The sequence below is a fragment of the Enoplosus armatus genome, chromosome 4 (genome assembly GCF_043641665.1).
Source record: "Enoplosus armatus isolate fEnoArm2 chromosome 4, fEnoArm2.hap1, whole genome shotgun sequence".
Taxonomy (NCBI): Eukaryota; Metazoa; Chordata; class Actinopteri; order Centrarchiformes; family Enoplosidae; genus Enoplosus; species Enoplosus armatus.
The window spans coordinates 26,386,174-26,456,782 of record NC_092183.1 but is presented as its reverse complement, the minus strand read 5'-3'; the positions used below and the strand labels follow the sequence as shown (position 1 = coordinate 26,456,782).

General features: G+C 44.6%; 5 protein-coding genes across 5 annotated transcripts; 2 read left to right on the top strand and 3 right to left on the bottom strand.

Annotated features, from left to right (window-relative positions):
* Positions 1-12,949: 12,949 nt before the first annotated feature.
* Positions 12,950-24,057, top strand: erlin2 (ER lipid raft associated 2). Its single transcript, XM_070904699.1, has 12 exons — positions 12,950-13,012; positions 14,498-14,605; positions 15,375-15,456; positions 16,445-16,491; positions 16,744-16,805; positions 16,989-17,114; positions 17,395-17,468; positions 18,137-18,195; positions 20,583-20,674; positions 20,777-20,866; positions 21,232-21,311; positions 21,415-24,057. Exons 2-12 carry the CDS (start codon positions 14,499-14,501, stop codon positions 21,586-21,588), a joined length of 993 nt encoding a protein of 330 aa, XP_070760800.1. The 5' UTR covers positions 12,950-13,012; position 14,498; the 3' UTR covers positions 21,589-24,057.
* A 1,318-nt stretch (positions 24,058-25,375) lies between these two features.
* ch25hl3 (cholesterol 25-hydroxylase like 3) lies at positions 25,376-27,455 on the top strand. Its single transcript, XM_070905131.1, has 2 exons — positions 25,376-25,824; positions 27,080-27,455. Exons 1-2 carry the CDS (start codon positions 25,385-25,387, stop codon positions 27,453-27,455), a joined length of 816 nt encoding a protein of 271 aa, XP_070761232.1. The 5' UTR covers positions 25,376-25,384.
* A 4,133-nt stretch (positions 27,456-31,588) lies between these two features.
* On the bottom strand, positions 31,589-35,041 carry bmp10 (bone morphogenetic protein 10). Its single transcript, XM_070904584.1, has 2 exons — positions 34,256-35,041; positions 31,589-33,757 (listed from the first exon to the last, which is right to left on the bottom strand). Exons 1-2 carry the CDS (start codon positions 34,662-34,664, stop codon positions 32,676-32,678), a joined length of 1,491 nt encoding a protein of 496 aa, XP_070760685.1. The 5' UTR covers positions 34,665-35,041; the 3' UTR covers positions 31,589-32,675.
* Positions 35,042-37,417: 2,376 nt separating this feature from the next.
* Positions 37,418-48,562, bottom strand: arhgap25 (Rho GTPase activating protein 25). Its single transcript, XM_070904169.1, has 11 exons — positions 48,261-48,562; positions 45,704-45,906; positions 44,495-44,582; positions 44,100-44,213; positions 42,963-43,167; positions 41,594-41,726; positions 41,387-41,460; positions 41,053-41,174; positions 40,341-40,495; positions 39,384-39,931; positions 37,418-38,133 (listed from the first exon to the last, which is right to left on the bottom strand). The coding sequence occupies exons 1-11, from the start codon at positions 48,322-48,324 to the stop codon at positions 37,941-37,943; spliced, it is 1,899 nt and encodes a 632-aa protein (XP_070760270.1). The 5' UTR covers positions 48,325-48,562; the 3' UTR covers positions 37,418-37,940.
* A 3,814-nt stretch (positions 48,563-52,376) lies between these two features.
* On the bottom strand, positions 52,377-62,949 carry cds2 (CDP-diacylglycerol synthase (phosphatidate cytidylyltransferase) 2). The gene is made up of 13 exons (XM_070904698.1): positions 62,878-62,949; positions 58,318-58,460; positions 57,586-57,682; positions 57,068-57,165; positions 56,449-56,588; positions 55,378-55,436; positions 54,542-54,624; positions 54,174-54,261; positions 53,921-53,989; positions 53,422-53,574; positions 53,085-53,204; positions 52,802-52,905; positions 52,377-52,691 (listed from the first exon to the last, which is right to left on the bottom strand). The coding sequence occupies exons 1-13, from the start codon at positions 62,947-62,949 to the stop codon at positions 52,556-52,558; spliced, it is 1,362 nt and encodes a 453-aa protein (XP_070760799.1). The 3' UTR covers positions 52,377-52,555.
* Between the last annotated feature and the right edge of the window lie 7,660 nt (positions 62,950-70,609).

Here is a 70,609-nt window from a genome sequence, read left to right as displayed (position 1 = left end):
CAACAGTGACCGCAGTGTTAAAGCAACCCAGATGGCGTGAACACATCCCTCATCAGGGCCTGTCACACAACCTCTGCTTTATTTCTCCACATATAAACCCTGTGACTGACTATTTTACATGCCTGCTTTCGACTCCCCATTCATGTCTGCAGTCGGCCATGCTGTAATGCTCGCTGTGACAACAATAACAGCCACATTGAAGGCTTCCAGGTTGTTTAGCAGGTTTTGTGCCGGTTCGTGCAGCTTCCTCCCACATTTACCAAGCGCAGCACTGTTTTCTTGGTCAGAGGAATAGGAAGATCATGAGAATATAACTTCCTTTTCAGTAGTGTGCAAAATACTGGTTTCTGTCGGGGGGGGGGGGGGGGGGGTGCTAGTAGGATGAATGTAGTAGGGTTAGAAACCACCTTTGTACTTACCACATCAATTATCTCTTCGTGAGCACTGCTGTTGTTATGCATGGAAATTAGTCATTTGCACAATAGCAAGAGTGTCTCCTGGCTGACAGAGGTGAACACCCTTAGTTTTTGGTTTTAAACTGCGGTGATGCAACACAGCTAGGTTAATATGTTCATATGCACCATGTTAGCACTACAATTTTAGTCAGCTTAAAGGAATATTTTTGACATTTTGGGATATATATATATGCTCATTTGCTCTCTTTGCCGAGAGTTAGATGAGAAAATTGATATCACTTTCATATTTGTCTGTTTGCGGTAGCTTCCGCCAGCAGCGGGTTAGCTTAGCTTAGCATAAAGACTGGATGTAGGGGGGGGGGGGGACAGCTAGCCTAGCTCTGTCGGAAGGAAACAAAATCTGCCTGCCAGCGCCTCTAAAGCCCACCAGCTAACACGGTAGACTATATCTTTATACAAGAACCAAACTGTTTCCAGTCTTTATGCTAAGTTAAGCTAACTGTTTCCTGGCTGTAGTTTCGCATAGTAAGGGGAAAAAATGAGAGCGGTGTCGATCTTCTCATCTGACTCTCAGCATTAAAAAGGGCATTTCCCGAAATGTTGAACTATTTCTTTAACTTGATGTTAGTAAAGTTAAGGTGTCGCTAAAGTTTTGATTTTACAGTCACAGAATGAGCTCATTTTCACTGCTTGTCAATGTGCATGTCCTTCAAAAACTGAATTCCTGTGGATATTTTAGCACCTTTACCAACCACTGACTAATTTGTCCCTTCTGGTGGAAAATGAGCTGCCCCCCGCATGCCTATCTAAACCTATGTTATGCGGCAGTGCTGGCTAATGACAGTGTAACGGGCCTTTTACGTGATCTAAAATCCCCTTTTGCCCTTGTCAGTAACCGAGGACATTGGCACCTCTGTGTAGCAAACAGCCTGTAATTACTGTAGAGGCAATAGATTATGATGCTGAGTTTTACAATAACAATACCGTACTGTCATTTTTTTAAAGCCTTAAAATGAGTTTTTTTTTTTTAACCTTTAACCTTCAGGGCTGAAATGTGTTGCGTGATCACCCTCCTTTTTAATTAGGCCTTGAGCAAGTTCATAACAGCAGTTCTCTATTTATTTTGTGCTCTGAATCAGTAAAATCAACGCACACGTTGTAGACTCACATGCACATCTAAACATGAGTTATAACAGTCTAGCACATCGCGGCGCAGCTAACAATGTGCTTAAAATCAAAATGGTCTCATAATTCCTGCTTTTGGGTTGATTCTTTTATTGATTAGTAACAAAGTGGGGCTGTCAGCTCCTCTGTAGTTTCAGATAGAGAAATAGTGCTTTTGATTTCATTTTCAGCCAGCCCTGACCTTGGCAAGGCTCGCTTGGCCTCGACATGGAAAGCTGCCCAGAGCTGCTGTGGTCTCTCCAAAGTTCCAGTGGTGTGAGTGAGCACCGTTAATAGACATACCCTCCCTAACCACCGGTGGAGAAATGAACGTTTCAATTACAGTACGGCGCACTGCTAACAGCACTTGGACTGCGTGTCCAGCTGGATTCCATTTGTTGCCGCGCTGGGAGATCGCCGGCGAAGATGTCACGAGTGTTCGGCAGTGAGCGTGCCTTGGCGGGGAACGAGGGGCAGCCCTGACGGTTGTGATTCATGCTCTGATTGACGACTTGTGTTTTTCTGCCACTTCGGGGCAGCCTGTGGTCATACTGTACTCACTTTAAGCATCATGAGCCTAATGCCTGTTTTATGTCTCCCCTGGATGGGCATCCTGACTCAGAGGCTGCCATTATGATGATTACACTCATCTTATCCACTGCACTGCAGGCCAGGATACACAGTTTACACCCACTTATATATAAGCTGCTGCACTTTTCTTGCAGGATTATTGCAGCCACGTTAGAGCAGTTTGTAACTTTCTTAAAACAAATGTATAGGCATACACTGGATAATAAACAATGTAGATGAATAAGAGGGAGGATGAAACTTAGGAACAAGCATGCAGGAACAAGGACAACAAACATGCTGATTAGGTGAACTGGAATAAATTACCCATAAATTGCCCACAACTATAAACTGTATCTGAACGCGACCATTTGTGTGAGAGGTGTAATGTATATTTAAGTCCTAGCCGAGCATAAAAAAAAAAAAAGTCACGCTATCTCTCCGCAGTTACCGAACACACATGAGATGATCTGCAGCTGAGTGACAGCACACAGACCAAACAGTGTTCAGTGTGTCTGCGCCACACACCATCACCCAGCTGTGTGGTGTTCAGACAGAGTTGTCTCACAACTGTTCAAACAGACACATTATTCCACATGTCAACACACCGAAGGAGCCCGCCCCATACACACACACACACACACACACACACACACTCGCTGTATACGTTACACATCTGCATATATTACACAGTCACTCAATAAGACATATATATATATATATATATATATATATATATATATATATATATATATATATATATATGGTGCATTAAAGCTATGAATAATTGGGTTTATTGAATGTGTACACCAATGGTTATTTTACACTTGGGCTGAGCAATAACATGATTTTTATAATAAACTACGGCCAGCAAGTATTTTGTACCAATGATCTGCTTAATGCACGATACATGTCTTTAATTGTGAGTGAGAGTTTTATTTAATCTTCCCACTTTGGAAAAAAAACAGCACTTAGACCATTATGGGGCCCTAAAACTAAAACAGCAATAGTCATGTGTATTATCATGTCAAATCAGTGCACATGCGGCTTTTCACAGCAGACATTTTGACCTGCCATAGCAGGAGAAGCACTTGTGCAACTAACAAAAGAAATGAGGGCTCAGCTCCACTGAGTGTCCATGCCCGTGAGCCAGCATGTGCAAGACCGGGACCAGCCCTCCTAAACGGAACGGAGCCATTAATGTTATTAATCTTTAATGGCTGTGTGCTTACCCGTGCTCTTCCAGCTGCGACATGTCAATATTACCGCCGTGAAAAACATGTCCTTGCAGATATGTTTGGAATGTCATCGAAGTGGTGTATTACAACTGATTCGGGTTACAGGGGAACTCGCGAGGTTTAGCGTTGCACTTCCATAAAGTTGGGGAGGCTCAAAAGAGACAGATGACAAGCGAATGCAGCAGAGGCCAAGATCCGATATCTTGACTTTAGTCCCTGGCATGGGTCAAGCACAAAAACGCTGGATCCTACGTTTCCCAATGCAACTTGATAACACTTCAATATTAGACTCTTGCATCTTACCAAACACCCACATCTTTCAAACTCTACCCTCCCCAGATTTGTAGCGCACACTTTCTGCTGACTGTTCTGTTATAAATTTGTAATTTCCAAACTCGAGCCAAGATTTTCTCAGATTTGACTACGACTTTATACAACTGTGTTTACAGGCTGAATAATACTCCCAATGGATAAGAATGAATAATATGTAATAATCTAGATGTATGTATGAACTTCAAGGATTTCCCAGGGATATTACAGATATACTGTAATTAGTCTGACTGCTTTACGTTCAGCATTGTGGAGATAGATAAAAAGGAAGCAAGTAAGCAGTAATTTAACCTCTTTCAGCTCACTGTTTTGGTTAACCAGCCCACAACTTCACTGTGTTAGTTCCACCTCACCACTCTCAAAGCGTTGTTTTCGGCCGCAGCAGGGGGCTGTTTTCAGGTAGAAAGCACTGATAAACCTACCTGCCCGGCACCAAACAGACGCACAAACAAAGTTAGCCACTAGCTGGTGAACGTGGTGGAGCATTTCGCAGCTAAAGAGCCAGATATTGTCCTCAGGAAATGGTGGAAAGCAAAAAAAGTTGCAAACAAGGATGTATATAAAAAAAAAATAATGTTAGCACTGCCCCCCAGCAGCCAAAAAAGTAGTAATTCCAGGTTTAAATAAAGGGGAAACATCAAATATGAAAATTGTTTTCTAATGTCTTGCCTTTGCTGAGCTGGAACTCCAAAACTTAAACTGAGGTGATGTTCAATACCCCCTCCCCGCCCCCTTTCAGCTCTACTTCCCTCGTCTCCCTAAGGTGCTGCACTGACAGCTCCAGAGTCCCTGGACACTGTTTGCCCGGTGTGACACAGTGGCCTGGTTCCTTCAAAGGGAACTTAATAAGGGGTTTCTGTCCTGCAGATGAATAGACAGACAGGCTGTGAATTAGACAGAACACAACTTTACCCACCATGTTAAAAGTGCAATATGGCGAGGGGGGGGGGCAGCATTGTGGCTTTGCACAGACGTGGGTCTGTTTGCAACATGTAGGATCGTATTCTCATAACGCACATTTTGCATGACATATTTCGGTTTACATGTTTAATTTCCTGACCACCTTTACACATGAAGACATTCATGGCTCATGTCAGCGGTGCTGCACCATCCATGACTTCTCTGTTTAATAAAGGACTGTGTCAGTGAGAGAGTGTGCACTCACATACACGAGTTTATATTAGCGGAGGCCTTGCAGTTTGTTCAGTGAGGGTGAAAAAAACACACTTTTTTCCACAGGCAGCGTGATTATTTTTACTTTTCGGAGAACTCTTTTTAGGCGTTGGGAGACCCCTCCCTCACCTCTACAGTCCCTCCTCCACCTTCTCCGCCTCTAATAGTGAGTTACCCACATGTCTATGAGTCTTGGGGCAAAAAAAAATAAAAAAATAGAGGAAGAAAATGGGGGAGGGGATAGGGGGAGAGCCAGGGAGAGGGCGGGAAGGGAAACAGAGCTGATTATCCAAATACAGTCATTAAAGGGGAAATGTGTTTTTCAAGCTGTCAAGATGATTAATGGGTGAGAGCAAATCCTCACAAATGCTCTTGTTTAGTCTAACTGGCAGACACGATCCTGCCCATTGATTTATGGCAGGCCTGCTGTGTGAGACCATAGTGAGGTTAGAGGGTATGTGTGTGTGTGTGTGTGTGTGTGTGTGTGCATGCATTCGTGCTTGATTGTATGCATGTGTATGGACGCCTGCTTGTGCGAGCACATGTGTGTGTTCATGTTAAACTGTGGTGTTTGTGTGCACACGCATGTATGCATGTGTGTGGTGGTGCAGCGGGGGGGGGGGGGGGGGTCATGTTGTTCCACATGACCAGAGCAGCTGAGGAGGGATCAGGCAACAGAGGAGAGCAGTGAGTGAATTCTCCTCATCAGCTTTCACCCTCCGCTCCGACAAATCAGCTACACAAACCAGAGAAGGTTAGTCGAGCCTTTTTTTTTTTTTCCTTCATGGCTCCATGATTGAACATCAACAACAGGATCGATCCATCCAGAATGAATCAAACAGCTGTCCAGAGGTACTTAGGCTTTCATCTGTCACTTGCCAATATCCCTCCTCACAGATGAGATTGGAACCGAATACGCAACATTTCTCTCATTGCTCAACTGGGATGTTTGTCTGACCTGTGTTGTGTTGTAGATCTCACTACCTAACAATACCTCTTTGTAAAGCAAGGCAGTCGTCATGACATGTCTTTAAGAGAGCACAGGGTCTTAAAGGAATCGTTTTGGGAAAGACACAAATACTGACAATTAGCTTAGCTTAGCTTAAAGACTGGAAACGGGGAAAGAGCCAGCCTGCCTCTGTCAAAAAGGTAATAAAATCCAGCCGCCAGCACCTCTAAAGCTCACTAATTAACAACATGCTGTATCACCTCTCCTGGACTCTCCGCTCATGGTGATGACAGAGCTTCAGGAAGTCACTGCTCCCGGCCAAGAAATAATCTGCCACATAACCTCCTGTAAAAACCACAATTTGAGGTTCAAACACGTGGAGATATGACGTGTTAATTAGTGAGCTTTAGAGGTGCTGGTGGCTGGATTCGGTTACTTTTGGACACAGCCAGTGGGTTGCGCCCTGTTTCCAGTCTTTATGCTAAGCTAAGATAACTGGTTCACTTTAACTGTACAGACAAGAGAGTGGTATTGATCTCTTCATCCAACTATCAGCAAAATGTTGAACTATTCCCTTAAATCAGTTGCTCGGTTTTCTCTCCTTGACAGAAAAAGGCAGTTTGATATAGAAACAGCAGCGTGGATGCATGGGTGTAGTTTCCATCTCATAAATCAATTTGCTGGTGGAGGTACTTAGTCTTTACATGATTCATGTCCAAAATGTAATAGAGGTTTTGTTTCAGAATATTATTTCACAAAGGTTTGAGTGACTATGTCGCAGTATGTTGATACATTTTCTTGCCCACTAGCTTGTCTTCCAAGGTTTCTATTCAGTTTAGATGATGACATTTCATCTCTCAAAGAGAACCACAGACAAAGAAAAGAGCACCACCTACAGAAACTGAAGCTTCATCAACAAAAACACATCACAGGATCTCCCACACTGTTTGTGTGAGATTGCACCACTTCCCCAGTTCCTCAGATGAGCTGGTGTAGTATGGTCCGTGCAGAAATTGTGTAGCATGTATTTGTGACAAAAAACAGAAAAATACAAGCCACCAAATATGCTACATAGATGAAATTGATAGTTATGCACGTTCACAACACCCACATGTTCTGTTTTTATTTAGTTTTTCCTCTCTGTGGCCTCTTGCTACTTGCTGCTGCAACAATCCAGATTCTCCACAGCCATAACTGAAGTTTCTTCTTATTGCATTTGAATAAACTGTTCCTTCGAGAGATTTTTAAACAAACTCCATGAATTTATTGCAAATACTTATTGACCCCGCTCTGACGGAAAGTCCCAGTGCACTCCCCAGAAGGTGAATACGTCACTGCGGAGCGGTCCAGTCCAGCACTCCAGGCTAGTCCAGATGGATGGCTAGCAGCTGTTGGCCCTACAACCCCTTCCCTCAGCACAACCATTAGGCCTATCTGTCTGCAATTTCCTCATTCTTCCTCGGTTCCCTCTGAAGTCCACTCTGATCGCTTTCCCACACCCCCACAGCTCAGCACAGCACCACACTGTACGTACACTGCAGCACCGTTTGGCCTGAGCAGACCCGGGCACTTTCACTGGACCAATTACCCTGTCCACCCACACATGCATGCATGCACATAAAAACACACGCACTCTAATACATTTCACCAGAAAGCAGGCGGACACACATGAGGAAGACGTTAAAGGGAGATTTCTGCGACCAGGGGAAGATTAATGTAGGACGGCAGAGAGGGAGGCCAGTTGTGTAACTTTGTGCTGGAACCTCCTCTGGGACTCTGCAGCACCATGAGGAGCAGGACATCCTAAACTCTCCACCAGTTATGGTAACAGATGATACTGAGAAAAGAAAATGAGACGAGAGGTGAATGAGTGGGCGTCCAAACCTTTAAAGTTCAATCATGACTTATTAGTGCCGTGGCATTCATGTTGGGCTCCGACTAGAGCCAACAGGATGCAACAGACGGGATGGATTTCTCACTTCACTTTAAAGCTGCTGTATTCATTATTTTATATATTAAACAAAAACGACAGAAGGACAATCACCTGACTGCGCAGTTCCCCTCAGCTCTGGGGAGTTTTACGGTGTCTTTCAAATCAGTGCCTTGGTTTTCCTGCCCACAACTCGGGGGAAAAAGGTCTAAAAAGCCTTTAGCAGCCACTGATCCAGACATGGAGGTGGAGACCAAAACAGAGCAACAAGGAGAGTGAATATTGTGCTTTAATTCGTCAGGGGGCCAAAGCATGATTTCAAATGACTGATAACGCTCCTCTGTGTCTGCTGGATGTCTAAACGCTGTTCGCTTGCGAGTTCATTTCAACTTAAACGATAATAATGCAGGGTGTCAATCATGTGTTCACAACTTGTTTCTGCTGCCCTCAAGTGCCCGAAAAATCGAATTTAAACATACTGGTTTATAATGCTGCTTTTAGGAATTTAGGAAAACCCTGGACTCACAAAAGCATTCGCCCTGTTTTGGGGGCAAACAAAAATATTTTGTGCTGTTCAGATTTTTTGACTAAGAAAGCCCTTTTATATTCAGGTTTTTAAGACATTTTGAAGACTGACACATTAGAGAGATGGTTACAGGCAACTGCTCCCAAGACACAGAAGTCACTTGGGAGCAGGGCTTGGCAATTTGACCCAGTCCTGTTTTCATCAAATGTATGCTTAAATCGGAGCCAAGCTTCAGGCAGCATTCAGTCAGCTGAAGCACAAGTGACACCAGAAACAGCTAACGACATTGATGTTAAATTGCTACCAACTGTCACCAGCATTTGTACACCTAAAGCCTTGCTCAAGGTCAGCAATTAACTGCAAAATCAAACCCGAGCTGACCCCGGGTCTGCTCCATCCAGCTAAGTCCTGTTGGGTTTGGGTATGCAGCGCTGGAATGGAGGAGGAGAGTGTGAGCATGGAGTGGGAATCTGACAAAATCTGAGGTATGCAGCCCAGCTGTGAGCTAATTCTCTGTGTGTGTGTGTGTGTGTATGCACACACATACTGTATATATTCATCTAATGTGTGTATACATGCTCAAAAGGGTTTATTCCAGCTGCAAGCTCAGCACCAGTACACCCCCAAGCCTCATAGCTACATGTGTGTGTAGAAATATGTATGCGTGTGTGTGTGTGCGTGTGTGTGAGTGTTCATGTGTCAACGACCAATGATTAATGACCCACAGCCCTTGCTTTCTTCCACTTCCTTCCTCTCCAGTCGTGTCACACACATCATCACGCGTCACCATTAATGGACGCCGGCAGACGGCTGTGGCTGCTCGGCCTCGTGGATGCAAACGGACCATAACATCCGTCCACATGCAAATACACTCTTAAAGCTGCACTGAAAGAGTTTGCATGTCAGTGGCCCCATAATGTGGCATCAGTAGACTGTGTCAACCTTTGACCCAAAGTGGAGGTCAGCTCTGTGGTGGTCCAGGTTTTTCTGGAGTCACTGTCTGCTATTTTAAGAGACCTTTTTTAACGTTCCACTTCGAAGTTTTGAAGTCCAGAGGATAGGCTTTAATGGAGCTTTATGTAGGCTTTTCTTCAATTCCTCAACTACAGCAAGCAACTTAGATCAATATTACAGTCCCCCAATAACATTTCCCATTTACTGTCTTTCCTGCGAGAAGGTCGATACCACTCTCATATCTGTCCGTTTAAATGTCAACGTTGTGTTGACAACTTGTTTTCCGCTTCCCCCAGGTTGTTGCAGGTTTAAATGTGAAGCTACAACCAGCAGCTGGTTAGCTTAGCTTAGCATAAAGACTGTGGGAAACAGGTAGCCTGGCTCTGTCCAAAGGTAATAAAAAATCTGCCTACCAGAACTCTAAAACTCACAAATTATATCTTGTTTTTGTGATTCAATTTGGTGTTGGATTTTTTTTTTTTCTTGGCCAGGAAGCTAAGCTAATCGCCCACTGGCGTCAACAACATGTACATATTTGGCAATATGAGACTGGAATCGATCTTCTCATCTCACTCTTGGCAAGAGAGCGAATGAGCGGACTTCCCAAAATGTTGAACAAGAGAACAAAAGCATGTTGTTATTATTTACAATGCTGTCACCCACTGATCATTTTACCAACAGACGCGTTTCATTTCAACAGACACATTAGACGGCTGGGGTCAGACCTACTAGACAATATGTAAGAATATGCCCCTGAATAAGAATAAGGAGGAAGAACAAACTCCAAATGCAGTGAACACATCTCATCCATCAAAGAGACACACGCTTTTCCAAACCCCTCCTGTCAAACACACTTATGTATGGGACAGGGGGGGAAAGAAGTTCTGCAAAAGGCAAGTGTGTGTGTTGCTGCGAGCACATGTGTCCTGGACTGTCTGCTGACATGCTGCAATGTGCTGTAAGTGTGAGTGTGAGAGAGAGGGAGAGATATAAGAGAGAGGGAAAGGGAAAGAAAGGGAGTGGTGCTGACAAAGAAAGGGAGCGGGAGTGGGAGATAAAGAAAGGGAAAAAAAAAGAAAAGAAGGAGCAGTGGAAACAGAGGGAGAGACGAGAAAGAAAAGGGAGCAGCGGAGAGACAGAAAGCAAGCAAGTCTTGCATGTGTGTTGGTTCCCAGCCCTGTCAGGGCCCTGTCAGCCTGTGATTTATGGCACCGAGACTGGGAGCAGTCTTCGCTGCCAGCTCAGTATTGTTACAACTGACAGCTAATGAGGCCGGACGGGCTTTCAAGCACAGCACTTAACAGAGGCCTCCATCTTCACGAGTCACGAGCTCTCCTCTCTCCTTTCTCCCCTCTCTTTCTCTCTCCCATTTATTTCTTCTTCCAGGGTGGCGGCAGTGTGGCCAGCTAACCACGAGATTTCTGGGGGTGCGGAGAGAGAAAATGAGGCAGGCCGACAGAGATATATGGGCGACGCTCTGTTACTGCCGCACTTCCACTCTCTTCCTCCTGCATGCTATTAAGCCAGAGGCTCGGCTCATATAAATGAGGGAGAGAGGGTGAAATACACAAAGGGAGAGATCCAGCCTCTGCACTGCACCGCACTTCTCTTCTCAAACCAAAATATTCCACTCTTTCTACAATTACCCTGTCATGTCTTCAGACTCTGGAGTCCCCTCAGTCTATCTGTGATTATGTGAGTGGGATCTGTGTGAAGGTACCTGAACTTTACAGCCTTGGCTGTGGTGTGTTTTACCTTCAACACCCCTGGCCCCGGACTGCTTGGACCCCGCTCTATAATCACTACCAGAGTCTCTGGCAGAGCTGCCCTCCCTCCCCTCCACCTCCTCCCTCCCCTCCACCTCCTCCCTCGGCCCCTGGTTTCTTGTCAGTCGTGATTAATGGCACTAGGGCCCCGGCGCGGCTTACGCTGCCAGTTCCAGCGATGTTCCCTTGATACTTAATGAACTCTGACAAACTTCTTTTCCCTTGCTCTGTTGTTCCCTTTCCCCTCCACCCCCCCTGTTTAAAATGCACGGCACAGAGCTGCCACTGCAGCACCTTGGGGTTAGCTCTGGTCCTTTGTAAATTTCTCAAGAGGCCAGCGTCTAAAAATAAAGCGCCACAGCCATTTTAGTGTCAGGACCTTTAGTTGTGTATCACTTCCAGTGGCTTGTCGCTGATTGACGATGAAGAGACTTTTGGAGTTTTTCAGTGATTGCTCTTTGTGACTGATAGATTGTAGCCAAATATTATCATATAAACGTCAAACTTTCTGTGTTTTGGCTTAACAACCAAACTTGTCCACTGTCAATTAATGAACGGATAAAATAAACAGCTGCTGCAAGATAGCCCTCTAAAATTCTAAAATGTTAACATCATGGCAGGCCGAGGTAGGAGGACAATGCAGCCTTCTCACAGTTCCCTCATGAAAATGAAGCAGTGCATCTCAGATGGTCTCTGTCGCCATCTGCTGCTCTTATTAGGAAAGAAGCGGGTGAAAGACTTCTCTCATCAGCTTTCACATTGCTGAAAGGCAGGAAAGGAAGTTAATAACATTAGGGTCAAGGACATGTATGATACTTTCAAACACAACCAACAATTTGATCCCTGTTAAAATGAAATAATCAATCATCACTGTTGGCTCAGCTTTTATGGGTCCTAGTTCATAGACGTATGAGGGAAATGAGGTGGATAGCCAAGTTAAGGAGTGCAGATGGGCTATAAACAGCTTCAATGAGTGTTGGAAAAAGGGGAAAACAGGAAGACAGTAATGCCACTTTGGAGGAAAGTTCAGGGTTATATAACTTAACCGAAGAGTGTGTCCTTTTTTGTTATTTTTGGGGGATTTTATTTTTACTAGAGAGCAGAGAGATAGGAACAGGAAATGAGGGATAGAGAGAGATACAACAATGATCCCCAGCTGGAATCAAACCAGTGACTGCGCTGTTTACGGTCAGCGCCTTAACAGTAAGCTGCATTAGTGCCCCCACTGTGCGTATCCTTAACCTATTGGAACATTCGAAGTACGCTGTTTTCTTTTTATGGGAAGTCCAAAAATGGTCCATATTACTTCAATTAAGTCCAAATGAATGAAAGACTTCACGCTTGTAATGACCCTGTGTGCGGGGGCCCCCTGTTGCCTTCGGGCTCTAACCAGCTGCCAGTGCCTTTGGACAGATCTGATTTGGTTTGCAGTTTAATCATACTGTAATTAATTTTTTTTAGAACTGTTTTTAGCCTGGTCACAGTTGTATGAGCCTTTTCTGTGTCACCTGCAGCTGGCACAGTACTCTCACAACAAAAAGGGCAAACCCAGCCTTGTCCTTGGAAATCTAGCAGTGCATTTCTGTGTGGAGTTTGCACATTCGGCCTATTCTGATTTCTTCCCACACTCCAGAGACATACAGGCTAGGTGAACTGGGAAGTCTAAACTGTCCCTCTTGTTTTGTAAGTACGGTAAATAGTTTATCACATTTCTAATAAACAAGTGAATCGTATTTGCCTCTGGGCAAGCTTGGCCCGAAACGAGCAAATTATGCAAAAGCATAAAAAATGTGACCACAAAATGTGAGGAGGAATCTGGTCGACTCACTCACAGCAGTTGTACACGTCAACGACAGTAGCCGCCCACGAGGGGGCGCTATGGCAACAATTTGGATGCCAAACAGTGAAACTCTAACGAAGAAGAAGAAGTAGCAAAAGGTAGCAGGTGCCTGTGCCTGCTTCTTATCTGTTGTTGGTGTCCTCTCGGGCGAAATTACAGGTAAGATCCGCCGAGCTTGAAGAGCTGGTGTTACTATCTTTTTAAACAAAGTATGCGGCATCCCCGGTCTCGTTTAATATGACGGGTAAGCATGTCAGAAGCAGATAAGACGTGCTGACACATTGCTTGCTAACTTGTGTCGTTAGCAATGGTTCATCAATATTTGGCCTTGCGTTGTGTTTTGACGCTAACAGTAAAGTATAGCTAACAGCTAGGTTGTGACTTCTAGGTAAGCTGACTGGTAGTATCGCTGAACTGCTCTGCTATTTGAAGAGGCTCCTCTTTTTTTGAGGCAGCAATAATATTGTAACTTACATTATGCTATCACAGTTAGCTCCGAAGCCCTCGAAACCAAACTCGGTTAAAATGTTTTGTTATTTTAAGTTGTCTTTCTAGTAAGGCACGCGTACATGTCATAATGTGATTATTTTACGACTGTATTCAAATCGTCATTTTCACCTCTTCCATTCGGCGCGTATGTGTTACCTAAAATTGTCTTTATTTCTGTAAAGTGTTAACTTTGAACTTTGAACTGCTCTAAGACTGAAGCAGAGGAGGTCCAACACTTTTCGAAACTTTTTTTATTCACACAGGTTCTATTTGGTCGATCGTGTGTGGATGCTGAAATTGCCAGAATTGCCATTTGTATTCGTGCAAGACGTTGAAGACTGTTGTAATAGTTTTGTGCTTTTGCAACGATACCGTCACCAGATTTCTGAGTGTCCTTTTCCTTTCGTTTTGTTTTGTCCATGCCGGATGTCAGTACAGCTGCACGCCTTTTTTTACACATTATATAACTGTCGGGGCATACAGTTCGTTTTGCAGATCAGAGCAAGTCACTTAATTGTTTATTACCATTGAAGTTTAGAAGCGATTGCCAAGGAAAATATGACCAGCACCAAAACAAAAAGTGTCTTACAAAGAATAAAATGCCAAAACAAATGAAAATACCAAAGTAAAGTAAAGAAAGGGAAATGTATATGTAATATGATCTAGCATAGAAAAAGAAATACTGTGACTCTGAGAGCAGTATTGAGCCAGCATGGCCACCAGATTGTATCTTTGCAAATCCTCACTAACCAAAGCTTCTCATCCAACTCTTTCAGCTTAAAATAGCTCAAATAAACATTATCATGTGAATGTAAATTGTAAATCCGTTGTGTACTGGCAGATTTGTTTTTATGTGCGATGAGAGGTTACAACGTCTTCGCACTTTAGCCTCAATCCTCTTTAAGTGTGACAAGGTCACTGAGTCCCCACTGATGCCTGGCTAAGCCTGAGCTGAGAGGAGATAAACCAGTGAGCAAGAAGCCGACATGTTTCTGCAGTACTACACCAGCTGCTGACGGGAGTGCAGGTCATGCTGACTAAATAGACAGAGTTTATTAGTACGTGTGATTAAGGCAGGACGTTGTGCGGACACCAAAAGAGAAGCTCTGTTCCCATCTGCTCCTTTTCACATGCTGTCTTCTGTCTGCCTGCCAGGATGGCACAGTGGGGTGCCATATTCTCAATTATAGCTGCTCTTGGAGGAGCAGCGCTCTTAGCCTCCGTGCACAAGATCGATGAGGGACACACTGGAGTTTACTACAGGTAAGACTGCAGCACACATGGTTGTTTTTTATTTCGTGCCTGAGACATTAGTGTTGCTCTGTTGCAAAGAGACTATAAAGAAGAGAGCATCTGCTTTGCATCTGGCCTTTTTTTCCTTAAGCAACTTGTGTTGTTCAACAGTGACTACTGTAAATACCTGGGCATTAAGATTGCCAAAACAGTCGGCTCTGGATCTGTGCCTGTGTACCTTCTTAGGTGCAGAGTATTTGAAGTCTTTAAATGCGCGCACAGACATGCAGTAAATATCATAGATTTCATAGCAGACAAGATAAAATCAGCTATTGCCTGCATCAGTGGAGCTCTTTAAACAAATGCAGTGCTGTCACTGACTTAAGACTGTGGTCTCTTATGAGAATAAAGATGAATTCTTACTGTGGGAAAATTCTTATCTTTAATCCTGATAAATGAGCTCCCTGAGTATGTGACACTGTAAGGACGGGATATCTGTACTTGCCATCAGCAATAGAATAACAAAGGACAATGAAAGCACCCAACTGCTGAAATTTACTACAATACCAAAAACGTTTTTCTCTGTGTCTTAAATAAAGGTTACCTCAAGTTTTATCATTTGGACGTTGACCCAAATCTTACTACCAAGTAATAAGAATAGTTTTTGTCATTAAGCTAAGTGACAAGCTAAAACTCCCACAGGAGATCATTTTGTTTTGTTCTGAAGATGTAACGATCAACTGTGTGTGTGTGTGTGTGTGTGTGTGTGTGTGTGTGTGTGTGTGTGTGTGTAACGCAGGGGAGGGGCTCTCCTGACCACCACCAGCAGCCCTGGTTTCCATCTTATGCTACCATTCATCACCACTTACAAGCCTGTTCAGGTGAGTCAGGTGAACTCACTCACACAACCTTTTTAATGGGGTTGTCCAGGGAGACACAGACGTGCAACAGATACTGTATGTACAGAAATACCAAGAGTCAAATTACACTTGCTAATTCAAGGTCTAGAATATCCACAAGTGCTTGTGCCCACTTTCGTTTCAGAATGAAAGTAGGCGGCTTCCACTGGCAGGCAATCTCCCTCGTAGCTGCTGTTGTGCCCATACATGGCGTATGAATGGAGAGATTAAGCGGAGAAGTGTTGTGAAGTAGTAAACAGGGAGCATGTGATAGGTTTGCCCAAGACGGTTGTCGTGTTTCCATAAGAGGAGGACTGCAGGACAATACCAAGTCATATGTATATGGGAGTCCCATTTATACAACTGACAGATCACTCTGGGGAGGGTCTATCCTTCTTTACTTAAAGAACAAACGCATTTGAAAATATGATTCCAGATTGATTGCCAGTTCCGATCTGCTGCAGGAAGCTGGATGTTGTTTTTCTAAACGGTGTTCAAAGGAAAGAGGCCTACGAGAAGCCTTCATTTAAAATGGTCCTCTGCTGCTCCAAGAATGAACAGGCTTTTGTCAGCACACCCCCTAAATCTCTAGGAGGAGCCCATGGATCCGGTGCAAAAGCCGTGTAATATGAACTACCTTTGTGAAGGCTCTAACGCTGAGTTTGTGTTGACACATTGTGTCAGAGAGATGCTGATTCAGCTCTTAGTGGTGTCGTATTGCATTTCATGATGCTGACCAGGACTTCCTGTAACTGTGCTTTTCATGTGTGTACAACTGATATCCAGGTTTCTTCAGTTTAACATATTGAATGACCTGAGTTCATGCTGTGTTGATGGATTTACTCCCAGGCCTACCGCTGTGTGTCTGCTATTATTATTTTTTTTTTAATAATGATGTCAGGAGCTCTTCTTTGTGTTCCTGACATCCGTAAAAATGCATTAAAGGTGGATCTTTGTTTCTGTCTGGCAGACGACGCTGCAGACGGACGAGGTGAAGAATGTACCATGCGGCACAGGGTAGGTCTGCTTGGTTTCAGATGCGGTCGCGAGACTCATTACACAGATCGTTCATCTCGGACCCTTCGCACTCCCACACAACACATCGGGTAGAGTGCTAACACCGCCGCCGCCGGAGTCAGAGATTCATGAGCACTCATCTGAACGTCTGCCATCACCCAGACTGAAATACAGTCCCTTTTTTCTCTTGTACTGGTGTTTTGGATAAAGCGTCTGTCAAGCAGTTAATGTTTTGTGTTTTCTTTCCTTCAGTGGAGGAGTGATGATTTACTTTGACCGCATCGAAGTGGTGAACTACCTCATTCCATCAGCAGGTAAACTTACCAGTGTTGCAACAGGCCAAAAACCCCACAGAATGTATTTATCCTAAACTCCCCGTTCATTTCTTTTCCTGTCCGGCGATGACTCGGCACTGACCGACACATTAGACATTATCTTGTTGCAGCTGCCTCCAGCAGGGCCAAATATGTGGGTTCTTGTGTTTCCCCCCTCTGCAGTGTACGACATAGTGAGGAACTTCACCGCAGACTATGACAAAGCTTTGATATTCAACAAGGTTCACCATGAGCTCAACCAGTTCTGCAGTGTCCACTCGCTGCAGGAGGTCTACATCGGCTTGTTTGGTAAGTGCGGTGGGCCGCAGACTGGGTGTAAACCAACTACTAGTTTGAAACGCCTCAGCTGAGGGTTCAAAACACCCGCAATTTGGGACGTGTCTCATTAGTTACACATAGCAACCGCTACGCACATGGACTCAGAGTTAGCTGTCCACTCGCAGAGAGATTGAAATTCAACCTAACTATTTCTACCGCCTTGTGTCTCTCTCTCTCTCTCTCTCTCTCTCTCTCTCTCTCTCTCTCTCTCTCTCTCTCTCTCTCTCTCTCTCGCACGTCACCCCCATAGACCAGATCGATGAAAACCTGAAGTTGACCCTGCAAGAGGATCTAACATCCATGGCTCCTGGACTTATCATACAGGTACAGTAAGACTGCAGTCAAGACAAAGTTTGTCAAGTCCAGCAGCTGAGAGCAAGACTGTCACGGGTCCAGGGCATTTGTTGTGGGACTATTTGAGAGTCCAGTATATCTGGATTTCATCACAGAGTATTGCTAGCGTTTTGTTTGTGTTTGTAGAAAGTGACGTTTCTACCTTTTGTCACCTTGTTGTCTCTCTTCAGAAGGATACGTTACAAACTTCTGAAAGACATCTGAGCTCAGGCTCGAGTATTGACGTTATAAATAGTAATGTCAACCTAATGAAAGACTGTATACAGAGTCTCTCTGGAGCGTTTATCATATCATAACAAAACAAGTAATTGTTTTTCAGGGAAGTTCAATAAAAACAACATTATGGCGGTCTTTAAAAGGAGCCTCAGTGTTTCCCCCCGCCCACTGAATCTACCCCCTCCACATCTACAGTGTTAAACCTTCCACTGGGTTTTAACACTCTGGCCTTTTGTTCACTGTAAATCCCTAGAAAGAGCTGAAATATCAATCCTTCTGAGGAACCAATAATCTCACAGTTCAATATAAATCTCCCTGGTGGTGCAAACCTCTTTTTTTAAAGTCATGTTTCTTGCAACACTCCTGCTATCTTTATCTGCCCACTTCACAGAGTTGACTGTTTCTTTCTCGCTGGTTCACAGGCGGTCCGTGTGACAAAACCCAACATCCCGGAGAGCATTCGCAGGAACTACGAGCTCATGTGAGTTTGAGCTGATCCCTGAACCCTATTTTGTCTGTTTATTTTCCCTCCCAAATGGATGGAGCCGATGTTCCATCCAACTCCCCCCTGCAGAGGACGAAGACTCTGCTGTTTCACGTCAGTCTGTGAGCGTCTAACTTTGGCTTCAAGAATCAACAGCATGCGCTCAGTCACAGCAGCTGTGAAAAGGAGAGGAAATTGAGGGCTTACAGATGGTTGTAGTGAAACACTGTGAGGCATCAGCCACTGTGGAAAGTGGAAGCCTTCAAGTCTGACGTATACATTGTCAGATAACGGACAGAAGTTTGATATTGTTTGATTTAAAGTGGGCCTGACTTCTGTCCCGAAACCCACACAAACCCTGGGTTATGCAACATGCGTCAACAGCTCTCCTTCGTTACTACAGGTGCATTTATTTATTTTATGGTTTAATTGTAGTGGCGTCGTGTTGTTTAGTGGATAAGGACCTCACTTCCCAGGAATGTCTTTCAGCTCTTTTATTGCAAAGCATCAGCATAACTTACCTGCGGCTGTAGAGAAGCGAAGCATTGACAGGGCCGGTACATGTTTCTGTCTTCCTTTCCCGCTCGTACATTCAAGCGATGGTCTCCATCATGGCTGTAGTTATTGTGTTCAACCACGTGTGTGCCAAATTTGCTCAAGTCAATTTAGTATTATTAAGTGTTGATTTAAATGGTGACCGCTTCATTTAATTGAGCGTCTTTGGAAGTTGTCTCCCCCCTCCGTGCTCGCTCACTTTGCTTTTGGTATTGGAGGGCTGGGGCAGTGCTCGCTTTTGAGGGAAAAATCTGGCCTTGTTTTTGTAGATATTGCCATCGTTCCTGTGGGTTGTGGTAACGTTTACTCACCAACTTAACTGCTGAGATCTGAGGGGGCAGTGACGTCACTTGCTGTAAATGGAGGCCGGCAGCAGTCACAGAAGCCGTGACCAGATAACATTTTTATTCATTGTTATTCTGCAAAGCAACATTCGATTTTTACAGAGCTGCATCTTGATACATCAAATGCAGTTTTGATAGGCAGTGGACAGTTCGACTTTGGATGAGCATACTTTTGGTTTCACTTTCTAGTAAGTGATTCAGAACTTGTTTAAACTCTGGGTTGTTTTTACAGCCAGTCTGAGCTTTGGTGGTCCTCCCCCAACTGGGCTCCAGTAGTGTAAACAGGGCTCTGCAGTTAAAATGTGATCATAGAAAAGATTGTCCAAACCACGGAAACATTCCCCGGGTAATAACATTTTCTTTTAAGCCAGCAGTTACATTGTTTTAATTTAGAGGGTTTGCTAGAGAGGTGAATAGCCTTTAGACTCATGATTTATAGGGTTCATTTAGTAATAGGATGACTTCCAATGAGGCGAAGGCTTGCATGAAAATGTAAATCCATGATTTAGTGTGTAGGAAGTGTGTTTTTGGACCATGTGTCCCTGATTGCGCAGGCCTCAGATGCTGGATAGGGAGTTTGGAGCAGGAAGTCTTGAGGTCTTAGGCCCAGACCCAACATCCACCCTGACATGCGTTTCCAAAAGGTTTGCCAGGACTCAGGGCTGTCTCACTGTGACATCGGCCAGTTCTTGAGGGCTGACTGGTGGCCATTCTGAGCCCTTTCTGCACGCTTAAATCTGCAGTTCTGCAGGATTTCTTCAGGGAATTACCGGCAATTCATTCCATTGTAATGTTAGAAATGATGGAAGAAATCAGAAATCTTACAAAACCACAAAAAAACAAAAACCTGCCAAGAACAAGTTTCCATGCATATAGCAGTAAACACCATGTCAAGCTCTTACTTATATGTCTGGAGCATCGCCTGTGATGTCATCTATGGTGTCTGAAAAGGCAAACAAACATGGATGCCTCATGTCAGCCAAAGTCCAATGTCGAAGATGATGAAACATACAATGTCTTTAGTTTAGCTCACAAGTCATAAACATGGGAATCTTTTCCATCGCTACTTTCCAACCTACATGACATGAACGCAGCATTAGTGCCTCGTTCAAGAACATCAGAGAAGCACAGTTCGATCCCCGGCTGCCCCCGTCATGTCGAAGTGTCCTTGAGCAAGACACTGAACCCTAAGTTGCTCCCGATGGAGACCAGCACCTTGCATAGCAGCTCGGTTGCCATTGGTGTGTGAATGTGTGAGTGAATGGGTGAATGAGACTTAGCTGTAAAGCGCTTTGGGAACCGTGAAGGTTGAAAGGCGCTATATAAGTGAGATCATTTACCATTTACCAAGGGGGAGCGAGGGAGATGTCAGCTGCTCTGCACATGCCCACGCATTCCTGAGGAGAGGTCTAATCAGTGAAAATGGTGAGAACGCCTGTGTGTGTGTAGGACATTGGTAATTTTAAAGTGTTTGTGTGTCTGCAGGGAGAGTGAGAAGACGAAGCTGCTGATCTCTCAACAGACACAGAAGGTTGTGGAGAAGGAGGCAGAGACGGAGAGGATCAAAGCTGTGATAGGTGAGGAAGGAAACAATCATGGCTTCCGTTCGCCGCGCAGGGAGAAGTGCATTAAACACACCACAGGTTGGAGATCTAAAGATGCATCTGTTGTTTTCATAGAGGCCGAGAAAGTGGCACAAGTGGCAGAGATCAAGTTTGAACAGAAAGTCATGGAGAAGGAAACGGAAAAAAAGATCTCTCAAATCGAAGGTTTGTATCCAGAGGTGGAAGAAGCGCTCAGAGCCTCTGCTTAAGTAAAAGAGCCAATACAACAATGTAGAAGTAAAAGTCCTGCTGAAGTAAAAGTACTAATTGGGAATAAAATGAGGTGTTTTCAGTTCCACCTGTGCTTTTCCTGCAATCAAAATGTGTGGTCCCTTTTTTATAAGTAAAAAGGTCAAGACGTACAATCAGAAATGCTTATTTTTAAGCATATTTGTTTTGAGTACTAGTTTGCTGTTCGACTGTGGGAAGCAGCTGTTTAGATGGAGCTCATGTTGGTAGAGTTTTGGGGTTTTTTTTTTAAACCAACCTACCGCTGTTGACTCTGACAGTGTTTTGTTTCTGATACATAGACAGCGCTTTCCTGGCCCGGCAGAAAGCCAAGGCAGACGCAGAGTTCTACACATCACAGAGAACTGCCGAGGCCAATAAGGTAAAGAGATGACACAAACGCAGGTCCCGCCTTAGCCAGGACAAGTGCTGACCAGAAAAGTCCAGACTCATTTGTATTTTCAATTCTGTTGCCCCTCTTGCAGCTGAAGTTAACACCAGAGTACCTGCAGCTAATGAAGTACAAGGCCATCGCAGCCAACAGCAAAATCTACTTTGGGAACGACATACCCCAGATGTTTGTGGACTCTGCAGGGAGCTCTATCAAGGCCTCCGCAGCCATGGACATTGTTGGCGAGCAGATTTTGGACCTGGATTAGCAAGGAAAGTAGTGGGACCCACAGGACCACCCAGGGGTGGAGGACTATCTGCTCTGGAGGGCAGGAAACCTGACCCACAGGCTGGCTAGCAGGTTCTCCCTCTGGCCTGGAGAAGCTCTGCTGACCAGGGCCCGTATTTCTCAAACATCTCAGAATCACTGCTAGAAATCACATTGAAAGTTTGACTCGGATGTAAAGTCCTGCTACCTCACAGCAGAGGACCTGAGTTATTTATGAGGAGAGACTGAGATCGTCTAGACTCAGTAAATTAGATGAAGTAGCATCACCCATGGGTGTATAATCAGCCCCTTTTTTAAAACTGTCATGTAGCCAGAACAATCATTCGAAGGAAATGGCCCTCCTATGGTCTGCATCAAGTGCTAACCCCTGTCACCCTTAGTTACTGTTGCTATGCCACGTCAAGCAGATCTCCCACTCGAAATTGTACGTCATATTCTAAACGTTAGGTCTTTGATTTCAGACGAAACAGGCTTCTCGTGTCAAGCCAGCGTTAAATGACAACTGTCGTTAGCTCTAGCTAGCTAATTAAGCTAACACTGGCTCCATGAGTTGGTCGAAAACGGCATCTCTAACTGCCGTTCAATGTTTCTTGCAGACTCGTTTTAAAACAATAATCTTGTAAAATGGGGTCGTAAATATCCACTTGATGGCTACACACTTAATGGCATACTATAAGACTGAAGCTACGTGTCCCAGGCAAAATGTTAGCATCCTCACCAAGTTATGATCCACGCAGAAAGACAGCATTGTTCTTGTATTGCAGTGTGGAGCTAGTTAGCCACGGTATTTTAAGTTTGATAAGGAAAAGTGTCAAACTGTTATTTCGTTGTAAACGCAAGCCTGTTTGGCTGTTTAGCTATATGTACTTTCCACTTAATGTTTTCACTTTTAAGATAACAAGAGCTTTCAGGATGAGGACTGATGGTAAACTTTCCTAAGTCCAACACAGAGCTGCTAACATCGCCCAAACCCAGTGGATCACACCGTGGATGCGCTAGTCGTGCACGGGGCTTTTTCTTTAGCATAACCTATAACCCCACAAAGTAATGTAGTTAGTATATGCTTTAACTATTGGCTCTGCGGCTCTGCTAAATCCTAGAGGACTTAGAATAACTTGACAAGATTAAGAAAGGTATTGAAATGTTGACCCTCCTCTGCTGAAAGAGAAGGACCAAACTCTGAGGATGCTAGGCCGTGATTTCTTACTCTGAACTGCTTGAAAACTACGGGCCCCGGCCAGATATGACGCTGTAGACCAAACACAGGGCAGATGAATGTACTGTGTGGTAGCTGCTGGCTGTCGGATGTAATATCATTTGTTTGTGTTTATATGTTTTTGTAAAAATTTGTTTTGAGCACAGGGGACCGACTGAACATTTAAATTAACATTAGTGCGACTGTATGAAGTTGTACCACGTCGTGCTGTATATGTAAGTAGCGCTTTGTTTTTCACACTGTACATTTAGTGGAGAGACTATATTTGTGCAACTGTTAGTATCTGTTCTGCATTAGGAGGTTTTATTCAACACAGTGCCCACTTTGAAAAGATTATGTAAGGTTATGACTCTGCTTTTGAACTTGAGGCTTTTTGGTTCAGCCATTTTTAGTAAGTTAATGTCCTGTGAGAATGTTTACAGGATATGCACAGTGGTGAGTTGCCCTGGAGGAGGTCTTAGGAACTGCAACATACAGGCTGACTGAACCCTAGAAACAGAGCTCTACTGAGGGACTCACTGTAGATATGTTACCAACAGCCATGTCCAAATTGTCTGTAGCAGTCAGCCTCAAAACCTTTTTTTTTTTCCATAGAAATCTTGATTTGATCAGGACCAAAAACTAAACTCTGTTTAAGGTGTCCCCTCTTGTGTTCTTTGTCTTCGGTGACTGAATCAGTGCTTTGTCTAACTGTTGTTGAAATGTTTGTTTCCCCAGCATTTTGCAACCTTTTGTGGAGTCACTTGGGCGGAGCGCACAGCACAGAAAGCATGTATACGAGTTAATGACCAAATGATGTGTTTTCCAAGGAGCCGCTCATTTGGTTATGTAGTTTTGGAGAAAGGTATGCAGGCATGTTTAGGCATTGGTTTTGTGAACTTGGCATGGTTTTTGTTATCGGTTGAGCCAACAACGTGCCACAGGGAGGAAATGTTTCTGCAGTTCAAAGCTAAATGGCTTGTGTCCTGAACTCACTGTAACTCAATACAACTTCCCTTTCTTGTGCAAGCAGTGATTATGTTATGTGTTATTGGCACTGCTCTCTGTTGTCTAAAGTTGGGCCTGTTAGCCCTTCAAAGTGACTTCCGGTTGCCATTTTGATAAGAATTTCTCTGATTGCTTGAGACTTACAATGACTTGAAAGGCAAATGTCTTTGCACTGATTTCAGCTGTGAATGTGCAATCAAGATATTGTCATTTGACAATAAAGTACTGTGGGTTCTTCTTTGAGAAGTCAATGGCATTATTAAGATTTTTAAGAAGAATTTACTTTGCGAGTCCAACGTTTTGTTATTAATAAAAGTGTGTTTCGAACACAATAAAACATAGTGTCAAAACAACCGTATAATAGCATATCAGATTATTTAAGAAGTGATGATTGATTATACCACAATGAAAGCTTTTTAAAGATTTTAACTTCAAACAAAGATTATTTCAAACATTATTTTTGCCTCAGATATAGCTCCTCTATCCAGGTTGTAAAGGAGAGCGTAGCCGTGTCATCAACAAAGCACGGCAGCGTTGAAGCACTCTAGTCAGATTACAGACATTAAAAGAGTAAATGTCAAAGATACTTCAGCATGTGAGAGCGTTGAAAGAGTTTGTTGGACTAGTTTAAACATATTTTACTCACCTTGATATCATGGTTATGATGCAGTCCAGAATGTAAAAGTCACCGGGTAGTGATTAGATCATATGTGGGAATTGGCCGTCAGACCACACTTCCTGATAACTCTGAGTCAGCCCCTACTCCTGATGGTTAAATATTTAAAGGGTGCGTCATACTGAGAGGTGACGGTATCAGTATCCAGTTTTACCCTGGAAACAGTGTGCATCCCTGTAGAGGACCTTTATTGTTTCTATTTTACCTATAAATTACTGCCAAATGCTTGTTCTCCAGGAAACCTCCAGGAAATTCTGAAGAGATGAAGAACCAGTACAATAAACCATTGCCCTTTTGACCCTTTCACTTCCTCCTGTGCTGCAGCACCACCAGCCGCCAGACACAGCCGCTTTAAGTCTGGTCCCATCAAATCAGCAAAAAATGCGGACACTTGCTTTAAACGGTTTCACTTTCTTTTCTCTGAATCATTCATCAACTCATATAATGTGACGGTCCTCTTTCTGGAAACCCCCCTGCGGCTGGGAGCGCAGGGGGATTTCGTGGGCGGCCTGAGTAAAGCTGGAAGGTGTCCTCTGGAGGATGGCTTCACCTCTTCACTTACACAATGCTTCGTCATGAAGGACATGAGAGAGAGAGAGAGAGAGAGAGAGAGAGTGAGAGTTTTAATGCTTTTTTGGATGCACACACGAGGATGCGGGGGCCCCTCCTCCCACCGCATGAAGAGAAGCCTTATCCAGCAGCGTGACTCGCCTCCTTTTTCTCTAAATGTATGGAGGAGAGCTTATCCGGGGGAGATCCTTCTGGGGTGCTTTCAAAGTGGAGACATCTAACTTATGTGAGGACATCAGCTTTAAAAGGAATTAATTTTATTTCATTGGAGAGGAAAAAAAAAAGTTATCTTTCTAAGACTTGTTGATGTAGGACGTGAAAGCCGTGATGGACGTCGTGTCCACGGAGCGTGGAGGGGCACAGGCGCCTGTCCTCCAGGGGCTGTGGGAGTATGTGAGAGCAGGGCAGGAGGAGATCCTGCTCTCCCCTTACCTGCCCGCGTCTTACGCCTTCCTGACGCACGTCCTGCTCTGCGCGCCTTTCCTCGCGCTGGACGCGCTGGGGGCCGTCAGTCAGCGGGTCCGGTCGTGGAGGATCGCCCCGGGCTCGGTTCCGCCGCCGTCTCTCCGGCAGTGGGCGGACTGTTTTTGGAGGGTCCTGCACAGATACCTGAGCACCGTCCTCCCCGCCACCGCGCTGTTCCAGACCCTGAGGAGCCCCGCGCTGCCGGAGCTGGCTCCGTCCTGCTGGCAGCTCTTCGTGGAAGTCTTCGCATGCGTTCTGCTTTTTGACGCGCTCTTCTTCATATGGCACTTCTCCGTGCACAGGTGAGCAGTCACCCTTAGTCCACCGTTGGTCGTTGATGCCGTGCTCGGAGTCTGGAATTCTGTTCATCGTTGCTCTGGGTTTCCTTGCAGAGTTTTAGTTCCCCAGTGAAGTTTTAGAGACTTTCCCACCCTGCCAAGAACAGAAAACATGAGAGAGCCTGCAAATCAGCTGTTTCCCTCATTGTCCCTATCAATAGCTCATGTTAACCAGTGGTGGAAAGTAGCCAAGCACATTCACCTATTACGATAAACTAATAGTGAGCTTATACATTTTCATTCAGTCAACGAAACCAAAACATGCTGTCATGTTAATGCATCAGTAATAATGATCCACAAATACTCTGACAGAGGTCATTTTGCCTGCATTGGTTTTATACTTACGGTAAATTGTGCAGCTAATACTCCTTTTATTTTATTTTATTTATTTATTTATTTATTTAGTTAAAATGTTGTATACAGGACCCTTGGACTGGAGTATTTTTGCTGTGGCTTTGCTACTTATAATTAAGTAAAGCACCTGAGTATATATATGTATATATATGTGTGTGTGTATATATATATATATGTATATATGCTGTATTACTTTTTCATACCCCAATCACTGATCAGTTGTGATTGACATTCAATGGGATTAGAACGGCAAACAACAAGCTATAAGTATTGTTGCTTCTAACCTACTTACCTGGTCAATGAAGAGCCAGGTGGTTACAGCCTTTTCTTTTTGTTAGAATTCACTTTATGTTTCAGGATCACTCATTATAGATAGACTCATTACAGACTGCTGTATAGAGACTGCTGGAGACTCTGTCAGAATAAAGGTATTTAATATTTAAATGCATTGTTTTTAAAGGAGTACTCAAGTGGTTTTGTAGTGAATCCTCGTAAAGTTGGGGAACTTGTGAGAGAAAGACGAAGAAAAAAAAAAGATTGAAGCAGTAAAGCCTGAGATATCCTGACTTGTAGTCCATAGTGTATCCAGCTCCAAAAGCACTGAATCCTACAGTTCCCACAATGCAGCTAACTTGCATCTTTCTTTAGCCCCCTTGTGAAACTTTAAATCTTATTTAAAGTTGTTTTTCAATAGGATGTAATAGGTGTTGTGTTGATAGTAGTAGTAGTATTGTAGTAGAACTAACTTTCTTTTGAGTGGACTACCACAGACACACTGACATTATGCCATTCTGGGAATATGGTAGTGATTTTCCATTACAGTAACAGTTTAAGCAGAGACAGCTTTGTATCTCTTCCTCATCAGAGTTCCCTGGCTCTTCTGCAACATCCACCAGCTGCACCACCGGCACCGCGTACCCTTCGCTCTGGCAGCTCAGGACGCCAGCTCGGCCGAGCTGCTGTCTCTGCTGCTGCTGGCTCTGAGCAGCGCCTGGGCGGTGGGCTGTCACCCTCTGAGCGAAGCCCTCTTCCACCTCGTCAACAGCTGGCTGGCGGTGGAGGACCACTGTGGCTACGACCTGCCCTGGGCTCTGCACAGACTGCTGCCCTGTCTGGGTGGAGCCTCCCACCACCAAGCCCACCATAGTGTCTACAGCGGCAACTACGCCCCCTACTTCACCCACTGGGACCACCTCTTTGGCACATACCGTGCATCGGCGCTGTACTCGCGTAAAGAGTGACAAAACTGTTTTTCATTGCTCAAGTTCCGGCGAATTGAAGGATAATTTTAATGCAGATTTTGGATAAGTGATCCCACAGTCTGCAGCAAACCAGCCATTTCAGTCACATATCCAAACGGCATCAAGACATTTTGAGAGTGGCGACCACACAACGCCATTTGTAAAGAGACATATATTGAAATCGTTCCCTAAACAAGACTGCATACTGTATGTTTCCTTGTCCTTGTGACAATGATCTCAGAAGTCACTGGGTTCATGCACAAACGTCACCTCTGTACTATGTACTGTATGTCTGCAGCTGTTCTATATCGAGTGAACGCAGCACGAGATGAGGAGAGCGCGGGGATCACACAGGACAATGAAACAATGAAAGAACAAATGCCTGAACTATTGTGCAACAGATTTGCCCTCATGACATGGGTGTGTCTTTGCATGGATTTATATGCTGTCATATTGTAGGCGTAAGGCAGCTAATATGTGACAGATTTTCATCATGACAGGCTACGTTACAAACTGCTTAAAGGAACAGTTTGACATTTTAAAGACTGATATCAATGGGAAATGCACTTATGTGCTTTCTTGCAGAGCAAGATGTGAAGATGGGTACCCCTCTGGAAGTCAGTACAGTAAACTGGAAGCAACAACCAGCAGCCAGTCAGCTTAGTTTAGCACAAAGACTGGAATCAGGGACAAAACAGCTCTGTCTCTGTGGAGACTCCACAAGTGGCTCCACTTGGCCAAGAAGTAGTCACATAACAAGCCGTAAAACCACACATTTTTGTACAGATGAAACAAATGAGATATAGCGTGGTAATTGGTGAGCGGCTCTAGTTCCTCCTGTTTCCGGTCTTCATGCTAAGCTAAGCTAAACTGGCTGCTGTAGCTTCATGTTGAGCATTTAGCGTAAATTCCCAAAATGTCAAACTATTGCTTTAATAACACTACTTGATTTGATATCAGTCTTATTTATTATGGAAGGTAAAGTAAGTCTTTCGTTTTGCGCAAAATCAAAACATTTCAGTGGAAATGTCCACAATGTAAAGATAATGTAAATATTTAAAGTGAACATTCCTCTTTGAGCCAGAGCTGTTGCATAATTTGTACCATATTTTCTTCATGATATTGTGTAAAGACTGCTATATATGGTCCTTTACGCATCATTGTAAAGCTTTTTCATGAATCACTATTTCTACACAAAAGGCCTCACAAATATTGGGCTCCGTACGTGTGAGAAAATATAAGGAAGCACAACACAAGACTTCGTGTGTTGCTGTTCAGGGTCAGGTTTCTGTTGTGCTGCTGAGGTTAGTGATTTGTATGCCCTGGGCCTCTCAGATGTCTACGCTCTCTGTAAACGTATTCCACAGGGATTGTTTGAGCAATAAAACCCCCCCCCACATGTTTTTAGAGATGAGAAGCCTTTCAGTCGCTATTTGCATTTGTAAGCTTCACGATTGTTTTGCTACAGAGGTGTTGTCATCAACGCCCCGGAATTACAATCCAGTAATAGTAACATCCTCAGGGTTTATTTCCCACAAAATCCAGCTGGGATCATGCCAGAGCGTTTCTAGCTACCTCTTCTTTTCACTTGAAAAAAAAAAAAAGGAATTGCTGAGATTGCTCAAGATTCCTGCACTTCATCACAGTGAGATCTGGGGACTAACACTTAATGAGCTAAATGCAATTCCTACAGGGGCATGACGAGTTCATATAGCACTACGTACTCTAGCAATAATGTGTTGTTTTGTAGTATGATTTTGACATGTAGTAATGCAACAATGATAAGTGAGATTTTTCTCACACGCAGCAGCCTACTCAGTAACGACTAATAATGTATTTTGTGAAGGTGAGAGCCATTGCATTAAATGAAGAATGATGGGTTTTGTCTTAACTTGCACTAAGCTTATTTTGCTGAGAAATCAATCTGAGGGTATTTCTTGTCTTGGCCTGAGTAAGCATGTGAACTACACTAAACATCTGGTTTTCATTACTGACTCTTACAACGGGCTTTTTGAAATGTTGCAACATCAGCCTCAAATACGAATTGCTAAAAGGTGTTTGGACAATTGGAGGCACTTTAGCATGTAGTCACGAAGTAATAGTTGAGCAAAGAGTGGTTTTCCTGGGAAATGAAGAGATGCGAGGGCAGAGCGAGAGATGAGTACTGGGTGGTGGTGATGCCAAGAGATGATATGATAAATGATAAACATGTGACCCAAAACGGAAACAATCAGGCCCCATTACAGACCCCACGTCAGAGTCAGGGCGAGTCATGCAGCTCTGGGTGACACACACCGAAACACACACGTTCACAGTGAGAGACGCACGTCAACGTCCTGCAGCCGACGCCATGCTGTCACGGCACTGGAGCATTACAGGGACGGTCTGTGCATTGGGGAGTTTGTTTACTTGCCGTAAGGTGTGCGCCCCAAGTTAATCACGTAGGCCAAATCGCTGACAAACTCCAGAATAGCAACAAGAAGTGAGACAGACGGAGCCATGTCAAAACAAGAGGGAGAAGAAGCACAGAGCGCTCCCCACCAGGCCTTATCATCAGAGCTAATACTAAAGACTTCCCATTTCATCATATTTCCTGAACGTTTGCCATTCAGTGACAAAGGCCAGATTCGTATTTCTTCCACCATTCTGTAAATATCCAATTAGTGAGCTTTACATAGCTGACACCGCCTGTTGTCACAGTAACTGGCTGAGGTTCTTGCCCTCTGGTCTGTAACCATTTTTAGACAACTTGTTTGCTTTCTGAAACATCTCAGTGCACTTGTCATTAGTGGGCCGTTGCCAAAGAGGAGGAAGCGTCTAGGACTGCAACTTCAGTTGCGCCACACACTGTTTGACTGCATATGGATGATAAATCAGTGTATATACAGCACATGCAGTAGCAAATAAATTAAACATCTTGTCAAAACAGGACCCGAGGACGCAGCAGAAGCATTACATAATCATTATTTTGTAACAGTGTAGCAATGGTATTATTGCATAGGCTGTATTTACCCCAGACATACCTCTCTTATTGTAAACTGTTACTAAATAAATGACTATAATAACTTTATTCATCTTATTGTTCTGTCCAAAGGTTAAAAAAGTTCACCTGCCAGCGCCTCTAAAGTTAATAATTCTCCGACAACCTCACAGTGACGACAGGAAGTCGCACGATTTCAACGTGTTTATTAGCTTTATTGGTGCCTTGGGCAATGCTAGCCTAGCTGTTTCCTCCAGCCTCTAGTCTTAACTGTCTTCAGACTGTAGTCTCATATTAAGCATTCAGTGTTTTAACGCTAATACTCACCTGCCTGCCACTATCCAGTCTTTACATTACTATCCATGGCTCGCTGTGCATTTTGTTATGTCTGTCTTTGATTTTCATCTTTGACCTCAGCACTGACGTCTCGCCTCTCGTGGTAACATTACTGTGAGACACATTCCAATTTAGTGAGAACAGAAAGAGATGCTGGAGTCCAGATCTTTGTTTGGTTTTTTGTTCACATTTTCTCTTCACAAACAGGTTTTCCATCACAGCTGTCTGCATCTGCTAGCTGTCAGTGCGAGCAGCAGGCCATCCATTTTGTTCATTAGCGGGCCTTCCACTCAGTTTCCCATGGTTCTTTGTTTGTGTGTCATGTATGAACTGTGACCCGTGAGCTGATACTGTCGGACCGAATGATCTGAATGTCAGCAATGCATTGTCTCATTGGCCTAGCGGCTTCTTCCTCAAATAATGGAAAGGAAAGTTGACAGACCAAGATGCTTTGATTGACTATTGTAAAGTGGAAAATACATCATGTACAATTAACTGTGAAAAGCAACATCAGTGTGGCATTTTAGCTCCAAATATTTATGTTAATCTTGATACGAGATAATCCTAATGGCATTTTGAATAACATGGTGCGTACGCTCAATAGCGGTTAATTCGTAGTTAAGGAGACTTTTCATTGAGGATTTGTTAAGTAGTTGTTCTTTATTGTTTTAGAAATTGTTACCATTTCTCCTCCCAACAAAATTCATTTTGTGCTGCAAACGCATTGTCACAGATACAGAAAACCTGCTCTACACTAAGTAACTTACAAATGTACATATATAGTTATCTACTCTGTTGTAAAAAATTAATAAATTAGAACAATAAATAGTCTTTTATTTGACACAAGCAGCAGAGGTATCAAAAGGCTTTTAACAAAAGAAACTGTATTTCTGTGACTGTATTTCCTTTGGGTATCCATGAAGGGAAATGGTAACGAGGTGCCCCACTTTTCCGCTCTTGATTTTAGCCTTCAGATAATAACTGTCCCAAAAGGTCATTTTTACCATAAAAGTGATGGATGACTCAACTGAGGAGTTGAAGACATGTTTGGGGCACATGGTGCTAGGTCAGTGAGTTGAGCCAGTTAAGATTGTTTGTTGCCTAGGAATGTGGACAACCCTGGCCCCATGTCCTGTCCCACTCCCCCATCCCACCACCTCAAAAGTTGCCCAGAATGGCGTCCAGTTCTCCAAGCATGAGTGGTGGCATACATGTTTCTCAACCCCCCACACCTTGCTATCGCTGGAGCTCGGGGGAGTGGAAAAGAGGCATGTGAAGTGGGAAACAGGGTTGGGATAGATAACCCTGCCACTAGGACCCCTGCACAGCGCCTACGTATCAGGAGGCTGCAGGAGGCAGGAGGTGGGCCTGGAGAGTTCATGTCTTGTCAGGTTGCCTCAGGGAGGTCATTTCACTGTGCCAGGACGCATGAAGTGCTGATTAGTGTTTGCATCGAGTGGGGAGGCCAGAGATAAGTGGAGAGGAAGACAGATGTCAGGGGAAAGGAGAGGGAGGGGGACAACTGGCCCACAAGTTCCCACCAGGCTGCACACACTGTAGGATGTGCTGGGTTCAGTCCTTTGGGAAATCAGGCGCCTTTTTGTTCTTGTGGGTATGAGGACACACCTTGTAAGATGTGTAAGATACTTGTGTAAGTACTTGTCTCTGTTTTGCCATTTAAAGCATATATTTGTCCACAGTCATTCATTCGGAGCGTACATAGTTTCATGAACGTGAATGCGCACTTCCAATCTCACTGAGTAACCCTTACAGAGATTCCAACAATTGTCCATTTGTTGAGGACAGTTTTGGCGTATCTCCTTTTGCAGCTTATTATCGCTAGTTCTGTGTCTTTTCTCTTACTGTAAGACTTTACGAAGAGTTAAACTCTCTCAAAGCATGGACTATCTGCAGCCACACTCCGCCACCACCATGCCCTCAAACTTGTACTTGTAGGTGACCACGCCTGTGTCATCCAGATACAGCAGGGAGATGGGGTCCAGCTTGGTGGGCACGCAACAAGCTCGTGCCGCCTTCTGAGGACTGTTGATGTTGACCAATGTCTGGACAATGGCATGCTTGGTGGGTGTGACGTGCTTCGTCAATGGGAAGGAACAAAGGCCAGTGCACTCAAAGGCATCGTAACCAGTGGGTGCCAGGATCCAACTATCCCATCCAATGTCTTTGAACTCTACGTACAGAGATTGTTTCTTGCAGTGGTTTCCCTTGGCATTGCGGCGAATGCGGGATGCTGTGTCGTAGATGAGATTGGAGCGCATTTGGATGAGGTCCTCTTCATCTGGCTCAGCGTCATCATCTCCCTCCTCCCTGTCCCTCCCTGGCTCCCCCCATAGCCCATTGAGGCCCGTCCCCAAGTCGTTCTGGAGAACCATGTTAGAGGTTTCGTGGTCAATCATCTCATTCAGCTCGCGCTTGTCATCACGGTGATCACTACTTTGGTCATCAGAGAAAACAATCAGCAGAGGTTTGTGTTTTTCCTCCGGGTTAGTGTCGATCTTCATGTCCCCTTCAGGTGGACTCCTGTCTTTGTTGTCCTCCGTCACACCTTGAACATTATCTTCATTAGCCATGCTGGCAATGTGCACTTCCAGCCGGTGTGTGGCGCCACGGTCAGATTTTCGCCAGCGTTGAAGAGCAGCAGTGAGGTCAAAGGCCTCCCAGCCGTTATCAGTGCCGTAGACCTGGCGTGAGGCCAACTCCACCAGATCTATCCGCTCTCCTCCCCCTCTGAATCCATCACCTCTCACTGTGCTCTCATCAGTCGTGTTGTCATCTCCGTCATGCGATTCCAGTTCGTAGATGGTGACCTTGCGGTCGACACCGGCGTAAAGGTGGCGGTCATTCTGGACAAGGGTGTAGAGGCGAAGCTCGGCTGCTGTGATGCGTTCATGATGGGGGACTGACACATTGAAGAGGAGTGGATGGCGCCTTACTCCTCCAACACCCACAACACTGGGAGATGAATCTGCGGAATAGAAATAAATAAACCTCTGTAGTTCTGCATCGTATCCTAACCCTATATCCAAACCTAACCCTATTGACAATATCATCCTCAATTTCATCATTAATCTAACTGTTATCTTAACTTTACAGCAAGCTGATTTCAGACTACAAAATGCATTTTGACATGAACATTGCCTTGCAAAGAGAAGCAACAAGGAATAGGGTCGCGACTAAGGCTTGGACTGGCTCAACTAAAGTTTTGTTTGGCCACACTGGAAGCTGCAGTCTACTTGAAAACTGTACACATATACAAGAAGACCCTTGTTCTCACTTTCACGTCTTACATTCTCTGGCCTTGCAGACCAGAATGCTGTGAGGAAAATACAAATAATATTTAAATGAAAAAAGAAAAAAAAGTTGGATAAACACGGCATCAACTAAGAAAGAAAAGGTAGCTCTCATTTTAATTCAATCTATAGTATCAATAGGGGCATCGCTACTTGGAGTTTAGGATCTTTACCTTCGTTTTTGAAACTGCGGATGATGTTGGCGGTGGGCATGGCGTTGCGGTCATTAGCGAAACGGTTGTAGAGCTCCATCATGTACTCAGGCGGCTCTTCTCGTGTGCTTCCAGGAGGCAGGGGAGGAGGACTCAAGCCAGACAGGTTGAAAGTCCGCAGAAACTGTTCCTTCAGGCTCTCCAGCAGGCTCTGCATGTTCATGTTGTTGTCCTGCTCCAGCAGTGACGGATCCACCACCCCTCCGTGCCCGTCACCCAGCCCCGGAGCAGAGCGATGCCTCTGATGGGTGTTGGAGATCGGACTGCTCTGTCCACAGAGAGGCCCCTGGAGCAGCAGGATGGAAAACACCAAGAGCAAAGTCTTGGAGCTGCAGATGGTTCCTGGTTGAGAGTCCCAAATGCTCGCCATGGGGGAAAAAATCTGCAGCTTTCTATTGTATGCCTCCTGGGATTGTCTGTGGATGTTCTGATGCAACAGTAAGACAAAATGATTGTGATCTCTGAACGCCTTAATCCAAAGGTTAATTTAAATTGTGGTCAGTTCATCTGTCGGCCAAGAAAGTTCTGGTTCCCTGGCGGCAGAGAGTAGCGTTGTCGACCCTTGCTCTGACCAGTATGAGCGTCTCTGCAGGAGTGTGTGCTCCTCTTTGCCCTCTTCCAGATCTCACAGCATTTATTCTCATGCACACCTTTTGATGTCCTTTGCGACAGGGCTGCAGTTCCGGTGACAGGGTGGCCGATGCTTGGCTTTGTCCGCCCGAGTCATCTCTGTTGTGTCCTCTCCTCTGTCAGCCTCTCTCTGTGCTCGGCTCTCTTCTTCCCAGCTCTTTCTTTCTGTGTCCCTTATCTATGATACGGTGGGCTCTGCATTGCTCAGTGCTTATGGTCTCTTTGCTGGTGTGTGTGTGTGTGTGCGTGCGTGCGTGCCTTCAACTTTGTGTGCACACGAGCGTGTGTTATCTCACAACTTCCTTAATGAGGATTTTGTAAACACTGTCCTGTAGCCTCTTCCTTGTGGAAGCGCTATTTTGTTTGGGTGGATGCTCCAGGGTTGATATTCTTCATTTGTTTATTTGCTTTGTAAATGCTGGAGTTCTGTGAGCTGCTGTCTCGGCTCCATTGACCATTTCGTTTTTTTGATAAAACACACCGAGGGTCTGTTGATGCCATTGAATGTAACAAGATATAGCTATTCGACAGCACTTGTCCAAACGAAATTGAAATGCAATGAGGTGTGAGGCCTTAATGGCGGAGGAAGAAAGATGCTGAACTGACGGCGAGTCCGGAGAACATTTCAAGCAGACGACAGAGTAGTACAAAATAATCATTCATGTTCATTCAACAGTAAACAAAGTAACAATCACCCCCACCCACCCCACTGTGCTTGCTAACGTGTTCTGTGTGTGCTTCCTCTTCTGGTAAGTGGACACTGTGTCTGGAATGAGATATCTGGAAACAAGAGGCAAAAACAAGGACGTGCAACAACAACAACAACAACAACAACAACAACAATAGACGAGACACATTCTCAAAGTTACATGAGGGGTACACAGAGCTTGATAGAGACATTCCTCTGGGTTAGGGAGACAACAACATGTCAGACGTGATGGGTATGGAAAGCGGGTGACTCATGGAGAAAGACTTCCACCACCCAACAAGTCCTCACTGGATGTATGGATATATATATACTGGACGCAGTGAAGCAGACTGGCACTGGCCAGATGTTTTCTGACGAGATTAACAACGACTCACACTGGCTCCTGAGCAGATCCGAGTAACTGCTCCGTTCGTCACCTGAACCCTCAAGCCCACTTCACAACTACTCCGTCATTCCTGAGCTTCTTTGCGTGACCTGCAGATACACTCCTGATTGCGGCGCGACGCAGAGATGGGAAGGAATGAGCTCTTCCTGCCTCTGCCACTCATCTGCCAGGCTGACAGTTGACAGACATTCTGTTATCTGTCACTTTGTTAAACTGCTGCCGCAACAGACTATCACATCTTCCTGATGGCCGTAAGAAGGCTTGATAATGTCCTTTTGCACGCACACACACACACACACACACACACACACACACACACACACACATTCACACAGTCAGTCCCATCCATATGGTCTGTATTACAGACCTCAGGGTGTAACAACATGTGGATTCACAAAGGCCAGAGCTGCTATTTTTGGATCGATCCTCCCAGCAGACAATATATTGTGCTGATATCCAATATCCGAATTTTATGATTTTCATCTGTGTGATGGGTGTGGAAAGCGGGTGACTCACAGTGTCGGGTTTTTTAAGGTTGGGAGATGTACTGAGAACTCCCAGATAACGCCACCATCTCCGCAAAATATCTTATAAAATCAGTTCGGGTTAAGAAGTTTCTTCGGAAACCAATCAGTCTTACAAAACTGGTTATATATAAAGCAGTATCAAATGATTGCAGCTGAGCAGCACATTCAGACATGCTGCCCCGGTGAAAAAGTCATCACGACGAATGTGTCAGCAAACAATTGCCTATTATACACAGACACAGAGCAACGTTAGCATTCATTTGGAGTCGTGTTTCTGGTCGCCCAACAAATTTTGGTCCAATGTTCACTCTCGCAGTTTAGCTCTGATTTGCTCATCGACTACTGAGGGAAAACCTCTTGCTCCAGCAGCACGACACATAGTCATTTGAGCCTTTGGTGATATAAAAAAGAAAATATGGATTAGCGAATGCACAAACTGCCTTCTCGAAGGTGAATAATAGTGATCAGATTTTTCGCCGTGGCTCTCTAGATGGTGTTCAGTCGCTTGTTAATTAGATTGCCGCAAATGTTTGACGTTCATGATCAGTTTCGACAAATCCACCACGTCAGTTACTTTGGTTTATGACCAAATACCAGAAAAGCTGTTCCCATCAGCCCTAGCTGCACTGCGTGTTTAGTGCTACTTTAGTCTGCAGCTTTTCACTCATGTTCCTGACAAGACATTGCCTGATTGTTTTCCTTTTTTCTTCCTGCGTCTCAGCCTCCTGCTTCATATGTCATCAGTTCATTTGTATCTGAAAGGCAGCCATCACGGCCTTTCGGTACTGATGTGCAAATACTAAAGGTGTGCGGATGTGTTGGCATAGTAAATATGTGGTGTAATGCATTATTTCATGCATCAACAAAAACACTGACATTTGTGCTGTTTTATTAATTTACCACTTAAATGAAACATCAAATAATAGACTATTTACTCCAAAATGTGACACATAGGTCATGATCAATGAGCCTAAGCCGATGTTGTCCGGCCATGCATTTCAGTGGAAACTCATTTCTTGCATTTTCAAGTTGCAAAATGACCATACAATTTCATACATCTTCCAAGTGTGGTGCTTCTTTTCCTGCATGTCTTGTGTAAGAGCTGCACCGGATCAAGGCAGTTCATACACAGCGATGCGACTCCTGCAGGAGGGTTGGAACAAACTTTTGCTGCATTGAAAGTTTTAAATGTGAACAGTGATATTAAAGCCTATTTAGATCTCTTCTTAACAGACGTTCCTCACAAATGAGCCAAACACTTATCTTGAGGACCAAACAGGGCTCAAATGGAAACAATCCAGTGTCCCACTGGGGGACGATAGTATTTCCCATAAAGCTCTGTTGAGATTACCAGATTCATAAATCCATATACTAGAGTGAGTCTGAAAATGACTGTTAGGTGGGAGTTCTGGTGAGGAACTGCTGAATTTCTCTTTGCAGCTCAGCGTTGCGTCCCTGGGCCTCGTCTCGGCTGCGCTCGGCGTTTCTCAGGCAGATCTCCAGGGCGGCCACATGGCGGCGATCTGCCTCCAGAGCAGACTGGAGCTCTGCCACTGTGGCCCTCAGCTCCTTGTTCTCCTGCTGCAGACTGCAAGAGACACAGAGGGTTCAGACGCACAGTAAACGGGGCCAAAAGGCAACTCAATCTTCAGTGCTGAAGCAAATGAATCCAGTCCAAAAAGACCTTCTTCCAGAAGAGTCCTAAAATCTAATGTTCTTTAAAGCCAGAGGGGTGAGATTACTGCGCCTGTTTTTAATGTAAATCAACTTGTTTCAAAGGTTTCCTGGAATTATGAGTCGTTTCTACAATATTCCCAAGACAAAAAAAAAACACTGCACGACATATTACCTCATTATCTGACAGTACTAGTATTTTTAAAGAAAGAATTAGGCTGAATGTGAAACAAAATTAGCTTGGAAAGTTGTGGGGACATGAATTTGGCAACAAAAAAAAAATCTTTTTTCTTTTTTTTTCGTTGCATTTCCTGGAATTCTGCACAATATCTTATGACTGTATTTGTCCAGCTTTGGTCTTTCACATGGGATAAACTGTTTTTTTTACCAATCACATCAGAGGGATGTCTCTCTCTGATACCTGTACAGCCACTCAGTGATACACCTCAAGCACAAACTTTTTGTCTATATCGTTGTGTGTGCCGCCTTTACAGACTGACGCTCTGTTGGTTGAGCACGTCGGACAGACAGCGCTCTGCTGTTCTTGGCTTTGTGATGCAGAACATCACAAAGTAAACTGGTCGCTCGTTCTATCATTTCGTCTATGCTTGGCTCAGCGTTTTACTACACATAGCTCCTTACATTTACCAAGAGACAACACCGTATGTCTCTTTTTTGTCGACGTCCATCACGCTAATCCAGACTGTTGAATTAAGAGGAAATAATGGAGTGTTAACTACAGTAACCCTGTAGCCACACAGATGGAAGAGTGACTGATGCTCCTCTTGTTTAGTACAATGCCGACATGAGAAGAACAAGGAATGTTAGCCAAGCGTACCAGCTTCTAGTGTAACGTTAATACGCCTAACCGTTTGTACAGTGCTAACCTTAGCAGGACTATTACAGTTCCTGGTCTGCAGTGAGTTGGCCCGGCCCAGGACAGCTGCGTGTTTCCTATCACAACACAACAACCAACGTGCTTCATCTGACATCAGCACCATGACGTCATGATCACAGCCTGGACCGTCTCCAGTTTTTAATTTTAGGTCATCTGAAATGTGGTAGGGGACATGTCCCCACCGTCCCTACCACATGTGATGGCTGCTGAGGGTCTGTCTGGTGTGTTGTGAGGTGGTCTCCGTGTGATCCCTCTGCTGAACTCACCTGTCTATCAGCTGCTGGCTGTCTGTCTTCTGCTCAGACTTGCTGTTGACCCGCTGAACTGAACCGCCGCTCACTGTCAGGTTCCCTTCACTCTTTTGATGATGCAGCACCCGGGCAGGCCGGGAGTCACCGTCAGGTTTTTGGGAGCCGGCAGTAGAAGAACCTGTGTTGTCGCTTCCTCTTCGGGCTTTCAACCTATCCTCTCCCTCCTTGTTACTCATCTGAGACCCCCCAAACAATGAACCTGAACTCCGGAGGTCCAGGATCTTAAAAATGTCCTCCGACAACGTCCCGCTCTTCTCCTCCACGCTCTCCTGGATGTGGCTCCACCGGTTGAGGGCGTCGGCCTTGGCTGCCATCCCTGTGAGGGGGCAGTTGAAGGTGGGCAGGGTCTGAGTGCGTTTGCGGGGACTTCCCTGCCAGTCGTCTGTGGAAGGTGAGAGGGGCTCCTGAAGTGTGGTCTTGGGGCTGAAGTTTCCTCTGTCTGGACCTGGACTGTCATTGTCCTCCTCCTCTTCTGGAGACTCGGACAGAGATGCATCACCCATCTGAGACAAACACAGAACTGAAGATTAATTACAGAAATTAAACAACAACACAATTGATATTATTGGGAAGTTGTTGACTAAATCATTAATAATCAGTGGGATGGTGCTTTGATGGAGCAACAGTTTTTTGTTTTTTTTTACCATCCACATTTTGCCTTCCTAATTGTATAAACTATGATTTTCTGACAGGACATCTAACTGCATGTCTGTCACCCTGACAGAGGGTGTTGTACGCTGTACAGATTGTAAAGCCCCCTGAAGCAAATTGTGATTTTGATATCGGGCTGTATAAATAAAATTGACTTGCCTTGTCCCGTTTTTAGGCTACACGGGGTCACCTGCATAGAGGCCAGACCACGCCCCAAAGACAGACATTAGAAATGCGACAGAGGCTTAATGCTGCTCGTACCTCCGCAGACTCCCAGCCCACAAAGCTTCGGGGAGTGTTCTTTTGGCTTTCGGCCTTCTTTGAGGGAGTAGAGGGGAGCACGTCTTTGGAGAGAGGAAACAGAGTCTCATGCTGTCTAATCATCACTGTCATCAGTTTCTGGATCTGAGGAGTCGCTGTGAAGGAAAACAAACACAAATGTGAAAAGATTAGGATCCAAAAGTCTTATCTTTAGGTTTTAGGAGAGGCTTTAGGTTCAAATGATTGCTTCTCTTTCTTCAATCTTTTGAAAATTCATTTGAAATGCGCTTATTTTGTAGGGTTCAGATACCATATGGCTAAAAAAAAAAAAGTAAAGAAAAGAGCAGCAGCAGGATTACTGAGGTAAAGAAGCACATGGTTTTTGCTACTTCATCAGCACTATATATCACAAGGGTACCTAAATGAGACCTGCCTTCCCTACTCCTTTGTAAAAGGCTAAATATAGTGTCTAAAAAGAGAAGCATGTAGTCATGTTGCAGCATTGCCACATGCCGTTGCTTAATAAAGAACACACATCATTTGGATTCAGGGTGGTTTCCAAATGGTCAGCTACAGTTTTCACAGCCATCATCAATCATATGATTAGCCTGTTTTGGACCTGAATATCAGACACATCCACATCCCTTCATCGCCATGAGATGGCACAGATCTGCACACGTGTTCAGGACACACCAGTGAGCCGTTCTCTCACCCTTCATCACAGTGATGGGGTCTTCTATCTGAGGCTTGAGCAGGTTGATCCCCATCACCGTAGCCAAGTTCTCCACGTTCATCTTGTTCACACTGGAGTGCAGCTGCACCTCAAACAAAAAGCTGCGCAACAAAAAGACACCATCGTCAGCACAGTTAACAGATACAGGAACGGAAACCGATCTCAGGGCAGCGTTTAGCGGATGTTTTTAAGTAAAGTGTCTTGCTGACGTGTCAGTGAGCAAGTATCTTTCCAATCACGGGACGTCCTCTCGAAACACAGAGGTTTTTCTCTGGAATGTCCCATCACGCTTTGTGCTCCAGATTCTACTCACCGGCAGACATAGCTGAGGAGGTTGTAGTTGACTCTGGGGAGGAGAGCGATTTGTTTCTCCAACTTCTCCCAACACTGAGAGGACACATGAGCGAGAGATGAAAGGACACACACACACTCGCCTCTCCTTCATGTGCACACACACACACATGCAGATGTACAGACATATTGTGGCCTTTTTTTTAATTTTATTTTTTTATAAGTGCACCTCTGTGCTGGTGGAATCCAGCATTGTGGTGCAGTCCAGGAAGTCTTGGTACTGAGTCCAGGGCACCACAGGCTGAGGCAGCTCGCGCAGGTACAGCTTGAGTAGTGACGCCACCGTGTGGACATCTGTGTCACTGCGGGAAATGGCACATATCCAATGAACATGCACTCACAGTGTAACATTTAAACCTTGGACACAGAACTCAAGGTTAGACAGGAGGATATTACGCATGAGCTGCATGACTTTGTACGTAACGTAAACGGCATGCAGTTTGCCTGATTACATGCTGTATATGAAAGCCTCTGACCTGGCTTAAATGCAACATGTTCACTGGATTCTACGCACGACTAATGCGTAAATACGTTTCTGTTATCATTTTAACATCTTGCATTTTGTATTAATTTGAGTGTTTACTCTAAGTGTCCATGAGCTTAGAGCTTGATCAGAGTTTTGTTTTTTTTTACATCTTGACAAGATCTGTGTAAATATTTTATATAAACAAGGTTGGTTTTTTTTTAAACAAAAAGTCCTCAAGGATTTTGCTCTTCTTGGACGTTTTGGGCCTTTTTTTTTTGTATATTTACACGGTGCAGCAGGCTCGGTTCATATTTTTGGTTTAGACTCTGCCAAGAATACAATTAAAGGGGAAAACACGAAATCAAGTATTCTTAGTTTGACATTTGAAATTTGACATAAAGCGTCTTTCGGTAGCCCTCGCGGGCTGCTGCTTGACTCTGCTCACTGACTCGGGATCACAGACCAACAAGTTACGTTAAATGGACGTTTTAATCTGTCAGAGGAGCTTGTGATGTTGAGTAATACAGGCTTCCTCCCGTTGTGCCTGCCTGAACAGGATGTGGTATGGCCTTCAGCTCTGAGCAGACAGAAATCTATCAGACGCTCTGCATCTCTCTCATCGCTCCTTGCTTTCTCAGAAAGAAAAAAAAAAAAGCTGATGCTGTTGATTGACTGAGGACAATTTTCTCCTTATATAGCAGTCACTTTCTTAAGCTCCTACATTTACCAACCAGGTTTAAAGAGGGGGCTTCAACTGATTTCATTCATGGTCTGTTGAAGTGTTTTTGAGACGTGTGACTGCTGATGTGATGAACAAACCACTTTATAGCACATTTTATACTTTATACTTGCTTTATGCCACATATACATGCGCAATACCACTGCTACTACTGCTCAAACACACTTGTGTGTGGAATCAGATCAGAGTGTTGTTTTGAAATCAGTTCAGCTTAAGGGCTTCCAATAAACAACCAGTGTAATACTGAGGTAGACGATGTTGAAATCCTGACTCATTTTTATGAAATAGCTCACATGGCTCAAGTCTGTACGGAGGGAGCCATGGCAGTGTTACCTGGGGAAGGAGGGCCTCTCTCCTGCATCAAAGGCGTCTCTGAACTGTTTGACAGCGTTGTCCTGACCCGGGAGGCGGAAGATGCCCTCCTCATCCAGGCCATGTTCTTTGATGAACTCCACACACTTCTGCACCAGGATTGGCACCATGTGGGGCCCAAACCGCCGCTCATATGTCACCGTGTCCATGAGACCCTTTCCAAACACTGCAGGGAGGCAGAGAGAGGTAAGACATGACATCTCGGACCAGTAATGGCCATGCAGTATAACCAGAAAACATTTTACCACATTCAAATGAACACCACTATTGTCCCTTTTCACATGGTCTTTGTAGGAATTGGCAGGGTGGCGCCTGTGCTGTGAACACGTGATTTGATGGAGCACATTTATTTTTCTTCATTTATTTTCAAAGAATAGAGAAGTACGCATGTTTGCTTGCTGAGAGTTGTATGATTGATACCACTCTCATGTCTGTGTGGCAAATGGAGCTACAGCCAGCAGCTGGTTAGCTTACAGTAGCTTAGCACAAAGACTGGAAACAGGAGGAAACAGCTAGCCTGGCTCCGTCCAAAAGTAAGTCCACCTACTAGCACCTCTAAAGCTCACTAATTGTTGTTTAATCTATACCAAAACTAAATTTAAAAAACAACATGTTGTGGTTTTACAGAGGGTTATGTGCTGGACTATTTCTTGGCAGCAAGCAGTGACTTCTTTCCCTTTACATTCTGAGCTAAGCTAACCTGCTGCTGGTTCTGTCTTCTTTTACCTTTGGACAGAGCCAGGCTAGCTGTTTCCCTCTGTTTCCAGTCTTTATGCTAAGCTAAGCTAAGCTAACCAGCTGCTGGTTCTTTCTTCTTTTGACTTTTGGAGAGAGCCAGGCTAACTGTTTCCCTCTGTTTCCGGTCTTTATGCTAAGCTAAGCTAACCAGCTGCTGGTTCTTTCTTCTTTGACTTTTGGAGAGAGCCAGGCTAGCTGTTTCCCTCTGTTTCCGGTCTTTATGCTAAGCTAAAGCTAACCGGCTGCTGGCTCCAGCTTCATATTCAGCACACAGACATGACAACATGTCTTAATCAAATAGGATAGTCGCCGCGTCATTAATAACCTCAGTTTCCATATCAATATAAGGTTTCACTGAACCTCCGCTTGTTGGCACTCCAATGACCCTGCGCAGAGTGCGGACCCACTCCTCCATGTCGCTCTGGGAGTTTGCCATGAACACATAGGGACATCGCTCTCTGTCTCCACTTGAACCTGTGAAATGGTGGGTATAGTTGGAAAAATGCATCTTTGTACAGCAAAACATTTAGTAAGACAGATATGCCTGGCATATGCTGACATACAGGAAATGTTAAAAGAAGTTGCTGTTTTTTTTCCCCCTGTAACCTATGAAGAAGAAAGAATAAGACAAAGATGACACAAGGCAATGAAGGCAGCCCCCCCCCCCCAAACACAGCACTGATGTATCACTGCTACACACACACTACACACTACACACAGTTCTGCTCTCTGTAAAGGGCCGATTGCATGCTTACGTGGTATGATCTCAAAGAGGTATTTCCCAGGGTCATCTACGTTCAGGGGGAGTTCATTAACTTTACTGAACCGCAGCTGGATGACTCCCTGGAGACCAAAAACACCGAAAAGAAAGCACATCAGTGTAACGCCCAAACCAGAAGTCATGTCATGTCGAGATGCAGCCGCTAATATTTACAGTAATGTTCACATTCATTCATAGAACACCATATGATATTGTATGACATTGATATTAACTGTGACACTTTCCGAGTTACCATTGAGTCCATGTACTCTATGTGTTATTAATATAGTAAAGAGGCCTCAGCGGGTATTTTCACCACAGCACAGTGTCTTTTATTGTGGCAGACATGTGTACGGGGGGGGGGATTCATTTTCATGAATGCTCCTTTCGCTTCCTGTGTCACTACCACTCATCTCTAAGCAGGAAGTAAAACGGAAATCAGGGCAAAAAACATACACATAATATGGTTCGCATGTTTGACCACGCTCCCTGCACCTTCACAGGTGTCGCCACCCCTGAAACTCCAGCTAGTAATGGTGGTCACCATGGTGAGTGTTATAGTGTTTTTGGAAGTTTGCACACATTACACAACGTGTAAGAACAGGATGAGCATCTTGTGTTCGTCCCACAAAGACAGATCTGCAGCCGGATAACAGAGACTAACAGGGTCTTGGCTGGATGGTTGTTATGCGCATGAAGCAGTGGATTCGAAAAACGGACATTAAAAGTGTAAGAAAAAGGACTCTCGATGGCAGGAGGCCTCTCTCATGAGGCTTCAAGCATCATTTGTTTTGTTTACAGGAAGTGTGCAAAGTTAGCCACACAGCTAGAGTGTTTGTGGTGTTGATTGGAAATGATAAAGGACACACTTCTTATTAACACATGAATTCATCTATGAAAATGCAAGATAGCATCTATAAATGTACATGCAAAAAAAATACCAACTTTATTCTTAAATATTGCAGTTTGGTGATGCTGGTTTGCTTTTGCTGCTTAACATCACTGAATGTTAAAGAGCATCAACATATAATGGACACGTAGAAAGGATTTTGATGACACGTAAAAGTCACTGCGTGTGGTATTTGTATGCATTGCTTCGAAAATACTGTGCACACGCGTTTTATGCCGACAGATGACAAAGACAGGAGAAAAGAAATACACCATAATTGTATTAGTTGCATGAGTAAGGGTTAGGGTGTCTGACCTGGACAGTGGTCTCCTTGTCATCTTTGTGGTAGGTCAGAGTGCTTCCTCTCAGCACAAAGTAACGCTGCTGCCAGTTCTTCACTAAAGACCTCTGCTGTTTCTTGAGCCAGCCGGCCTTCAGCGGCCTCTCCATGGACCTGGTGGAGTGGGGCGAGCCCGGGCTGGGGCCTCCCTCTCCGGGTATCACACTCTTGGATCGCGCTGCCAAACACCACAAGAAAGCTGTCGGCACAAGTGTCATGAACAGCGTGCTGTGTCACAGCCAGACAGAGCCAAAACATCAGCACTGTGCTCAACTGCAGCCGAGCACTTCCGCTTTCTGATATGGATATGCATCAGCCTATCGAGGTGGAGGGGCCCGCTCACTGAAGCCTATTTTTGTTCCCCACCTATACAGTTTCAGGCTGAAAGGAAACGGCTGGTCTGAGCTGACCAGTTTCCTGTGGAAGGTGCACGAAAGCAGCTGTGATTGTTCTACATAAATAACACAGGGGTCCGGCAAGAGGCTGATCATCAAACAGTAAGCTGGAAAGGTCGGAGATCAAGTTCTGTGTGGATTTATAGAACTGAAACTGACGCAGAAATCTCATCCTGTTTTGGGTTTTTTTAAGAATGTCACCCCTGACTGATACTTTGAGTTGTGTGCCTGCGAGAGGCCACGACGTGACGGTTCAATGGAGTGATGAAAGAACAGAGGCAGAGGTCTACGTGGCCCCGAGGAGACAGAGCCGGACGGAGCGACATCGCAGGATTGAGATTGAGAGCCCACTTGCTCAGTTGTTGTTAAATTCACCGTGTCTTGTTAAGCAAGATGATAGAGGAGAAGAGAAGAAGAAGGGCCGTGCTGGGGTAAACAGGAAGGTGCCACATCAACGCCGGAGGGCCGGCGACACTTTGAAGGCCCCCACCTAGGAGTTTGAGAGTCTTTGGTCTAATTTTAATAGCGTCGCCCTCCCTTGATTAGCGGAAAAGTTCAAGTGCCGTTGAGGAACACTGAGCCCACACACGGAGGCGATGTCACGCCACACCCTCAGCTGACAAACACACAGCTCCTTTAAACTGGCCTCAATTCGTGGCGAGCCCACAGTCCCACAGCGTCTCAAAGATGTGTTCAATGCCCCCATCAAAAGGAAGTCACATCAAGTGCAACACCGTCCAGACTGATACAGAGGAGAATGATATTCAGAGTTCCCCGCTGACTGTGTGGAGGCTTTTTATTAATTCATTGATAATAGGATCAGGGTTTGTATGTACTTCCTAGTGGATCAGGATCTGGCAGCATTCAGGCACGACAGGATGAATATTCAAAATCAGTTTTAAACATAGGAACGGCCCTCATCTAACTCTCGACAAGAAAGCAAATAAGCGTATTTCCTAAAATGTCAAGCTGTTTCCTTTAATTCCTGCTTGAAACGGCAGACGAACGGCGAGTTCACTGCGTTAGGAAGAGTCAGCCTCGCTCCTGCACACTGACACGTCTGTGGTTGTCCTTTGAGATCTTTATGAAAGGACAGATGCAGTGCACACACGTCACACACACACGCACACACACACACACACACTCCTATGCACTGTATGTGGGCACAGTGACATACAAGACAGTCAGAGCCGTCTGCAGAAACTGAGCTCTTGCATCAGTTTCCTGCCGACAGCCTGCGTCACTCCGGCCCCACTCCTGTCCCCTGTCCTGGTCCACAGAGCATCTCAAGGTGAAAGAACGATGAGGGAGGGGTGAGGGTGTCACCAGCTTTCAGGAAGTCGTGCTTTCACACTAAAGCAAGAGCATGATAATTGTAGCGGCTGATATGCAGCCAACATGAGGCAGATGAAGTACAGAATACAGGCTGGCAACTTCCTCCCACAGTGCTGAACAACCCCACCGATTGTGAGAACTGATTAGAGCTGCAGTGCAAACGGTGCACACTGTGAACCACAGCTGGACTGTGTGCAAACCTCTCTTATTATTGCATTATTGTATTAGTTAAGTCTAGACCGCTGTACGGTGACTTTAAAATACATGACTGCACAAATGTTTTGCACACACACACACACACACACACGCACACACACACAAAGGTTGACCAACGTCTCACTGCAACCACAGGGAGTTATTTTGGAGTGACGTAAGAAGAGCACGTTAAGTTTGACATGTCGAGCTCTGTTTTAATATAGAAAGACGTCCTGTTAGATGACAGTGATTTATGTAAAGAAAAAGAAACTACTACTGCAGCAGCCACCACACTGAGAAAACAAGCTGCAGAGTCGGTCACTATTTATCATCCGAGTGGTTTGTTGTCTATGATTAAACACCCGTTTACACTTGAAGTACAAGTACACTGTACCTGCTGTACATGAATATGCTGAACAAAACGGCATTCAAGAGAAGGAGAAACACCAATCTTAAAAAAAAAGTGCGCCAGTCTGCTATATGGATATACCCTCCCTGAATTCATGGAAAATGAAAAGATTTGTTTTACTTTTACTCAGTTTAAAGGGACAACATCAGCTGCATCCACACCGCTGTGACAGTGAAGGCAGCACGGCCGCCGGCTTACCTATCCGCGCTGTCTCAGCCTTGAAGGTGCTGAAGTCCCAGTTGCGAGGTAGTTTGAGAGACATGGTCCTTAACTCCCGGCACAGGTCAACGTTTCATTTCACACGTCCACCCCACCGGAGCGCATGCACACACACACACACACACACACACACACACACACTGACACACACATAGACACACACTCAAAAACACACACACAAACTGGAGATATCGCAGATCACACTTCCTACTTCCTGTGTGTTAATCTTTCTTCTTCTTCTTTTTTTTTTTGTTTTTTTTTTTGTTGGCCCTCACGTTGCCTTTACGTCCATGTTCATACTTGTTCTGTGCTGTGTAAATGGCTTCCAGGCTGATTCACTAAAAGGGCTTCATGTGTGGGGAATTTTCGAAATGACTCATGTGTACTGGTGTCATAAAAAAAAAAAAAAAAAAAAAAGGTCCCCATAAAGGAAATGGGTTTTTACTTCTTGGTTTGACTCCTTCGGTGAGCATGTCACTTCACAGCAGGGCTGCAGCAGAGAGTCAGTATTTAGAAAAAGGGGTGTCTTGAGGTACAGCGGTTGCAATGTCTCCCAGAAACAAACCGCGGTTATAAAATTGGTCTGCAGGTGTAAGAAAATCCACTGAATATGTATTTGAAAATGGGGAAGAAGACCAAGAGGGAAGAAACCAGGCCACACACACACACGGCACACCTTCTTTTTGTTAATTTTTTTATACCTTTAATTTTCTTTGAACCAAGGCAAAGCACATTTTCAGCATCAAAGAGTACAACTTATCTCTAGACAAATGTACAACTCAACACAAACCATTGCACGGTTTAAGAATAATATACTGAAATCATACAGCTTTAGAAGAGACTCTATAACCACTAAATCAAATGTCCACAGAGGGGAGCCTACAGCATGTGGGGATAGTCACAACTCCCATACATTCCTTTTAGAGGTGTCCTGGCTGGGCAGGATTCACAACAGCCAAGTGGCACTGTGTTGGTTAAAAATGGCACGGGGGGGTGTTTCCTGGGTGCCATGAAACAAACACAAAATAAACCCCCCACAAAACAATCAGGTTTCTTTTTTTAAGGTATATTCTGACTACCTGGGAGCAAATCTTAACTTTTGACAAAGGGGTGGGGGGGGGGCACTGGAATGTATCGAAACAGCAGCAACAAAAGGGTCGGACCTTTTCTGCTCAGATGCAGCACCAGTGATCAGCCGACCACAGGAGCTCCAGCTCTCTCTGGTGGCCGCCTGTAACACCAGGCAGAGAAGTGGCAGTAGAGAGCTGCGGGGCTAAAGACCTCCAACATTAAGACCACCACAGAGGCGGCGAAGCCCGGGAACTGTAAGATATCTACGCGTGCCGAGACACCGCTTCCATTCTGGGAACTTCCTGTGTACTCAGAGGGCGACGACGCAGCAACACAATGCTATGAGTGTCTGCGTTGCTTCAACTTGCACTGCAACACATATGTTGACACACGAGAGCTACCTGGGGGGGGGGGGGGGCTAGAAAACACCCAACTGCACAAAAGTCACAGCAAGAAAAGACAGAGAGAGAACACTTTCCTGCTATCTCAATACTCTCCCCTATATGGCAATAATAATACCTTAAATATTCCTCTAACCAAAAATACTAAAGAACACTCAACATGTCTCTAAACATCTTCTTAAATATACACGGTTTGATTTGCTTACAGTAAATAAAATAAATATTTTCAGAAAGATAGTTAAGACTGGTGGGATGTCACACAAAGCGAACCAAAGACACGAATGAAACAATAAACATGTGAACGGAGTGACATTCAAACATGGGGCAAAACACGTGGAGTCCTGCCGCTCGGCGTATACAGTGGGTCCTTCCATCTGGAAAAAACACTCAAGTCAACTCTTATAAAGTGATTGCCATAGTGAAGCAAAAGCCAAGTTGAGGTTACTAAAAAAAAATGGAGTCCTTTGCTTAAAAATATATGCTGATCTTTGAGGACAGAATCTCACAATGATGAACTTTGATGAGCTGTATCCGTCCAGAGACACCTAGAGACTGACCTTCACATCCATCCCTGCCACCCTGACGACTGTGTGAACGTTCATCTTGCTGTCTTGGGAACAGACATGGTTTAACACCTAGATAGCGCTGCACTTTGGCTTTCACTGGCAAGGATAACTCAATTCTTTTCTGATCGGACAGAAACAAAATGACGAACGTGCCCACATGATGGACGGCCTGAGGTGATTGGTTGATTTGATGAGTATGGTAGGCGGCGCACAGCCTGGTCTTTTGTCTACCCAGAGTTGGACCCACACGCACTGAATACACCGCTGTCTTTGCTGCTTCTCCTGGACAACCCAGACACGTGTCATTGATGACCACTTGCCGATTGACTTTTAACAAGCGAAGCATTTTGGAGTCCAACAAAAAGTCTTACAAATCTCCCTCCAAATGCAAACACGTGTGTTGCCCACCAGTTGCATCCTGTAAGTTGTAAGTAACTGATGGAGTCAATGGCTCAGACTTAAAGTAAAACAAAAAAAACAATAAAAACGTTTCAACCCCGTTGCGTTGGCAGTTTTAAAAGGAGCACTCCAGCAATTTAGCATTGTACTCCTATAAAGTTGGGGGGGGGGGGCTTGCAAGAGAAGAGCATCGGAGGCCGAGATATCCCGACTCCTTGTCCCCAACATGGGTTTAACACTTGATCCTACATTTCCCATGATGCCGTACGATCAGGTTACGTTTTTCGCAACGCAGGCGTTCTGTGATTGTTCTCTATGCCGAGATAACCCCCACGACATCACTATGACATCACTAGGTATTTTCTATTTTCAGACATCTCCCAAATATCCCATCAGCGGCACAGATAGCAACATAACTGCAGGCAGAATTCATCTACAATCCTTAAAAAAGAACAAAAACAAACAAAACAGAAATGAACTCAACACTGGAGGATCTTCAGCTTTTATATTTTACCACCAAATGAAAGAAACACTTGCAAGTGGCATAAACATCAGAGTCCTACTGTAAAGCCTCTTAAAACACTGACTGCCGTGCATACAGCAGCTGACTGTATTGGCAAACTCCGACCTGAGCGTCAGATTGATCACGACCTGAAGCTGTGGCGACACGGCGAACGTGCAGCGCGCAGGAGCAGATATGGGCAGTGTTGTCCCATCCCAACAATGTCGCAAACAGAAGCCATAATGCAGCAATCCCACCGCCTTCCTGAACACGTGTAAACCCTATAACAGCTCCTTCTTCGAGATAAAAACGTCTTAACACAGAACCTAAAATAAAACCTGGCTGTGTTCTATATTCTGCTTTTGCTGTGAAAGCGCAGCCAGGTGAGGGGAGACGCTGAGAGGGGCGCTGGTGTCTGTCGCACCGGCCTTCACAGACTCAGATCTTTTGATTCATAATAAAAACACTATTTTGCGCAGAGCTTTGCTTACTGCTCCTCACAGACCGGATTCTGTATTTTGAAGATGCACTGATCCCACAACACTTCAGGGTAACTTGGCCGTTCATCTTGGGACAGAAATGCTTTACAAAACATGATGATGTGATGAGGCTTTGAAATGATGGCTGGCGGCGAAAAACACAGGAAAAAGACACACACACACACACACACACACACACATATAAATGCACGTGGCAGATGGTGAATTCAGTCTGAATAAAACAGACCCAACATTAAGATATAATAGAACATACCAAATATAAAAACCATCTATGTATAAATAGAAACAATCACAACAAAGAAAATTAAAACTCAAATTTGGCGAGGGGGTGCAGCTGGGGGTAACAATACAGTGAAGTAACAGGGTTGAGAGCAGTGCATTAAAACAAAAAGTACAATAAAATATTAACACACATTAATAGGTATATAGAGGTTAGAAATGTACAGCTGACCAACATTTTGTTCAACAGTGTGAATAGATACAAGTCGGCTATAATGGAAATGTGTAACAGTACAGTAATTCACTAACCCAACCTGAAAACACTGGTGTCAGAAACATGATTCACAGACTGCATGATCACAAACGTGCTCCACTCTCACACCCAAATGAAATGGAATGACCCAAGGCTGTAGATTTTTGTTGTTTGTTTTGTTTTTGTAGGTTTTTTTTTTGTTGTTTTTTTGTTTTTTCTCCCCCCTCGGATGTGTTCTCGCTCACACAAAGCACTGCGAGTCTCCCAGAGCTCCAGGGCTGCACGGGGGTGGGGGGCCCTCGGGTGCTGCCCCTCCTCTCCGGTCTCCCTCTCCGGGCGAGCCGGTGTGGGTGCCGGTGGGCTCTAGGCGGCCGCCTCCTCCAGCGCTGGCAGCAGGCCCTTCTCTGTCAGGTGAGCCTTCAGGGAGTTGAAGATGTGGAGCTGCTGATCGGCACGGAGGGCCAGGAGCTGCTGGATCACCTTGCTGGGGTTGGGGCCCCTGAGAGGGGGGAGAAGACAATAAAACATACATAATCTGTCCAAAGTGATCTCAGAAGACAAGCTACTTCTGAATACCCGTCTGAAATCAAGGGCCCATTGTGTGCTTACCTGATGAAGCTGGCAATGTAGACATTAACGAATGTGGCCATGAGGTACTGGCAGTCAAATCTGTCCATAATGCCACCATGACCCGGGATAGTGTTGGCAAAATCCTGAAAGGACAAAAGGTCAGTACATGTGCTTGAACTGCTCCTCTAAACACAATATAATATACAGTTGACTTTACAAACACGAGCAGCTCAACAGCAAGTAGACTATGCAAATATGAACAGGAAAATAAAACCCCCTGCAGCAGACTGACAGTGACGGCACAGGCATCCTTCATCCCTACCTTGATCTTGAAGGCTCTCTTGAAGCCGCTGGCAAAGAAGCCACCGAAAGGTCCCACGATGGAGGCAAAGGAGGAGAGGGCGATGCTGTGGATCTGGAACGGATAGAGACGCACCGTGGTCTGTGGAGACGAGAAGGAAACGTTAGACCAAAGCAGGGACCAGCAGTTACCAACATTCAGCCAGCTTTTAAATGTGGGACTGCATAATAAAGGGTTGCTCTGCATTTCGTTTTATTTTTGTTTTTAGTATAGATTTCTTAAGTTTTACAGAACTGATGTATCATATCAGTCTAGTCTAGTGTCCACCTCCAAAAAGAAAAGTGCGGGTGAGTCTTACCCATCCAGTGAGAGACTCCAGGACGCTGGGCAGGGCGTAGTCCTGGAGCTGGAAAAGCTCCGACGGCTCACAGTCCACCTGGAAACTGTTGGAGTCGTTGTTGAATTCCACCGGACACACGAAGTAGCGGCAGCCGGACATCACATAGGAGAGCTGGGAGGAGAGCAAGCTCCAGTTACTCTCACATCACTGGCCTGTGGCTGTTATCTTAAAAAGGAGCCCCGTACTTTCACAGTCACATGATGACACAGGACAGCCCCAACACCGCTTGCCAAATGTCGTATATTTCAACCGACAGTATTTTACTTTATTATAGTTCAGAGATTACATGAATGCTTCATTTAGATGTCGGGAACATGCTGGGAACCTACATCAAGCGAGACACACTTAAAGACTGGCGGCTAAAGATGCCGCTAACTTTTCCGCACTAAGAAATTAGGAAATCAACTTGTGTGAAAGTTTGTAGTGGGAGCAGTGAGTCCTAAAAGTCCCATCTTACCATGATGCCAAACACGATGGTGGAGAATAATCCACCGATGAATCCCTCCCACGTCTTCTTAGGTGACAGCTGCAGAGGACACAGCCACATTAATATATCACCACACACTCAAATACTTTGAATGTGTCCAGAAGTCTCAATACCCAGACCTCTGAAGACACTCTTCGAATATTGGGTAGTAATTTACTAGAAGCATGCAAGGTGTTTGTGTTAATGGTTTATAAAAGCTAAGAATAACGGTGATGCAACCAACCTTGATGAGAGGGGTGCGGCCAAAGAAGAAACCAAACATGTAGGCCATAATGTCATTACAGATCACACAGGAAATCGGCACAATGAACCTATTCAGAAGAAGAAGAGTCATGAGTCGTACATGAGACTGAGTGAAGATATGCGTTATGAAACAAGACATGCGTGGTAAGGCAATCTGACAAAGTAATGGACTTTCCTAGCCAATGGTCTGTGCATGCTCAAGACCCAAAAATGAACATCAAAACAGAATTGGAATTCGACATAATTAGATTTTACTTCTCGAGCAAACATGCGAGAGAAGAAGCCATTTTACTGCTGATTTAGCTCAAATGCACAGTATCAACGGAGACAAAAGGATTGTTTACTCACCAGATCATCCCCTCAAACAGGTTGTGAATGATAAGGTGAGACTGAGTCACCACAATCAGCAGAGTCACATGGGTCCAACCAAACTGTGGCGACAACACAACAGGATTAGCGTGTTTACACATTTAAATCCAACATTACCATTCGTGATTGAGAGTGTTTTATCCTAAACACGTCTTGACAGACTGGACATATTATACAGTGGCAACATTTTCTGAGGCGGGTGATCTCCTGGTTGATACCCCACCCAAACATTACTGCGAGCAGCGGGTCCACAGAGATGGACGGGACAAAATCTGTCAGCAGCAGCAGCAGCTCATATGTGGCCAGATAATAGCTTGATTAAATCTGCAGTGCGACTGGAAAATGCAGGGTGGAGGAAGTGTCTCCTCCTCAACATTGCTGTACTCCTTCTCTCACTTACAGACGGCAAAAGACTGTGGACATACTCAACAGGTGGAGATATTTGTGTATGTGTAGCTGTAAAACTGCATGTGGATAAATATTTTAATGTATTCTAATATATCAAATATTTATAATAATAATAATATTCTACTGACACAAGAGAAAAGGTTGACTTTCAGCATGCGAACAAAGCCTGGATCTGCCTAATGACCAAGACATGGGCTTGTTATGTAGGGTGGGCTCAGTGGACCTCATCCATATAGTGGACGTTGTGTTACATGATTGGATGCTCTTTGGGTTGGAAAGACTGCGTGCCAGACGTTTCCATCAGAGCAATCTCTGGCCCACTTCTCCATACTCTTGCCTGTATTTTAGCCAGCCTCATCAATAACCCAGTAGCCTTGAGGCCAGGAGGAGACAGGGGGGCCACTTACCATGTAGAACTGAAGGCGGTAGTGCTTCTTCACCAAACTCAGCACAAACATGCAGAAACCTGCGACAACATGACAAACAGTGCGTGCAAAATACTTAATAGGGACATATAGAGGACTGAAGTGCCTGAAAGAAGAGGGAGATTAATTAAGTCAGAATCACAGTCATCTTTGGTCAAGCTTTCACTAAATTTAGCTTGACCTACTTCAGACAAGGCGACAAGGCCCAGAGTTAATGGAGCCATTTGTTTTATAGTACACAGTACACAAGACGGAGGTGAGGAGGACGCTAGAGAACGTCTACAGCATCTACATAATATCTTGGGCCAAAAGACTGCAGATTTGAGCATTTTTCTTCAAAGCCTCTCTGCTCGGAGGCAATGTGAGAAAGCCGGGCCATTCGGTTCCACCTTCAATCTAGTAGGCAAGAGGCAGCGACAGTCGCGGCGCTTCCTTCCTCTCCACATCCTGTTTGACATCAGCCGGCAGCTACAGTAGCACTGCAACTACCAACTGACAACCTGCAGTACAGGAAGTGGGACTTCTCCAGTTAGCATGCCGCCTGAAATAACAAACTCTGAAGTGTCTAATGCACTGTAAACTGATCGAGACCACGATTCTAAATATATTCAACTTTACTTTTTTTTTTTTCCCTGAACAGAAATATTTTTGATTGGACTCTTAGATTTATTTTTACATGTGTATTTAAACATTTACATTTCCCTTCTGGAAAGTCTAATCAATCACTGTCATCTGCCTCCCTCATTAAATATATGACCTTTGCCTCTTCTCTGTTCCCTGTTAGAGTTTAATGGTTCCATTTGATAAAATGTAAATGTATTCATTTCTTTGGCCCTGAGGACATCCACTAAAGGCCACCCTGTGGCACGTTTGGGTTAGGCCACAATGCAACTTAAAGCCACTTTCTGGTAGAGAGGAGTCATTAGAAAACCTCTGCATGGCTGGGGTTTGGTAATAGTGTTACCACATGTGACTTCTTCTCTGCTTAGCCCATAAACCTGTCACACACACACACACACACACAGTTTTCAGTTGGGGTCTCAGTGTCTGTACCTGTGAGGTAGAGGGCAAAGGAGATAAAGCGGTGGTATTTGCTGAGGATGCGAAGCGGCTCCTCCCTTTGCACCAGTGTGAAGAAGTAATCTGTCACGGTCTCACCATAGAAGAAGTAGTTCACACACAGCAGGAAGTACCTGTGGGGCGGCGGGGTGGAGCAAATGCACAAATCTTACAGTTTTTTATGACAGCAGCTAATCAGACTCTGCATTCAGTATGCCCACAGAAAAACCAGTGAGGCTGAGACATTTAATGTGTCGTGTGAATCAACTTCACTCACAGACTCAGAATGTTAGAAGGCCAAATGACTAACTGATTTTTCAGGCTCATGGCATAGCGAATGTCAGGACTCTGCTTTCTATCACACTATACTGTACGCCACTACTGCTCAAATCAAACAGCACTGATGATCCACAATATCTTTTTGCCGTTTTTTTGCTGATTGGCTTAATAATCTACAAGCTACTCCAGATTTAAACAGGCCAGAAAACAAACCTCAGGAAGTCTGCAACAAAATAAAACATGAGACGACATAATGAGAAGCAGGCAAGCAAACGAGGATATTTGCTGCGTTCATGACACCTCTATAAAATGCGTGACGTGTTTGTGTCCTCACCAACTCAACGTCCTGAACCAGGGCAGGTGGTAGGAGTGGTACACACTGTAGCCGATGGTGATGATTTCCTGGAAGCACTTGATCTGTACACAGAGGACCTGCACAAAGAAACACTACGTCACCAGGGACGAACCACTGGAACATCAGAACTGTGTGTGTGTGTGCGTGTGTGAGAACACAGTATGTCCTATGTCCTACGTCCTGGTGTCCTAGTGACACAAAATGGCGGACTGGCCTATTTTCAGGGAATTCCCAGATGACAGGAGCAGCAATCCTGCATGTTATTAGAGAGCCTGGAAGCCATTGATCCATGAGATTCCCTTTTTTTGTGCTGACTGCGCTGCGGAGAGCAAACCAGGATTTCTGTGTAACTGCCACACGTCTTTTTTTTCGTCACCCCTCGTCTGAAGTTAATTTCCCATTGGGTGTTCCACTCCACTGAAGCATGATTTCACATTTCCTGTAGGGTAACAAACTCAAGAGGTGTCCAGGCTTTTGCAAAGCCCCATCAGACTCACAATCATCATAAGCACCATGGGGCCCAGGTAGATGATGAAGAAGAAGAAGGAGATCATGGCCAGTGTGAGGATGCCTCGTACCCACCAGTTCTTCCATCTGAAGGACACACACACACACACACACTTCAGTTCAAAGTCCTTTCAAAAGCGAACAAAACACAGAGGTTAATAAACATAACCAACCGTTCAGCTTAGAGAAAATTTACAGTAGAATACAAAAAAAATGAAAAGGTGTCTTGTGAGAGTCAATGGACACGGCTATGGTGCTATTAGGTGGCAGTAAACTTGCATTCAAGACATCATGATGTATGTCAACGCTCATATGTGCGGTGAATTATTCATACTACATATTGCTCAAACAGTAGAGTAAGTGTGTCTCATTCAGGGACATGCCAAGTTGGACTCTGTGATTCATATCTGCCGCTCAGAGAAAACTACGTGTGTGCATTCCTTTGTATGAATCACGACTCCTCCACATGTGTAGCAGTCCAGGATAAACCTGGACCTACCTCTATGCAGAACAACGCATTGACTCACAGAGCAACTCAGAATACAGAGCAGTTCCTTAGACAAAAAGGTGTCCAACTTCCAGAAATATAAAATAATATAATAAATACAACAAAAAAAAAGCTTACTGAGCATGATCAACGCCCTGCTTTACAGCCATATTGTCAAACACTGTAAAGAAAGCTTTCTTTTACTGCAGACGAAACTCTTCAACAGTGACAGTACCTCGAGGAGAGTCCAGACAGGGCCTTGTTTAGAACCACGGGGGTGTCATCAGGAGAGACTGGCACCTCTGGGACCCCTGAGTCCACCTTGGACTCGCTGTCTGACATGCCATCTTTTTCCACCTTCAGCTCACTGTCTGAACCCTGACACACAGACAGACACAGACATTTAGCAAAGATATGGTGCTGCGGCAATGAGACGACAAGTGCAAACACAGAATCACAAGAAACACAAGTGGCTCTTCAGTCTTTTATTAGACTATAATATTTAGACTATGAATATGACATATGACTGTATTTATATATTTCCACCACCCCAGGGCCTGTGCAGCTGGAAGAATGTAAATGTCAGTGTAAACAGTCAAACTGGAAGTAAATATTATTTGTTTGACGACTTCCAGGGGAATGGCCTCAAACTAAATCACATGATACAGTATGAAGGTTAGATGGCTCCTGGACCTTTTTGCCCTTTACAGCACAAACATGCAACACATCTTGCACCATTTCCCCCAGCACTTTGTCGCAAAAACGGTTCCCAGCAGAAGAACAATGTCACTGTTCGGGTTTAGCAAACGGTCAATTTAGCAATAACCCTGTATATCACACAGTCCTGGGAAAAAGTTCTTATTAGCCAAAGTAATTGAAAACACGTGTGTGGGTGGAACATAGATGCATAATGCCTTTAACTGTATTCGTCCAGTGCTTTCATAAACATCCTATGTGTACCACTTAATTCACAATGCAAATACATTCTGTGTTCTGTGAATTGATATGTACTCAAACACATATTGATATGCCACTGAACAAACAGCAGCAGGTCCATCATATCAGGGTGACACACAGTATTAAGCAAACAGCAGCAGCACTGCCAGTGTGTGTGTGTGTGTGTGCGTGTGTGTGGGCGGCTAAACACTGCGCCAAATCATCTCCATCCATATTGTTGATTTCTAAGAACCATCTGTTTGCTGATTGAGGCCGGATGAAAACACACTGATCTCTGCCTCCCCATCTCCAATACCTACGATAATCAAAGCATGGATGGACGTCATCAGACACACCGGCAGTGGCACACAGTTACAGCTCGCCCGTCTGATGAAAACAGTGAGGTTTCTTCAGGTCAGTTTCACTCCCCACACCACCAGCCCCCACCCCCCACCCCCCCACTGACCTCTCTGCTGCTGGTGGCCAAATTAGGCTTGGAGTTCTCACCTCACATTCACACAGCAGATGGTCGGCATGCTGTTCCGTGACGCCCACTCAGTCTCACACTGCGACATTACTGCAGCTGGATATTTTCTAGTCGCTTTCTGCCTGGACAGCATGCCAGTTGTTCTGTCTTATCACTTTACGATGCTATCTCATGATAGTTTGAGCCCCCTTTCCTCACATTTACCGTCACAATGTATGAACAATGAACATGCCGCGGAGGCCATTATCAACTTTTGTGGGGCTTTATTTTCCTTTCTTAAATAGGTTAAAGGTGCATTATATAAAGACTGTGACAGTGTAGAATCAACCACCTCACAATTATGTTGAACAAGCATGTAAATCTACAGTATAACAAACTCATAAAATGAGAACGAGGACACTGAATTATGAATCTATATTCAACAGAATTATTTGGCGATGTATTTTCTTCGTTTCTGGTTTTAAAAAGATCCTTTTCCCGTCATATACCAATTAATTCCATTTCAACAAGAAATTACTTGTCATAACAACATGTATCACTCACAATCAACATTTTAATAATGAAAAAGAAATATGTGATTACATGGAAAATATGTCGTTATAATGTGAAAAAGATCTCACTAAAACTGTTCCTCATTATGATGAAAATGCCGCACTAATTCAGTTGGCTCTTTAGAGAGATCTAACATTGAGGTTGCGGATCACATCTTAACAGCTGCAACAGTCAGTGTGTGTCCACCTTTGTTACAGTGTCACTGAACACTGACTCCCTAGCTATCCACCCCATCTCTCTGGATCAACTCCGATAAAAAGAAACCAAATCTGCGCATTTTAAAGATAGAAAATAAATGCCATTGACTTTTTTCCTTCACATCATATGAAACAAAATAGTACGCACTGTCAATAGTTGACACCAACCAAAACCCACCACCTGAATGCAGAAGCATGCGCAAGGAAACACACACATGCAGACCCATTCTCCGCCTGCTGGTTTCTATGGAGACAATATCCGTCATTCAGGATGCTTGAGTTAAAAATAGGAGCTCGTTTCACATAAACGCTCCTCCCCTTACATGCTTTCTGGTAGACCAGCGTCACACTGAGTGTCTCTGTTTTGTTCATCTCCAATTGATTGGAAACAGCTTAATCTACAAGCTGTGGAAGGATGAGCATTTACATTCTATGGCCATCTTTTCATCTGTTTAGAGCTTTTAGGCCAAGACATTTAAACCCAGAGGAGTGCGGGTCCTTCAGATAATAAAGCAAAAAAGGAAATAAGGAGGACTGTGATTTAGGTTTTTAGCTGTGTCATGCCGTGAGTTCATCAGCCTCAAATATCTTAGAGCAACTGTTTTAAGATGTTTTGAACAGCTGAAGACCACTCACGTGTTCAGAAGTTCATTGAGAAGGAGACTTCCCAACATCGCCTGAAAGAACTCTTTAATTAGAAATGTACACGACCAGATGATGCACCACGCCGACATACCACCTTTCACTTGGTCTGATCGCTACATCACTGGAGGGGCAACCACCAGAGCAGCTTTATGTCCTGCAGTAACAAACTTCATCTTGTGGATGATTGTTGTGTGGCATTGCATATAGTCCTCCATCGCCTAAAAGCACATGACAATTTACTATTTGCCTAAATTTCAACATCCACATAGGACACTTGTTGTGGCACACAATTACCATGGTCTCCACATCTGCATATGCATTTTGCTCAGCTTACCCCACACTAAATACTCCCTATGGCATATTAATCTATAAGTGGAGGGGTGGGTCAGTGTCGGGCTAACCTAGTATTCTTTTTAACCAGGATGCCGTCTTTGCGGCAAGTTTTGCTTGCCACGTTCTGCTTTACACGGGTAATAATTCTACATGTGAAAACTGCATTAGATGATCTCACAGATGTATTCAGTCTAGATATGCAAGGCATTTTGACACAAGAGCTTTCAGGAACGTCTGACTGATAAAAAGTTAAATTAACAACAAAAATACTGGATGGGTATTCCGTATTGGTAGGAAGTACAAAGAGAGACATGCGATAGGTAAAATCAGATTGACACTCAACACCTCTTTCAAATGGTTGGAATACTACCTAAATAGCGCTGTACCTAATTATTAAAAGTAATTATCTGATTGCATAACCTGACAGGCAGTGCACATTAGTACCACAAGGCCAACTTCATTAAGCACTCTGGTAGGCTGCTCTAAAACACATCACGACCAAAAGACACACAATAATGAATGACACATAAGTCATCGCACTGAGTGGGCTTCTCTAGTAGATTGCCAGTCCCCTCACATGCCCTGTGTGATGTGCGGCAGGGATGCAGCTAATGCCTCGACTAATTTCCCCAACCGCTTTTAGCGGTTTCTGTAATCACGTCCTCTCGTCCTAGATAGATCCCCACATCCTTCACGCCATCACCACGCCCCTTTCATGGCTCCGACTATTCACTGGGTAGCAACTGTAGCATCCATGGTGACAACGCAGGCGACGCATTCATTTCCCTTTAGTTTTAATCCAGCGCGACAGTGACTACAACGTGTTGCGGGACAGCAGTGCGCCCGAAGCAGCCGTTATTATTGTTGCAGCCGTCAGACCAGCCAAGCTAATGTTGTTAACGTGACGCTGGCAGGAACGATGTCAGCGAGCCGTGGCCGTTTAGCAGTCGTTCAGTGAACAAGCTAGAGTAAACAGTTGGCTCTAGCTAACGCGGTTGGGAAAACAAATAGTTGACAGCAATGTAACTACCCTCACTGGTTATTAGAGGAGACGACATGGAAGTGTTTCGCTTGAGGCTTTTGTTTTTTCAACGCTTGTGTAGTCCTGATGTGAGACCGTGGCTAGCAGCAAAACAACTTACCAAATGTCTATCACATATTTTACAATTCACTGTTGCTTTGCTTAGCGTAGAATAAAAACAACTGTTCAAATATAACTTGAGTTTTTTTTACTGTACAAGGGGAGCCATTCTATACGTCGGCGTGTAAGCTGATAAAGAAAGCAGAGCCAATTTCGATTAAAAAACTAAACTTGTGCATTTGGTCTGCCTGTTGTCACGACGAAAGCACACCCAGGAAGCCCGTAAATAGCATCAGCCAATCAAGTCTAAAATGTGAGTAGTTTGGCGGATGATTTGTATGGCGCATTTCAGCGGCGTTTAAGAGCTTTTAAGTTTTCGCTGTTATTCTGCCAAGTAAGCAACTGTGCCCAAAGGAAAACAACGTGAAAAAGCAGGATGTTGATCGATTTTGACGTGACGCTTTCTCTAGCTACACGAGCCATAGGATAATGCATTACAACTGTCGAATAGCGAGCTGGCTAGCTAGCGTTAGCATCGCTTCCGAATGGTAGAACTGACGTTACCTTGTCCTCTGACGGCTGCTGTTGTAACGTTGGGTCGGTGTCTCTGGCACCACGGTGCCTTAGCTCTGTCATCTTAGCAGGTCGTAGCCTAACGACAACAGCGAAGGTCCTGTGCCTCCGAGACACTAACTCGGTATTTGGACAGGCAGAACAGCTAGGCTTCTAGCTAGATTTTGCACAGCAACACTTTTCGCTCGAAGAACCCAATTGGTGTCAAGTCAGCAGGAATAATGTATACAAACAACTTCCGGCTTTCAAAATAAAGTCCAAGTTGATCACATTTAAGCTGAACAATGCTACTACCATTACACAAAGTAAACAAAAAGTGAAAAGGGTATATCGCAGACTCAGACAGACCGACAGACAGATAGGCAGAGATGTATGGCAGCACTAGCAGTAGAAATAGCAGCTATAATTATAATAATAATAATGGAAATATGATTGATAATAGTAGTTACAGCTGTAATAATAGCAATAACAGCTTTAATAGTAACAGAACCACGACTAAAAATAATAACTGTAGCGATGAGAGTCAGGCAGGCCCATGGCAGCAGCAGCCAGGCGTACCAGGACCACGATCCACAGGAACCTGCGAGACGAGAAAGCACAAAGAAACTCCGGGGAAGATATAAAGTTAGTAACATGCATTGGAGGGAGATGAATGTGTAAAGATGAAGAGGGAGAGGAGGAAAGCTCAGTGCATCATGGGAAGTCCCCCAGCAGTCTAGGCCTATAGCAGCATAACTAGGGGCCGTTTAGGGGACGTTTTAACGCGATCATAGCTGTGCCAGTCGGCCCAGAGGCAAATGTGTGCTTTTAGTTTGAAGGCACAGGCGCCTAGTGTTGAGTTGTATTCTGGCTAACTCGACGTTGCTGCCGGAGTCATGGGAGGTGTGGGCTATATTCAAGACAAATACTGTGTAATGTGTTTGGAGTGTAACAATTGTAGAATAAAAAAAAAGCTCTACAGCATTAGCTCTAACTCTGTGGAGCCTATTTTTTCATTTCAGTATCAGTAAACAGTGGCTCCCTGGTGATGTTCAGGCCCCCCAGTGAGCCTCTGAACTTTTGAAAATTGCAAAATTGCACTATTGCCCTTGATACACACATTTTGTCATACATTGTACGTTTTACATCCATCTCATACTGTAAATATGATGGCGTGATGAGTGGCAACCTCCCTTTTCTATTAACCCAGTACAATCCAACAACAATCCAAGTTACACTTTGTAAAATCTTCAAACAACAAAAATGCTCCCGCCTCTTCAGGACTTTAAAAAAAATTGGTCTATGTCCTTTTCATCAAAAGAAAATATTGATATCTTGACGGACAATTTATTCGACAGATGTATGGCATCATCAGTTTATTGAAGGCTAACATCTACCAGTCAAGATTCTCTGAAGACTGAAGAAGGTGGTGGGGCCGGATAACAGAGGCGCCCCTGCTTGTAATTTGCACCTTTAACACCAAGCGGCAGCAAAAGCACACTGTAATTGTGTCAATGTGTGTGTGTGTGTGTGGTAGTGTGTGTCAGCTCAGTGGCCTGACAGCAGCCAGCATTTATAAATACTTAATGATCTACCGTTGTTGCAGCAGCAAGTGAAAGGTGGGTGGGGGAGAGCATTGCAGCCCAAATACAACAGTTCAATAGGATCTTACATAACGCTGTAGGGTGTGATCACTTTCTCTATGGCCGCTGATGTACGGTGTCAACAGGACTGGGTGACTGGAGCAAGCACCAATGAAAGAGAGCACGGCCATGTAGGATCATCAGGCAGACGACAATCTCCAGCATCTGAGACCAATCTTAAGGTCAAAAGGATTAGCATGCACCAGTGTCCCTCTTCTGTACTTATTTGCATGACTTTCTGTCATTTCTGCATCCTTTTTTTTTTGTTTGTTTTGTTTTTAAACATTACCTGCAGTGAACACAGCCGGTGCACACTGAATCATGACTCACCAGATCTTCACAGCACCACGGAGAATAGATTAACCCCTTCGTCTGTGCCTTACCTTGAGGAATGCCCACCTTCCTTTGAACTCGTATTTTAGTTTCATCTTTTTCAAATCATATTTTCTTCATATCGTGTCCTGTCTTTCTTTTTATGTCGGACGTACAGAACACTGAATTGCATTTCTGTTGAAAGGTGGCACACAAGTAAAAAGAAAACAAATTCAATTTTCGCCCTGTAGTTTCAACGTCTTTCATTAAAGTTTCTAGCTTTGATGGCAAGTCGACGATCACATTCACTACAGAACACACATGACACAGCAAAGAGGATTTGTCAGTACCGATGATGTCTCACTTGACTTGAAAATGCTTGAAAACAAGAAAGACTTTGTGTTGCTGTCATTGCATTTATAAGACTAAACTGATGCTGTTGCATGTAATTCACTACTCCTGAACCTTGATGTTAATGTCTAAAAGGCTCCTGGTTCCTCCTGCTTTAGCAGTATGCTTTTCTTTAAAAAAAAAAACTGGCTTTGCTGTAATTGTACCACATGTGCCCCCACACATTATCTTTGAATCATTTAATCTGTTGCTGTTTTTCTTCCGTTCATTATTACTTATTATTAGTACTTCATTATTAGTTTGTCTGTCCCTGACTGACATCTGAATGATTCATTACAATCACTTTGCAACACACACAGTATGGTTAATGCTGTCTCTGAAGGTGCTGAAGGTATCGTTATTGTCATTCACTATCCGTCCTTGAGCTTTTAAAACATCTAAAGCTTCTAAAAGAAATGGAGCCGTGACTCAGCAAGGCTTTTAAAACAAGAAAGTGAGAACACAGGGGAAATGGCTCTGAGAAATTAGCCCGGCAACAAGAATATCCCGCCGCGCGCTTGCATACCCACCCACCACAAAGATTATGACTGCAGTGGTTTTGACTCTGTTCTGTGGGGGGCACTTCATCCTTGCTGCAGTGTGATGGCTCGGACGTTGCTCAGCCGTGATGCACAGCAGACTGCACATGTCCGGTGTCATGCTGGAACTGCCCCGTCCTGTGGCAGATAGCCTGCTGCTTCTGCTCGTGTGTGTGTGTGTGTGTGTGTGTGTGTGTGTCAGGCAGCCGAAATTTTTTTGGCTGGGCCTCTTCGGCAGCTCCTCCAGAACTGCAGGGCTCTGGGACATCTGCAATGCAGAAGTCTATATATAGCCATGGAGTTACATGGAGAGAGAGAGGGGGAGACAGAGAGACATAGACAGACAAAGAAACAGAAGGATGAAGGGAGACAGAGAGGGGAAGGACAAGACAGAGAGAGACAATGAATGAAAAGGGGGGGTCACTGAACTGAAAATGAGCTGAGGCTATCACTGCATAGAGCTGACAGAATGCTGCTCCTTTGCCAAATGCAAACTTCTACAGCCTCTAAAGACGCCATTCATAGTTTGTGCAAACTGAAAGCTATGAAACACTCGTCTTACTTAAGAAAGTCCCAGAAAACCACACAACCACCAAGCCAACCAAGTGTCCGGTCAGGCTGTTAGCGTTTCCCCCTCGCGATGGCAAGGTCACAAGTGAAGTGTGTTTGCCAGTATTTCTGTGTTTAACTCACTTAAAAGAGGAAATGTAATTACATGCTCGTGGACTCCCAAGCAACAGGGACTGGGAGGGCTGGTTGTTAAATGCTGAGGCTGAGTATTTATTGCTTTATCTTGAAGGGTCTCGGGAGGGCAGCGGAGGAGGAGGAGTTCAATTATGTATGCACCTCCACAACAGCAGAATCTGCTGACAGCAGAGCTCAGCACGCACACAGCAGCCAAATCAAGGACGACTCCGCTGTCCGGGCCGGCGGCGGGCCGCGGGCCTGCAGAGCTGTGGGATTGATCGGACTCTTGAATTTTCTATAAATCTGCCCTCTGACACGCTCCCGGTCCGACTCTGCACCGCAGAGGTCCATGCCGAGTCATAACTCTCGCTGTGTCACGGCCGAAAGATAGAGCATCCATCATACTGAGTCCAGCATGCAGAGAGAGGAAGGCTCGGGGAGCGGCGGTATATGTTTAAAGAAACATTAACTGTATTGAGCGTTTAAACATCATAGTTAATGCTGTAGATGCTGATAACAAAGCTGCACGGCCTTTAATTATAATTAAAGTATTATTTAAAGGAAACGTTTGACATTTTGGGAAATCACTTGCCACTTACCGTCTGTACGCTAAATATAAAGCGTCTTCTTCACATCAAACTTTCAGCAAGAAGGCAAATAAGCGTACTTCCCCAAAATGTCAAATCATTCAGCGCAGTTAAAGTCAGTGTGGTCTGTCTCAAATAGTCTCTAACTTCTTAGTGATTGTCCCGAGCATGTGCAGAGAAGCAGCTCCTGTCCTGTGCTTTGTTGTATCACGTTGCGTTCCTGATACTCAGGCGTGCTCCAGAAACATTTGTCCTTGCTACTTTTCCCCCCGCTTTTCTTACAGTTTTATTGATTGCCTGTTAGCGCAGATAATGTTTTTGCCACTGTGCTGACCCCCTCCCTCTCTCTCTCTCACACACACACACACACACACACACAGGACTACAGTCTGTGAGCAGGGAAATAAACAGTCTCAGGCTGGGATGAAGTTCTAGCTGGTGACAGCTGTGCTGGTGGGCCAGCGTTGGCAACTGCCATCCATCTTAGCCAGCCCCATCTTTCACCTCTGGGTGCAGGCAGGCAGAAGCTGAGATGAGCCGATAGTAACACCCAGTGGACATTATGCAGCTCCGCCCGTTGATGAAAAGGTATCGACTGCAGCCTGAAGGCTGAGGAGGCAGGCAGGCTTGTGACTGGAACTAGATCGTTTCTATTACTTCTGTTTGGGTGAAAGTAAATAGGCAGACACCTCCTCCAATAACATATGCTGTCAAGGTGCCTTTGAGTAAGACATGTAACCTTCAGCTGTTCCAGACCTACGTTAGTAGTAATTGACATATCAGTAGGCCTTTCCACTGAGGCCATTTCCAAATAATAAAAGTAATGATGACTGAATTCCATCCATTCAGCTTTACACTGCTTTTTGGTCGTCTTGCTGTCTTGACTTCTCGTGCTGTAGAAGAAGGTAAACAGGGAGGAAGTGCACGCCACAGCTGTCCTTGATAAATAAGTAAAACTTTCTACAACAAGAAAAACGCAGTAAAGCTGCCACATTTCTTTATTTGCTCAACTCTATTAAGTCTGTTAAGACAAAATTGTGATCTGACCAATGCCAAAATGTATAAATGACCAACCATGATTGTGGTAGAAAATGTTGTGGACATGAAAGAATGTATGATTTGTGCATTGTCATGGTTAGGTAACCTGAGAGGCCTCAGAGTCCTTCACTCTTGGCATGTTTTATGTGCAGAAGCTCTGGGTGCTCGGAGGGAAAGATAAGGCCTTGGAGATGTTCCACCTCCCATGATAATAATGGAAGAGAAATGGTCTTGACCGAGGGGTTACACACACACACACACACATCGTCTATCTCCCCCCTCTCGGTGCGATTGTACATGAACCTAGGTACCACATAAAGCTGAGTGAAACGTAAGTGGACTTTGACCATGAGAGAAACACACTTGTAGCAAGCTAACCTTCCCCCAAAACATACATCAGTTATGAATAATCATGCTAACATGACTTCTGATTAATGACATTTTTGAGAAGCACAATGAAGTATCAATTCAAAATGTTTATCTTTTACAGTTCTATTATCACCAGACCCTAACCCCAGGCAGGCTCCACCCGCAGTACAGTGTTTCCAGCTCCACCACATGTGGCAGCAGCAGGCCCCGTCCTTGTGGTGCTCCATCCCTGCCCATTGGGGTGGCATTAGCAATAGCCTTGGCCGTGCTTCGAGTTTCGAGCTCCACCCCCAGCGGTGGCACGCTGTATCTTCGGTCGTGTCTCTTCCCCACCCAAGTCGTGGTCAAAGGCCCGCCCATTGAGGCAACACCTGTCAACCACTCACACCCCAACTGCTTTTCCAGAACCACCACACTTAGCTGTGCCTTGGCACCGCCCATTGATGCAGCATAAGGCCTGGACCCCAGCAGCATTTCCAGCTCCACCCCTTGTCAAGGCTCAGGTGTCGTCCAAAGTGGCTGTTCAAGACGGCCCATAGGGATGCATAAGGTTCCACCCAAGCAGTGTTTTAAGCCCCACCCCCTACAGTGGCAGGGTCCACCACCACCACCACCACCAGCGGAACCTCAACCCCACCCACTGTGGCAGCATCTGGCCCAGCAGCAGTCCTGGCCTCAGCCTTGTGTGGTCAAAAAGGGGGGGGGGGGTGCTAGCATGGCTAGCAGGCCGACAACAGCACTGCTTAAAGCTGAGTTATACTGATTTACTGTCATTTAACCTCTGTCACTGTCCTTGCACTCACTGGAGCCAAGCAGCCAAGCAGCTTTATAACTGCATGGCAATATAAAATGCAATTTCCTGAATGAGCGGTCAATCCCACCCCCCTCCAGTCCCCTAGAGTTGATGCACATAGATGGCGTATCTTGATGCATTGAGGTGCATCATTGATGCATCAACTCACAACCACACATGTCAAAGCGCAGCCAGTGTGTGTTACTTCAACAGCTGAATCACTTAAAGGAGTTTAAGTGTCATCTCAGGAGCAGTCTTTGAATGGAGTGCGTGTAAGTTTCAGTTGAGGTGTAAACAATGAAAGCAGTTAACCTGTCAGTTAAAGTGTAACCAATGGAAGCGGCTGACATGTGAAGTGCACACACTGAAATAATGTGTTGAAAGCAGTTGCAATCAGACAAAGTGCAATCACTGAATGCAGCTGCAGTGTCATTTGAAGGTTAAGCATTGCAACTGGAAATGTCAGACGAAGTGGAAGCGGTGAAAGTAGTTAACATGTAGGCACTGCAAGCAGTTGGAATGTCGTGTAAGAGACAAAAGTTGTTAAATTGAAGGCCGGTGTGTAAAAACTGAAAGTGGTTGAAACGTAATGTTGACAACAGCTGAAGTGGGGGCTTTAAATTGCCAGAATGCAAATTTGTGTTTGTCTGTGATGGCCTTGCAGGAAAGGAAGATGTCACATATTGAACAAATACAGGCTTTACTTTTTGACCAACATGTATTCAATGAAATCATTTTAAATGTTTGTCATTTTGTGACTGTGGAGTAAAATGCCATTCACATCTAATTATCTTTTCCACAGTCGTGCCATTTCTTATTAAGCACATTCATGTATCGTTACGTATTAACATTCATCACACTGGAAAATTGAGAGAATTTAAATATTTTGAAAATGAGGTTCTCGTGTTTTTCTTGTATTATCTACATTATGGCAGTGGAAGAACACTGTTTTACACATTTTCAGTCCTATTTCCTGACATTAACACACAGAGATGTAGTGAATGTTTGGTTAATAAATGTCTTTATTTGGCTTTGAGAGGAATATCACTGCATGAGATAGCAGCACATACAGTCACAGTTGTATAGCAGAGGTCTGGAAAGTGTCAGCACCCCTCAGCCTCCCCAGAAACGAGTGAGATGCAGGTGAAAACATGTTTTATTTTAACTTTCAGTCATGGTTAAGGCAAGTTTTTTAATTGAACACACAACAAGCAAAAAATCTATCCCATCCAGCAGATATTCAAGCTCCAAGAGTCAGGCCATGCATTCATGCCCATTGGTTGATTCATTTGTCAAAAAGAAAAGCCCAGGGGGTGAAATGACGAACAACCGCGAAATAAAACCGTTCAGGGCAACGTGATAGAAGGGGTTATGGTGAAAATAGCC

Coding starts and splice junctions, on each gene's coding strand:
- cds2 (XM_070904698.1), bottom strand. CDS start 62,949: ATGACAGAGCTAAGGCACCGTGGTGCCAGAGACACCGACCCAACGTTA. Junction 53,575..53,920: donor CCATCGTGTTTGGCATCATG/GTAAGATGGGAC, acceptor CTCTCCTCCCAG/CTCTCCTATGTGATGTCCGG. Junction 53,205..53,421: donor TGGAGTCTCTCACTGGATGG/GTAAGACTCACC, acceptor TCGTCTCCACAG/ACCACGGTGCGTCTCTATCC.
- bmp10 (XM_070904584.1), bottom strand. CDS start 34,664: ATGGCGAGCATTTGGGACTCTCAACCAGGAACCATCTGCAGCTCCAAG. Junction 33,758..34,255: donor CCGCAGTTTCAAAAACGAAG/GTAAAGATCCTA, acceptor TCTATTCCGCAG/ATTCATCTCCCAGTGTTGTG.
- ch25hl3 (XM_070905131.1), top strand. CDS start 25,385: ATGGACGTCGTGTCCACGGAGCGTGGAGGGGCACAGGCGCCTGTCCTC. Junction 25,825..27,079: donor TGGCACTTCTCCGTGCACAG/GTGAGCAGTCAC, acceptor CTTCCTCATCAG/AGTTCCCTGGCTCTTCTGCA.
- erlin2 (XM_070904699.1), top strand. CDS start 14,499: ATGGCACAGTGGGGTGCCATATTCTCAATTATAGCTGCTCTTGGAGGA. Junction 17,115..17,394: donor GGTCTACATCGGCTTGTTTG/GTAAGTGCGGTG, acceptor TCACCCCCATAG/ACCAGATCGATGAAAACCTG. Junction 21,312..21,414: donor GAACTGCCGAGGCCAATAAG/GTAAAGAGATGA, acceptor CCCCTCTTGCAG/CTGAAGTTAACACCAGAGTA.
- arhgap25 (XM_070904169.1), bottom strand. CDS start 48,324: ATGTCTCTCAAACTACCTCGCAACTGGGACTTCAGCACCTTCAAGGCT. Junction 40,496..41,052: donor CCCCATCACTGTGATGAAGG/GTGAGAGAACGG, acceptor TTTCCTTCACAG/CGACTCCTCAGATCCAGAAA. Junction 38,134..39,383: donor AGCCAGCAGCTGATAGACAG/GTGAGTTCAGCA, acceptor TGTCTCTTGCAG/TCTGCAGCAGGAGAACAAGG.